This window comes from Schistocerca cancellata, chromosome 1 (assembly GCF_023864275.1).
Source record: "Schistocerca cancellata isolate TAMUIC-IGC-003103 chromosome 1, iqSchCanc2.1, whole genome shotgun sequence".
Taxonomy (NCBI): domain Eukaryota; kingdom Metazoa; phylum Arthropoda; class Insecta; order Orthoptera; family Acrididae; genus Schistocerca; species Schistocerca cancellata.
In genome coordinates, this window is record NC_064626.1 from 750,102,550 (window position 1) to 750,174,638 (window position 72,089).

The window sequence follows — 72,089 nt, forward strand, 5'->3', positions numbered from 1 at the left end:
AAAATTCATAAGGGAGAGCTTATAAAGAAAGTGTGTCATCATATCACTGTTAATTTTCAAACTAAGGGTGCAATATGACACCTGTCAATATTAAAGTATTGTTTATTACATTATGGTGGTCTAATTAGTATCCGAACAAGAATACTAGAAAACCTTGGTCTATTTTAAGAACAGCTTCAATCAACCTATACGAAAACTTTGGTTAACCTCTTTAGTAAAAACCATTGTATTCCACTTAAGAAACTACTTATAAACTCAATCTGGATTAACCATGTCCTGCACAACAATTTCCTTGTTTACACATTTGATTTCAAAGCAGGCAGTGGGGAAACATTCCAAAAAACACATACTGAGCATGATATATAACTGTTCTGTGTTTATTGATGTGATGATTTATTCCTGTGATAGAACAGTTCTTTACTCACACTAAGAGAAATCAGACTTTAAGTGAACATTTGAAGAATATTTACCCAAATATAACTAATCACAATGAAACTTGGGATATGGAGGGAAAAAGCTTGAAACATTTTCTTCCTAGTGCACAAAATGCATGAATATTAAAATTTTGTTTTATTTTGCAGTTATCACAATAGATACAATTTTCAATTATTCGGTGCTATAAAAGTACTCAAGACTGCTCCAAAACTGGGACATCAGGTAAGTTCCAATACTCTGGAACATATGGCAATCGGTCACTAAGTTTGGTGCTCCAATGATGGATCCGGCATTTGACATCAACCTTCTCCCGGCCATTTATCTGGAAAGAACGTACACAAAGTAAAATTTCTCAATGAATACAAAAGCAGTTATTTGTACCAGTACGAAGGGTGTTCAATTAATAAGTAATGCAACCCTTTTCAGACAGTATGTTGGTTTTATTCAAGATTCCAATACACCACTTTATTCCCCACTCTTCTGGCAACAAAACTATATTTTTCAACACAAAATCCATTCAACGCAATCGCCTTATGCCACCTTACTGGGAGGACCTCTATGTACACATGGTACCACTCTACTAGTTGACACTGGAGCCAAAATCGTGCTGCATAAATAACCTCCCCATCATCCTAGTACTACTTCTCATGGAGTGCATCCTCCACGGGGCCAAACAGTCAGAAGGTGCAAGATCCAGGCTATAGGGTGGATGAGGAAGAACAGTCCAATGAAGTTTTGTGGGCTCCTCTCAGGTCTGCAGATTTGTGTGAGGCCTTGCATTGTCACTTAGAAGGAAAAGTTAGTTTGCATTTTTGTAGCGACGTACACGCTGAAGTCATTTCTTCAATTCCATGAGGGTAGCACAATACATTTCAGAGTTGATCATTGCACCATGAGGGAGGACATCAAACAGAATAGCCCCATCAAGAGTTCCAGAAAATTGTTGCCATGACTTTATTGGCTGAGGGTATGGCTTTCAACTTTTTCTTCAGAGGAGAGGTGATGTGGTACCACTCCTTGGTTGCTGTTTTGTTTCCAGTTTGAAATGATGAACCCCTATTTCATTGCCCGTGATGATGTTTGAAAGCAAGCAAGTCCGCACAAGCAAGTCTGCACAGATAGTCTTTCATTGCTCTTTATGGTCTTCTGTTAGGTGGTAAGAAACCCAGTGGGCACGCACTTTTGGGTACCGCAACTGGTGGACAAGTGTGTCAGCAGAAACATCCAGTTGTGCTGCGATGTGTCTGATTGTGACCTGTCAATCACCTCGAATGAGTGTCTGCAAGTTCCAACACTGCAGGAGTCACAGGTGGGTGCAGCCAGTAGGGACTCAAGATATCAGACAGCTTTGTGCAATCTAGTTGTGATGATGAAAAATGCCTTGCCCAATAACTCAGCATGCTTTTGTTCAGTACCAGATCTCTGTAAACATTCTGCAATTGTCTATTTGTATTTGTGAGGCTCTGGTTTTCTGCCAAAAGAAACTCAATGACAGCTCTCTACTTTGAACACACCACCATTACAAACGCCATTTTGTAAGGGTGCATATAGTGCCACTACCTACTAGAACTTCGTGGAACTATAGGGATTGAAGCAGAAATATTCCACGAAGACCCACAACAAATTCCATGTTTTTGAACTGAAACTGGGGGAGAAAAAATATGTTATATTACTTATTGAATGTCCTTCATAGTTTGTAATAAATGTTTCTATCTTTTTTGGAATCTAATTACTGTTCATTCTAGACATAATTCCCAAATGTAAATTTAACAGTCTCTTCATAACAATTCCTAACACGATAACCTCTTAAAAACTACTATTGCTGTTTGTAGTTCGAGATAATAAGTAGATTTAATACCTAAGCTCTGTCCGCGTGAATTATCAGATTTTACTGTCTGATAACAGAAAATATTTGTGAAATGTTACAAATTATGATCAGTTGCCACGCAACTAAGCAGGGAAAAACTAAATAAAGTTTTCATTTCACTGAATATTCTAGAGTAGGCTGTTTCAGCTTGAGTGCCTGCCCATGGCACAGGTGGTCAGACGAGGGCAAAAAGCTGATATATGAGCCACTAACCTACGGGATCGTACTGTCCTCAGTGAGGGCCCACTGGCAATGGTGACCAATCTACACAATAACAGCATTACACTAAATTGCATATTAGCAGCGAAAGTTATAACAATTTCTAGGTCTCATCTGGAATCTTCACACAGTCACAAAGATAATGGATGCTTTTAAATAATGTGGATTTGAGAAATTATTAATATATTTACAGTTAAATATCTAACAGTGGGAATGAGAAGTGCCACACCCTCTGTATATACAGCTGTTGCTTACCTTTGAGAAAAAGCTGTGAATCTTATGAAATATCTGAAAAGTCACTAACTGATATATCTAATGCTCTTCTTACCCCAAATTTAAGCAATAGCAACTATGCAAATTTTAGCTCTCAACCAGATGTGCCAAAGGATGATTTCGCCATCATCATAAATTTATAGCTATACATTTGCAGTGTACGAAGAGACAGATTGCTGCTTACCGAAAAGAATACATGTCAAGTTGCAGACAGGCACAATTAAAAGACACTCACATAAATCTTTCAGCTGCAGCTGTCACCAGTAAAAGAGAGATACACACACCATTCACACATGCATAAGCAAGCACACCTCATGCACACACAACTGCCAACTCCAACATCTCAGGCTAGAATGTAACGTCACCTATACCTTTACCTACACCTTACTAACTTTAGCCTAATCCATAACTTCTTCTCATTTGAAGGGAAGGTTATGTAAACAAATCTGTGGCTCAGCCATGGGCACCTGCGTGTCACCCTCCTATGCCAATCTTTTTATGGGCCACACAGAGGAAACCATCCTAGCCTCTCAAAACACCAACCCCTAGACTGGTTCAGGTTCACTGGTGAAATCTTCATGCTCTGGACTCAGGGCCAAGACATCCTACCTTCATTCCTTGACAACCTCAACACCTTCTCTCCCATCCGCTTCCCTCCTCAATCCAGCATACCACCCTCCTAGATGCTGACCTCCTCCTCTCTGATGGACTCATGAACACCTCTGTGCACAATAAAACTAACAACAGTACCTGCATTTTGACAGCTGTCGTCCCATTCACACCAAAAGAAATCCCTGGCCACCCGGGGACAGCATATCTGCACTGACAAAAGATCCCTTGCTCACTATGCTGGGGGCCTCATCAAGACCTTCACAGACAAGCACTGTCCCCCTGACCTAGTCTGCAAACAGATCTCCCATACCACTTCCCCTCACACTCCCAATCCTCCCACCATCCCGAAGAGCCAGGGCTTCGATTACACCATTCCTGAATTGGTGTTCCATTGGCCACCCAACCTCCACAACATCCTAGTTCATCCCTATGCTGCCACTACCACTCCCAATCCCATGGCACATGGATCATATCCCTGTGGAAGATCCAGCAGACCTGCCCAATCCACCCACCCAGCACTTCGTATTCCAGTCCTATCACAGGTTTATCCTACCACATCAGGGCTGGGCTACCTGCAAAAGCAGCCATGTCATTTACCAGCTCTTCTGCAGTCATTACACAGCTTTTTATATTGTTACGACTATCAACCAGCTGTCCATCAGGATGAATGGCCATTGCCAAACTGTGGCCAAGAGCAAAGTAGACAACCCTTTGGCACAACATGCAGCTGAACATAACACACTCGATTTCAACATCTGCTTCACTACCCAAGCCCCAAGCCATCTGGATCCTTCCCTACGCCAACAGCTTTTCTGAACTGGGTGTTATCCTTACAGCACATTCTCTGCTCCCATAATTATCCCGGCCTCAACCTATGTTAAGATACTGTCCCCACACCCTTCATCCAACAGTTTCCATTCCCTCTGTCCTATCATCTCCTGCCCATTCTGCTCTCCAACCCTGTTTACTTGCAGTCCTCTGCTAAAGCATTCCTATGATTCCCTGCTCCTCTCCTTTTTTGCTCCTTTTTTCCCCCACCTCCCTGCCCCACAACCTCCTGACACTGCGCCTGTTGGTATTCTAGTCCCTGCACACTCCACCAGACAGCGTTCGTCTTTCTCCACACTTATACACTACTAACCATACCCCTTTCCTGCTCCCTCCATCCCACGTGATGTTGCATTCCGGTCTGAGATGCTGGAGCTAGCAGTTGTGTGTGCGTGAGGTTCTAACATTTTCCTGACGAGAAGACTGTGTGGTACTGGGGTGCAAGACTCACACGTCTCTCGTGGGTAATTTACATATTGTGTGCAGCCGACCTTCTCAGGACAGACGGCTGCGTCAATCTTCACAATGCTTCTTCTCCAAAGATTTCGTGCTGGTTAGGGAAATGATACTAAACTACTTCTCTACTTTTGAAATGATTTTTTACTCTCAGAATACTTTAATATCAACTTTGCTATATTTTCTTCTTCACAATAAAACAACTACACAAGTTTCACATGCACTTTCAAGTCTCTCACATCAACCCAGTCTGGAAAACCTTAGTACTTGACATACATCCTTACAGTCTCGTTTGGTTTTAATAACCCTTTTCAAAACAGTTCTTGCTCCTAGCAAGTCAAACAACAGAGTATATGAGTCCATATATAAAACATATTTCGTTTGTTCCCAACAGTCACTACTATTTTACTGCCAAAGAGTAGCCCTTGATTACTCTTTGTACTGGACATACGGCTTCCAAGGCATGCGCAGCCACCACTTGTCAATGCCGATAGACTGCCACAACTTTAGTCTTCTCGTAACACACGCCTGTCCAGCACACACATAAACCGTGATGCATTAGACACATTTCCATCCTCACACACTCATCCTTCAAATATCATGTGTTCGAGACGGTGAAATACGAGTGTCTCTAGAATTTACCCCAAAATTCTCGAGGCACTACAAGGTGTGCTTGCTTTTGTGTGTGGGTGTGTGTGTTTGTTTTACTGGCGAAGGTTGTTACCAAAAGCTATATGTGAGTGTCTTTTAATTGGGCCTATCTGCAATTTGATGTGTCTTCTTTATAGTAAGATGCAATCTGTCTTTTCCTACACTGTTGATATTCCTAGCTGTAGTTTCCATTGTTTGATTTAACTATACATTTGACAACAGAAAAAGATAGATAGCTACTCACCATATGGAAGAGGTGCTCAGTGACAGACAGACACAACAAAAAGAGTGCTACAAATTTGAATTTCTGGACAAAATACCTTCTTCTAAAGTAGAAAGAACACATTCATTCACACAAGCCACTGAGGCCAGAGACAGTGGTCATGTGTGAGTGAGTTGTGCTTGTGTCAATGTGTGTTGTTTTCTACTTTAGAAGATGGCCTATTGGCTAAAAGCTCAAATGTGTGTGTGTGTGTGTGTGTGTGTGTGTGTGTGTGTGTGTTTGCATGGTCACATTTTGTCTAATTTGATGAAGGCTTGTCTGGCTGAAAGCTTTGTTTGACAGTCTTTTTGTTGTGCCTATCTGCGACTCAGCATCTCCGTAATATGGTGAGTAGCAACTATCCTTCCCATAATATTGTCGTTATTCCATCCTGGATTTTTCATTGCTTAACTAGACATCTGTATAAGTTAAGTCAAATGGTTCTATGTTTTCATGTGTTTACTGGATAGTGATTGTGGAAAGCAAACAAGAAATTTTGAGAACAAATGTTCAAGTGAGAGAGTGTGTAATACAATGACTGAAAGTTGGTACAGACTGCTGCATTTCAATTATTTGGATTTAATGGAGATTCTGATCCGAATGTTCAAAGATAAGTAATGAATTACCCACACACCTGTCTGTGATACACAGAAACAATGCTAAAGCTAAAGATACCACATAACAAGCTTTAATGTACAGACTGAGAAAAGTACAGCTTAGCAAGCTCACCAATTAATCACTGTAGACACAGGATTTGGTTATCACTGAAATAACTCAAAAACTGCTTTGAGAATTAGATGTCAAATACTGAACAATTCATTCATTTGCACATCACATTCCATAAATTTTATCAAGGAAAAGAACCTTCAGGAATGGGAAGTGATTCAATGTATACATTAACTAAATAGAAAAATATCTCAGAAACTAAATTTGTATGTTTATCACCTACTGGAAACTTATTTGCATGAACACATTAATAATTTTCAAATGAAATAGTTACCTACACCTGTAACAACAGAGGTGTAAAGGTCGTGGGCTGGGTGTGGATAACTAGTTCTCTGATGGAGATAAGATGTAGAAAATGAAGGCAGGGTGTTGCGACAAATAATTTATTGACTTGTAAGTTGTACAGACTTAGGTATACGGCCCATAGGGATGGGCGACGGAGGCTATTGGTGAACCAAGGCTAAGGTGGGCAGGCAATGATGCGTCGATGTTGGCGCCAGTGTTTTCGTCAATCTGGCTCGGTGGCGACCTTACTAGATGTGCATTATTCAGGCCTGGTAACATGTCAGGAGGCACCACCTCTGTCCTCATAACAGTGGCCCAACTGAGCCAACACTCAGCACAGCAGTTGGCAGTTGCATTGCCTGGGATCAAGTCTCAGACCAATGGCTGGAGGGTGTTGACTGGCACTGGTGAGCCCCAGTGGCTCAGAGTTGAGAGGACACTAGCTTGACACTCAGTCCATCCAACCTGAGGCTGGACCACCAGCTGACTGTCCAGTTGAAATGTGGAAGAACACTGGCGGCCTCACTGCAGGTGCCAACTCACAGCTGATGCTGATTCAAAGCTCAGCTATGGTAGTGTGCCCAGCCTGGTCAAATGGTCAGCTTTTATACATAATAAGATAGGTCTTGCCGCAGCTGAGGTCAAGTACGTGGCCTGCCAAGTACCACCAAATAGTCTCGAAACACTGTGTATTGCCCCAGCACCTGCGTCACAGTTGCAGCGCCACTGGCATGATGTAACTGCTGAGCTAGCAAGTGCCAACAAGCGCCTGGATATCAACATCGGGCCTGGCTTCTCCCTGTACCGCTAGACTCCCCCCCCTCTTGAAATAATTCAACACAAAGAACTCATGATTGGCTAAAGCCTGGGTGAAACCAAGACACTGTTACCTTACGCTTCACTCTCTTTAAATTCCCAATCAAAACACAAGCCCAGAGTACAAATTCTAGTTTAGCTGCCATCTTTATTATACAGTTAGCTATTTCACTTTTATGGGCTCAGACACATTTCTCTGATTCTTGATTTCTGCACTACATCATTTCAATTCTCCAAGCCTTCGTCATTTCCTTACTTGAGCCGACACTATTAGCATCAAAAGACAGTAAGGGTGGGATATGGTCAATTTTATGCTTGAAGTAGCAATAAACATGATAAATGTGACTGCCAGAAGGGTCAGGTCTTAAGTAAGATTTAAATAAGATAGGTTTTCTTTACGTAAAATTTCAAAGGGAAGGTTCATAGGTGGTGTCAGAGTTATGATTCCGGAGATGGTGGTGAGTAACTGGCAGGTGGGTTCATAAATATTGCAGCTGGTGCTATTGATCAGCAAATCTTGCCCTTGTAGTTCTAAACATTGTGTACTACCAAGGCATCCTTGGCTGTAGTAGGTACAGCTGATGACTACAGTATCTGCTACTGAAAAGAGGCAATATGAGCTATCTTTTTGGCACAACTCATTTTTACCTACAATTACCTCACTTGGCCACTCAAATGTAGGTGCCTCAATGCAGAACAAGTTGAGCTCACGTGATCGTGGTATGTATTAGTTTTGTGTGGCAGACAGTAACACACTCAGCCTGGCATTGCAGCAGCTCCAAGATAGAGAACAGTGCAAGGGGCTTCCTGCCTGGCTCTGCAGCAGCTCCAAGATGGAGAACATTGCACAGGAGTTCCTGCCTCCCATTACCAGCAGTTCCTCGTGTACTCTGTCACAAGAATTTCCTCACTCCCCCCATCATCTTTAATGAACAAATCAACTCAGAAAACAATACAATTCAGAAAAGAATCTTTAAATTTGAAGCTAAATACCCAAGACTAACTCACATGCATGTACACATTTGCAATCAATGACAACTTACTTCCTATTGCGAGTCTGCATCGGACAGGTAGCTACTGCTACACCAAACACACAGTTCATAAAATAAGCAACATAATGCACTACATAACACTGATGTAACCCCAACAAACTAAATTAATTACACTATGTTTCCACTGTAAATATACCAATAACAAACACTGACAAAGGCACAGATAAAACACACATATTTTTGCATCCTAGAAGACAAGGCAGTCAATAATTTAGCTCACAAGACCACATCGTGGCCTTGGGTGTATAGGAACATTGCAGTAACCACAAGAGTATCTTGTTCCGTTTGCCTGCCTTACCTTTTTTCCTTGTCACTTCCCTGCCCTCTTTTGAAGGAGCTGCCGGCAACTGAGGCAGTGCCTCAGGGGTTTTCTTAATTGGACAGACTCACCCTACATGTACAACACTGGCAGGAGTTGAGAGTTGTTAACTCTACATTAACCAGGCACGTTATTTCAATTACTTGATAAAACCCTTCATACTGTACAACAAACTTATCCTTTTTCCTTTCTGAGATGTACAGATCAGTCAACATAATCCACTTGTTGAGGAGGGTACTTGAGTACTTGGCTTTTCCCTTATGCACACCTTCTGTTCTGGGACACTGTACACCCTTCAATCTCTTAGCAAAATTCTGTTTACAGGAACCAAGAATATCCCTAGTGATCATTTGGAATAGTCTGCTAGCCTCGTGTAACCTCTGCATGTAATCTGTTGACGACTTAGCTCAGCCCTTTGCAAGTATGGTACACAGTTTTTGACATGCTGTATCACATGCTTCTTCTGCGTTCGCCACCAATATTTCCCGCAATGCGTCATTCTGAAGGTCATCAGCCTCCATGCCCTGCCATGACAGAGCCATAGAGAGATAGGTGTAAACTTGCTGGCTCAACTATGCACTAACCATACCTTGTTTGTTCATATAATGAACTGAGTTCACTTTGCAAAATGCTGAAAATCCTGGTCAGCAGCTTTTCACCACTCCTCTGTAGATATAGCAATACATACCATAGTATGTATCTTGTCAACGTGTCTGCATTACTACGAGCCTTCCCAAGACTATGTTGGCTTCTAAATCGAACTCACTTAACCATAAAGCCTACAGAGTCAAGTGGACAGACAGATCCTTAACACCAACAGGCCACTTCAGTGCTGCATGATGTGTCACAGCTTTAAGACATTGACCAGACAAGTATCAACCAAAATATGTGATTCCATAGATCAAACTGAGCATCTCTTTTTCAGTAGATGAGTAGTTTTTCACTACCTAATTTAGCTGCCTAGGAGCATAAGGTACTTGATGATCTCTTTCAATTTCCTGACTCACAATGACCTCCACGGCATGACTGCTTGTGTCACATGATAATATAAATTGTTTTTGGGTGCATGTCTATACCTATCTTTCGATTTAAATACCTGCAATCATAACAAATACAGGGTGCGTCAAAAAAATGTATACACACTTTGAACTGTCATAGACAATTTATTTCCCGTTCTACAAGGTTAAGTATCTGTGAGAAAGTAATGTTATGTTTCTTCAACAGGTGGCAGCAGTGGCAAGGAAGTAACTGCAACATGGTGGACGTGCGTTTGAGCTTTGAAGCACGGAAGCAGATAATGAGGTGGTACTGGAAATTTGAGAATGTAGCTGCGGTTCAAAGACAGTGGAGAAGCGAGTATGGTACAGAACCACCTTCAAGGTTAACACACGTCTACGACAAATTCGAAGTTCATGGAACAGTGTGTTATGTGTATAAAGGTCGATCAGGGTGACCTCATACAGCTACAAGTAATGATTCCACAACTGTGGTCTTGAAACTGTTTCAGCGTTCACCTCAAAAATCTTCAAGGCAAGCGGCACGTGAGAGTAATGTAAGTGCTAGTAGTGTGCCACACATTCTGAAGAAAGGCAAGTTTCATGTGTACATTCCAAGGCTGGTGCCACAGCTAAGTGACGACGATCCAGATCGAAGGTTAGAATTTTGTGAATGGGTTCAGGAGATGGTGAGACGTGAACCGGGATTTATGGGTAGCATAATTTGGTCAGATGAAGCCCAATTCAAACTCAATGGAAATGTCAATACGCACAATTGTGTGTACTGGGCTGAGGATAATCCTCACATTACAGTCGAAAAGGCTGTGAATTTGCATGGTGTAAATGGGTAGTGTGGTTTCTCTGCAAGGGGACTCATTGGGCCTCTCCGCTTTGAAGGTACTGTTACTGGAGAAACATACCTAACAATGCTTGCTGACTCCATATTCCCTGCCATTCGTGCATTATACTGTAATGATGAGTTTTATTTCCAACAAGATGGCACCCCGCCGCACTATCATAGGGACGTACGAGCATACCTGGATCACAATGTGCCAGGCCAGTGGATAGGACACAGGGGACCAATCAAGTTTCCTGCACACTCTCCAGACCTCACGCCGCTAGATTTCTTCATATGGGGCACAGTAAAAGATGAGGTGTACAAACGTAAACCACACAACCTGGACACACTTTGGAATGAGATTCAGGCAGTGTGCGCAGAAATCTCATTGGACACTTTGGTACGATGTATGGAATCAGGGGTGACTGGTACTCAGAAATGTATTGATGCTGAAGGCCACCAGTTTGAACATTAATCACATTTATTTTTCCAGTTGGACTTTAAGCTTTCCATTTCCAGAAATTGAACATTGTAGAATAGGAAATAAATTTTCTATGACGCTTCAAAGTGTGTATACATTTTTTTGATACACCCTGTACATAAGCGTTACTACTGTCTGGGGCCTTTTTTGGTATAATTACGAGGGACATTCCTTACCTAATTCTTCATTTTCCATCAAGGGGGCTCAACCACAAGGAAACTTCATTGTAAAAAAGAAATACACCGTGGCATCATGAACAATACACCTTGCATTATTTTTCAACATAGTCACCACCAACAGTAAGGCACCTGCTGCAGCTTGGAATCAGTTTGAAGAAACCACTTTCGTATAACTCTGTGCCCTGGGATGCAATGAACACAAACACACACACACACACACACACACACACACACACACACACACACACACCCTGATCCACCTCAGCATTGATTTGGAAGTGACATCCTGAGAGTGCAGCTTTCAATGCAGGAAACAGGAGAAAGTCCTTCTCTGAACATGCAACAGATACCAATGACCAATCATTTGACACGACATGATCTCTTCACCATAATGCTCTGTAGGCATTCATTGATTATGGACACACTAGTATCAAATGCCCATTCATACCAGATAAAGCAGGCACTTCCATTCATGACCACATTTTCAGTACACATTCATCTGTCATTGTGATGCGCACTCAAATAACTCCAGGCACACTGCTCAGCTGCTACTCTCTCTTCTCTACTCCAGCTAATCATTCCTCCTCCACTGACACCCCTTCCATTGTTGAACTAGCAATGGGTGTCGATTCATGTGGCATTCATTTGTGTCACCAAGTATACCATTTTCTCTTTCAAAAACAATAAAGGAACTTACTTTCAGACACAGGGCAGATTAAACAACTTCGGGTATTTTTCGAATTATCTTTCAATTTCCTCCCTACTGTGCTGCTGTGCAGCTAAGTCAAAAGACTGTCCCCACATTGAATATTTTTATCTGGAATCTCTACCTAATTCTTACTCCTCCAACACTTCCAAGCTGGCCAGACAGGCAGCTTTTATACACGACAAGGTAATTTTTCTTCTGCAGATGATGTCATGTACACAGACTGTTAAGTACCACTGAATCATCTCAAAATGTCAATTATTGTCTCAACGACCAGGTTGTATCTGCAAGAGCCAGTGGCATGGTTTAAGTGCTGAGTCAGCAGGTGTTGGCAAGTGTCTGGGTTTCGGCACTGGGTCTTCACATGTGGCCTCGTCGTTACAGAGGACTGTTTACAACACAATACCACTTGTCATGCAGCTCTACAAAGAACAATGCTACCTGTCCATTAGCTAACATAAATATTTAATCCCTGAACATAAATAACAAGACTCTTTGTGAGAGGAGTCGTTAATGATGTAAGATTTAAATTTTCTTTTAAATGGGTAGGGAGCACCAATGATTGCTGTATGTTAGATGGCTGCCTGTTGAAACAATTTTCACAGGAGTACCTGTGCATCCTAAGACGAGAAAGCAAAATCTACATGAAAATACACTAGTACTGACAGTCACCATCAAATATTAGTCAATATTATAATCAGAGGTCAGTTAAAGAGCATAATCAACACCATATAAAGGTACTGTCAACAACTGCCTTGTGACTGCTGTTATATGGAGTTGCCCCTCCTCCTCCCTCTCCCCCTACCCAATAACTGCGCTGAAGACATTTTCACAATTTTCTGCCTCTTGTGTCCCTTATGCTACTTCGTCATTTTGTATTACTTTTCTTGCCCTTATTTAACTCATTTTAAGGTAGTTTTCTCTTTAGCATCTCAATCCTTCCCCTTTCCTGTAACTTCATCTACTAGCCTCTGGGAGTCATACATAAATTCTTAACCCCCTGCTTCACTCATTTCTCTCACAACAGAGAGAAGAGAGAGAGGGGGGGGAGGAAAACAGGGAGAGAGGGGGAGGGAAAGAGGGAGAAAGGGAGAGAGGGGGTAGGAAAGAGAGAGGAAGGGGGAGAGGGAGGGAGGGAAGGAGAGAGAAAGGGGGTGAGAGAGATATTGGACTATGCACCACAGGTGAACAAAAGTTCAGTAGCTTAACAGTAATAACAACCTTTTTATTTGTCTGTCTGGCAGCCATCAATCAATATTATGTAAAGGATAGATTGCTACTCACACTCACCATATAGAGGAGATGTTCAGCTGCAGACAACGAGAAGACTGCTGCATATGTGAGCTTTCGGCCAAAAGGCCTTCTTCTAACATAGAAAACTCACTAATATTCAAGCAAGCACAACTTACACACACATGACCACTGTCTCGGGCCACTGGGGCCAGACTGTGAGCAACTGTGCCTGATGGGAGGCACAATCTGGATTGGGGGAGAGAGGGGGCTATGGAGGAGGCTGGGGCATGGAGGGGGGAGGGGGTTAGTAGGGCTGTGGTTGGGGGAGGATGTAGTGCTGATTATGGAAACATGCAGGATAGTACTATTAGGTGTAGCCAGGAGGTTTGAGGGTGGGGAGGAGGGGGGGGGGGATGAAAAAGGAGAGAAGTAGAGGAAGGGAAGAAGACTAGTGAGTGCATTGGTGAAATAGAAGGTTGTGTAGTGCTTGAGTGGGAGCTGGGCAGAGGACAGCTGGGTGAAGGGCAGAGGACAGCTGGGTGAAGGGCAGGTGCTGGTGATGGTTGAGGCCAGGGAGGTTGCAGGAATATAGAACATATTGCAGGTAGTATTCCTATCTGCGCATTTCAGAAAAGCTGATGTTGGTAGGGAAGATCCAGATGGCAGAGGCTGTGAAGTAGTCACTGAAGTGAAGCACACTGTGTTGGGCAGCAGGTTCTGCAACTGGATGGTCCAACAGTCTTGCATCTAGGTCTATTACACAGATAAGAGCCGTGATGCAAGGGGTTGGGAGCACTGGTGGAACAGGGGTGAACAAGGATATTGCGTAGGTTCAGTGGGCAACAGAATACCACACTGTGGCAGGGGTGGGAAGGATAGGGGTAGGACATTCCTTGGTTCAGGACACGACAAGGGGTAATCGAAACCCTGGCAGAGAGTGTGATCCAGTTGCTGAAGTCCTGGGTTGCACTGAGTTACAAGAGGGGTGCTACTTTGTGGCCAGACAGTGGGATTGTGGGAGGTGGTAGATGACTGGAGAGACAAGGCATGGGAGATCTGTTTCTGTACAAGGTTGGGAGGGTTAGGTCTGTGAAGGCCTCAGTGTGACCCTTGGTATATTTGGAGAACTGCTCATCACTACAGATGTGCTGGCCACAGGTTGGTAGGCTGTATGGAAGAGAATTCTTGGTATGGAATGGGTGGCAGCTGTTGAAGTGGAGGTATTGCTGGAGGTTAGTAGGATTGATACGGACAGAGGTACTGACTTAGCAATCTTTGAGCGGAGGACAATACTGAGGAAGGTGGCCTCTTGTGTTGAGGAGGACCAGATGAAGCAAATGAGAGAGAAAGTGTTGAGATTCTGGAGGAATGTGGAGAGAGTGTCCTTCCAGATCACTAAGATATCATAATGCATCTGAACCATTTGGGGGTCTTAGATTCTGAGTGGTTAGGAAGGATTCCTCCAGATGGCCCATCAATAGGATGGTGCTATGTGGGTGCCCATTGCTGTTACCATGGATTTATCGGTAGGTGATGCCTTTTAATTATGGGTGAGGATTCAGTTGGTTGTGGTGACCAGGAATGAGGCTGTAGGTTTGGGATCAGTCAGGCATTGGGAAAGATTGCTCAGGGTTGCTGCGTCAGTAACTCTGTCCGTATCAAACCTACTAACCACCAGCAATACCTCCACTTTGACAGCTGCCACCCATTCCATACCAAGAAGTCTCTTCCATACAGCCTAGCAACCTGTGGCCATTACATCTGTAGTGATGAGCAGTTGTTCTACAAATATACCAAAGGTCACACTGAGGCATTCACAGACCTAAACTGGGGCATTATGAATGTTAGTGTTGAGGGAGGTGGCATCATTAGTGAAGAGCATGGTGTCATGTGGTAAAGGAACAGGAACTGTGGAGACTAAGTGGAGGATATAGTTGGTGTCTTTGACATAAGAGGATAGGTTACAGGTAATAGGCTGAAGGTGTTGGTCCAAGAGAGCAGAAATTCTCTCAGGAGGCGCAGTAACTGGCTCAGTGGGGTATCCTGGACGGTAGGGTTTATGGATTTTAGGAAGCATATACAGGGTACGAGATCGGGTAATGGTACTGGTGAGGAGACAGCAGACTCAGAGGACAGCTTCTGGGATGGCGTAAGGAGTTGAGAGGAGACTGAAAATCCTGTTATATTTGTGGAATGGGTTCACTGTGGCAGGGTTTATGGGTGGACGAATATAAAAGCTGGTGGAATCCTTCCGCCATGTAATCCATGTGATTCAAAATTACAGTGGTGAAACCTTTGCTGGCACATAGGACTATAAGGTCAGGACCAGTTTATAGGTGGTGGACTGCGGTTTTCTGTGCAGACATAAGGTTAGCTTCCTTGCTGAGGATTTAGGGAACATTTGTGAGGCAAAGTTTCAAATTGTGAAAAATTCTGGAATGTTAACATAGGTTGATTTGGAGACAGTGAGGGTGAATCACAGTTGCATGGAAGAGTGCACTGAGTCACACAGGATTCAACATTGGCTTTGGGTCGAGTTTGATTGGTACGATTTGTGGAGTGTTTCCACTGCATGAACCTGGAGACAGGGGGAAAGTCTTTAACAAGTACAGCATGATTTAATATGGGAGTGGGGAAAACCATAAGACCTTTGGAAGAGGAAGATATTAGAGTTTAATATCCTGTCAACAGTGAGGTCATTAGGGACAGAGCACAAGCTCAGACTAGGGAAGGATGGAGAAGGAAAGTGGCCATGCCCTTTCGAAGGAACCATCCCAGCATTTGCCTTAAGCAATTTAGAGAAACCACAGAAAGCCGAAATAATGATGGCTGCATGTGGATTTAAATTGTTGTCTCCCAAATGTGTGTCCAGTGTGCTAACGTAAGGCCTTTGGAAAGAAATGATACTAATGTGAGATTAGGGCTCCCTGTGAAAGCAGCCAAGTGATCTACAAAATAAGCTGCAAACACAGTGCTGTTTACTACCTGGGCATGACTACCAACAAGCTGTCTGTCCACATGAATGGCCATCGACAAACTATGGCCAAGAGACAGACGGACCACCCAGTTCCTGAACATGCTGACCAACACAGCGTGTTTCACATCAATGACTGCTTCAGAGCCTGTGCCATTTGGATCCTCTATACCAACACAAGATTTTCTGAACTGCGCAGGTGGGAACTCTCCGTGCATTATACATTATATCCTATGTTCCCAAAACCCCCTGGCCTCAATCTTCACTAGTCCCTACCCTTCACCCATCTATCCCTCTCCCTGCTCCCACTACAGCACTAACTATTTCACAACACACCCTCTAGTCGTTTTTTCCTCCTCCACTTCTCTCCTTTTCCTCTTCACCCCCCCCCCTCAAACCCAGCAGTCCTACCCTGTCCTGATCATGTCCCTGCATGCTCCCACAAGCAGTAATACACCTGCCCCACCCCTACCCTGCTATTCCTCCCCATCCTAGCCCCAGCCTCCTTTCTTCTCCCATCAAGCTCAGTTGCTCACAGTCTGAACTCAATGGTCAGAGACAGTGGTCTCATGTGCGACAGTTGTGCTAGCATGAATGTGTGTGTGTGTGTGTGTGTGTGTGTGTGTGTGTGTGTGTGTGTGTGTTTTTCTGCATTAGAAGAAGGCCTGTTGAAAAGCTCACATGTTCCTGTCTGCAACTCAACATATCCTCTAGATGGTAAGCAGCAATCTGTCCTCATAATAATATTGTTGTTGTTCCACCCTCGATTTACCATTGTTCGACTGGTCCATCATGTTTAAAATATCTAGTGGTAAGTTCTTTTAATTATTTTCATTCCATACAATATTTTTCATTATATTATGAATTATATGCTCTTGCAATAAAAACACGAAAAGTTATGTTACATGATGCACTGTTACAAAAATAGCCACACTTAGTATCTTTCATACTGTTGTTTTCAGACTACACTCTAAAGCAAGTACCTACCGTTACAGTAACATAAAATATTTTTCCCTCCTTGTCCAAGTCTGGGCCAGTTATTGGTTTATCAGGTATTTTGATAGCTGCTTCAGGTACATACACTCCACGTTTGCGTAACGATGCTCGTACATGCCATGGCTCCACTGTCCATGGAACTTCTTTATTCATAATTATTGGTAGATTCATGTTTGACAAGAATCCCAGTGTCTGAAAAAAATGCAAAAGAAAGTACACATATTTTCTTTTATTACTACGAAGAACAATGTCTCATCATTAGTCAAAAATGTTTTCAGTTGTACTGGTTTGAATGTCATCACATTCTATCAAAGTAATCCCATTCAAAATTTCCCATTTACAATGTGCTGTACAGGTGACTTTTGGCAGCACTATATATTTTAAGATTGATCAGTGAAATTAACCATATAAGGTAGATTAGGAAGACATTGCTCAATTATTACCACAATAATTCTCCACATTAACTGGTTTTGGAAAACATCATTTTCTCATCTGAAAATTAAGCAATGTATGAAGCTTTGCAATATTTTGGTAACAAACTTGAGACCTCAGTTCAACAAAAAAATAAATAAATAAATAAAAAATAAAAAAATTAAATTAAATTAAAAAATTATATCCTCATATTTCTCAGAGTACCAAGTAAGAGACTGGATAATTACACTGCCTTTGCAGTTTCAGATTATAAATTCATATGCCTTTGTAGTTTCAGATTATAAATTCATACAACAGGAAGTATGCTCAATGACAGTCAAAGATAATTAGCAGGTTCTATCATCTGTCAATTATCAAACATCTGGGAGAAAAGTAACATACTTCACAAAAGTCAATTGTATATATGCAGGATCTGTATTTAGTACAAATTTAGAGCAGTACCATGCATGACATAGCTATAGTAATAATCTCATTTTCTGGCAACCTGTAAACACTCTTCATCGATGTGGCAAAATAACGGACTGCTGAAAATGTAGGAGGGCTGAAGGATACAGAAAATCAACAAATGTTTAGGTGCAAGATAGCTTTCAAGAAAATGTACTAAACTTACTCGCTGAACAAATGGTGAGCTATATGTTCGTTGTCTATTATTTTCATCTGTACAATATCTTTCAATGTTGTTTGGTGTAACATAAACTGCAAGACCTGGGAGTAGAAGCTCGTTGTAGGCATAGTTTGGCTTCACAAACACCCTGTCACCTCGGTCTCCAAGACCTGCAAGGTAAATTTACTGTTTACTCTTGGAATTACGTTCCTACAACCAGTACATATTAACAAAATGTTTATCGATAAGATGTAATAAAACAAAACAAAAAATCCATTATTGCAACAAAAACCAGTAAATAATGTGACAGATACAAAATAGAAGAAATAAATTCAAAGGAATTGTACATGTATTTCTTTTCTATATGCACCCTGTGCTTTTCTTTTCAGAGCACAGGTCTCATCTTTGACATATTGAATACTGGCCCTTATTTGAAGAACTTGTTAGTAAATGAGTGACAAGCTATCTTAATATCTATGAATCCCAAACAGAGTAGTAATTCACACTCATCCTTCATTTCTATAACTTTGTTCATAACTTGCAAATGGTCCATCGTACTGTATCCAATTCCAAAGCAAACTTGTTGCCTATCCTGATTAAAGTCCCAAGTTTTTGCCATGAGAGTGGTGATAATTTTAGAGTTTATCTTGTGCACTATGCAGAGGAGTGTGCCAGGTATTTAGTTTTTTTGTCTCTTTTCTTGTGAAGTAATACATTCATAGTATTGTTACAGTTTTGGGGAATTGTCTTTCTCCAAAGATGTTTTAACATGATTTTGCTATTTCATTCTGTAACAGCTTACTTTACAACCAACACTGTAATACAGTAATCTTTCATAAGGCTAAGTCAATTCATTGTCTTGTATTTACATAAGATGTACATTTTTAATTGCTTTCCACATTCCAAAAAACCATTTCAAGAGACCTGACAGATTATTACTAAACTTATGTAATTTTCTTCAGCTTTAACTATTTCCACGGAAATACTACGAGGGTCGTCCACAAAGTAAGTTCCGTTTCTATTTCTATCTGCGGCAGCACTATGATTGCAGTTCTGAGCATGCGCAGCAATTACTCTGACTCAAGGAGAAGACACGTACGCCATTTTCAGATCACTGATGCCAACATGCGCTTTGTAGTGCTTCTTTATAATGTCAGCCATAATTGAAAATGCTGCCGTGTGCGAAATCAGATCTGTGATTAGTTTTCTAAATGCAAAGAAAGTTAAACCAAAGGAAATTCATCAGCAAATCTGTGAGGTTTAAGGATAATGATTCAATGATTAGAAGATGGGTCAGACTGTTCAATGACGGACATGATCAAGCGCACAATGAAGAATGAAGTGGACGCCTGTCTGTGGTTACTGATGAACTGGTTCACACAACTGAAGAGATGATTAAGCACAACTGTAAATTTACACTTAGTGCCCTTGCTATGGAAGTTTCGCAAATCTCACGATCACTAATTCAGGAAATTGTTACTGAAAAACTGAAATTACGAAAACTTTGCTCACGTTGGGTACTCAAAATTCTAACTGAACAACACAAAAAACATCGGATGGGCAGTGCACTTCAGTTCTTGACATGCTACAATGAAAAAGGCAATGGTTTCCTTTCTCGGATAGTCATGGTGGATGAAACTTGAGTATCTACGACACCCATGAAACAAAACGGCAATTGATGGAATAGAGGCACACTTCATCTCCAACAAAGGTTAAGCCTAAGGCCGGTATTACACTATCAAATTTCTTTGTTGACGATTTGATCAAAGATGTGATCCAATATTCCGTCAAATACATTTGACAAAGATCTTTGATGTAGCGCTACAAGGGGTATTACACTGTCATCAATTTTTTCGTCAAAGTTCAAGACGGCTGACAACTACAAATTGTTATTAACTGCAGCAGCTGCTTGTAGCACAATTGCACTGTGTGCACATGTGATACAGAAGTGGGGAAAAAAAAAGGAAACATACCTGGGTGAAGCCGTGGGTTTCTAGACGAGATGATAAAAACATTCAACAAAACTTGTTACGTGAGCTTATAGCGGAGGACGTCAAGTCGTACACCAATTACTTACGAATGAATGAGCATACATTTCAGTATGTGCTCAGTGAAGTGATTCTTCATATCTCAAAGCACAATACTCACTTAAGAACTGCTATATCTGCAGAAGACAGGCTCACTGTAACACTCTGATTCCTTGCTACAGGAGAAAGTTACTCTAGCTTACAGTACAGCACTCGAATTCCACAGTGCACATTAAGTAAAATAATACCTGAAACGTGTGAAGCAATTTATAAAGCACTAAAGGACCAATGTCTGAAGGTAAATAAATGTTCAATACACTTTATGTTCAGTAAGAACAATTTTTATTTTATTTTATTTTATTAACACAACATGTACCAATTGGTGTCTGAAACTACAAAATCAATAGAGATGTGTGAAGCTGATTAGGTGTTTTACAACGTGAGGCACCCTGAGTACAAAAATAGATTACGAAGACTGGAGAGATAATTATACATATATATAAAAAATGGAATCGTCCTCTTCTATACTAGCCTGCTGCAAGGCAGCCAAGGATATATCCAGAGGCAGACGGCTGTGCTTGTTAAGTTGTCGCATGCAGCAAATACCACCTGTCCATTAAATATCGCTGCAAACCGTGTATTTTGGCCATTGTAAATTCCTTGCTACCCACATTATCCATCTCACTCAGTTCAGCTGCGATGTGGGTGCCAAGGGCACTGTAGCAGTCTTCTTGGGCAGGCTGGGGCAGAGTCCCGGACATATCAGCCACAGCCTTCAATGTCCTGCTGGCCTCCCAAATGACGTCTGTTGCCTGTCTGTTGTGCCTTCCCTTCTTTTTGTGGGAGACCGCTCTTGATGCTGGGGCGGTGTCTGTGGCTTGCTGCATGCGACAGAAGTCATGCATCTCATGCTATAAAATAAGAGATGAAAGCCATTAGTTACATAATTCCTTGCACATACATAAATTTTATTTACAGGTACCCACAAGCAGAGAAGAGTGGGAGCAAATTGCAGAGGATTATGAGAAGAAGTAACACTACAGGAGCAATGAACGGAAAGCATATTGGTATTAAATGCCCACAAGCTAGTGGATCTCACTTTTTGAATTACAAATCCTTCAACAGTTATCATTTTATTTGCCATGGTAGATGCTTCCTACAAATTTTTGTATGTTGATGTAGGAACTAATGGGCGTGTTGGTGATGCTGGAGTGTTTTCAAAAAACCAAACTACGGGAGTGTCTCATTGACCGATCTATTCTCAACATTCCTGAAGGCAGGAAGCTTGGGAACACAAACATTACAACTCCAATGGTTGTACTGGCAGATGACGCTTTTCCTCTGAGTTATAACATTATGAAGCCATACCCCTTAAAAGGAATCACAAAAGAAGAGAAGGTTTTCAATTACAGACTGTCACGAGGAAGAAGATTAGTGGAGAGCAGCTTTGGCATTCTTGCAAGTAATTTCAGGATTTTTCTTACTACCCTTAATCTGCCTCCAGAAAAAGTTACCACAATTACACTGGCTGCCTGCACGCTGCACAACTTGTTAACTGAGAGAAGGAAACACTTGTACACTCGTCTGGAAACAGTGTCTGCCGTAGTAGGAGACTGCACTTATCTTGAGAAACATAGCACTGAGGACCTACAGCGAATGGAACCAATAGCTTGCCAAGCTGCATCTGGATGTCCAGTACACGGGAGAGCAGTTAGAGAATACTTTAAGACATTTTACAATGGCACTGGGGAAGTGCCCTGGCAAGGTAATCACATTTAGTTATGTAAAATGTAAACAAATGTACATATCTCAAACATTTCTTGAAATGTTGGTGTAGCATGTTCACTCCCACTTTCTATGATTTCGATGTTACAGACACTCTCGTCTGCCTCTGTGGCCTGGTCGAGGAACTTTAGCATGTGGAACCAGTACACTTGCGGAGTGCACTGGCTCCACTTTTGCTTTTATGCATCTGCAATAATAGAAATGAAAATAATGTAAACTACTTGTAGGTTACGTAAACACTATTGTATGCTTCAAATTGCTGCAGTGAACAAATTAATGCTTATCATTTGTATGACATGAAACTTTACTTGCATAAATAAAAAGAAAGAAATATGTCGATACGTACTTTTGCTTTCTCGTAGGAGTAGCTCGTGCGAAGGCCATTAATTTTCTTTTTAACGTCGTCAGCCCAGGCCATATGTTACAGCTAATAACCTCCGCAATATTTTTGTAGCTCTCCAATCCTCGTAATCTATTTATATAATCAGGGTGCCTCGCATTGTAAAGCGCCTCATCAGCATCATACACCTCTATTAATGTTGTGGTAGACGCCACACACCAATTGTATTTTCCAGCCATGTTTACAAACACACTAGAGATGACAGAACGCTGCAGCGATGCTAGCTCTCCACGTGGTAACATATCGCACTGCAGTGAACAGAAGACAAGCGACTTCTTTGATCAAATCTACAGCGAGGCCCTAGATTTGATCAAATATTTGACAACATTTGTCAAAGTTCCTCATTACACCATCAAATTTCTTTGACAAAGATATTGGACAAGGAAATTTGACAGTGTAATACCGGCCTACGCTAATCTTGACACCTCGAAAAGTCATGTGCACCGTTTTTTGGGACAGAAAAGGCATTTTGCTGACTGATTTCTTACCACAAGGCCAAACAATCAATGCACATTTTCTTCAAATTCTTATTATTAATAACTATATCTATTACAAAACTTTTATTGTATCTCTTTAAATCCTCCCAAAGGTATTTCTTAATTTAGCAAATTCCTTCACATTCCTATTTTCAAGTGCCGGAAAGTCTGATAGTCTCTTAAAGAGCTGTGATGTGCAATTTTAGTTTTTCTTTGCCTTCTTTTACCTGCTGCAACTTATGCTGTTTGTATAAGTAACTTTGGTAAATAATTGCTTATTTAAACTAAGTCTGTACAACCTGCACTTTCCAAGATACTGAGCTTGTTGTTTAATTTAACTTGGGCCTTGCAAAGTCTATTTCCCATTTGTTTTCTTTTGGCACAAATTATTCTTCAACAAATTCTACTACTGTATGATCTCTGTCATTTGTACAATTCCCAAGTTTTCTTGATAAAAAACCATTCTATGTTTTTTGTTCTACTTTTACCTTATATCTTTCAATGTCCTCTAGCACCGGAACTGCTGCCATTTGCATGTTTCTGTAACTCTATGTAGAGGTTTTTCCATCACCTCATCATAATTATTGCTTGTTGGTGTATAAACAAAAATAATAGAAAGAAACATTCCACATGGAAAAAATATATAAAAAACAAAGATTCCATGACTTACGAAACGGGAAAGCGCTGGTAGATAGGCGTAATAAAAAAACACACAAACACACACACAAAATTTCAAACTTTCGCAACCCACGGTTGCTTCGTCAGGAAAGAGGGAAGGAGAGGGAAAGATGAAAGGATGTGGGTTTTAAGGGAGAGGGTAAGGAGTCATTCCAATCCCGGGAGCGGAAAGACTTACCTTAGGGGAAAAAAAGGACAGGTATACACTCGCACACACACACATATCCATCCCCACATATACCATGCTTTTTTAAACAAGTATTTCTCTTTTCGGAATAAAATGTTTCAGCTTTGTGTTTGGGTATTTTCTAGTCGATGTTGATCTTATTAATTTCTTTCAAGACTTGTTCCTTCATGACATCATCTAAATTTTCAGATAACATTGCATTCAGCACTTTCATCTAAGCAATGTAACTACTGCAGGTTGAGTACATATCACTCCTAGGGTACCCAAAGCTATATTGAATTTGGTGTTGAATACTGTTCTATGCTTTTCATACGGAATGTCAAAATTCGGGTATTTTCCCGGATCAGTCACTGTAATTTTTCAACCAAAAGTTCCTCTTTTAAATTCTTGTCCTGTCTTTGTGGTAATGACTTGATCTACCCCTAAATGAATGAATGTAATTATAAAATGCCATTTCGACTTCTTCCTTAATTTCCCATGGCCTACTTCCATGCTTACTCTCTCCAGCACGAGGAGATTTGCCCAGCTTCAGAAACTTCTGGGCTGTCATTAATCATCACCTTGTTACTTCATGTACTGCCACAAAGGCTTTTCTTTGTATAAGAATTTCATGTAATACAATGTCATCACCATCTTACTCTGTTACTGAAATTACACTCTTGAAACTGTGCTTCATCTTCATTCTCCCTCAATCACCTTCTGAGATGTGGAAGTATTGTAATGAGGCCTTTCAGATACAATGGTTGTCCATTTCAGTCTACCATACCACTAATTTTTTGTATAATATTTTATCTTTCTTCAGCACTTAGCAAAAAAGGGCTCTGAGCACTATGGGACTTAACATCTGTGGTCATCAGTCCCCTAGAACTTGAACTACTTAAACCTAACTAACCTAAGGACATCACACACATCCAAGTCCGAGGCAGGATTCGAACCTGCGACTGTAGCGGTCACGCAGTTCCAGACTGAAGCACCTAGAACCGCATGGCCACACCGGCCCGCTAGCACTTAGCACCTCAAAACACTTTAACTTACAGTTGCAGTCTTCTCCTACTTCATGTGAGTGAACCTTTAATTTCTTCATGACTGTGCTCATTCGCCCTCATAACTGCCTTTTCCTAACATCCGAAGTCTCTGTCTTTCATCCTCAGATGCAATACTCATCATTCAAGATAAATAATAAACTCTTAAAACGGAAATGAATAACCTGCATTACTAAACAGAATGTCTCAAACTAAGGGACAATAAAGGAAAATTCTCTGTTTCTTGCTTCGACATTGTCAACCTACAAGGAATCTAAAACCTAAAGAAAACATTGGACAAAGCATATTTATTCCCTGTAGCGAGACACATTAGCATGTTCTTTCCCTGCATGGGTAATCTAAAATATGTTACAGAACATAGACTATGCATATTCTCACACTGTCCAATTAACAATATTAAACACAGAATCCTGTGTGTGTGTGTGTGTGCGGGTGTGTGTGTGTGTGTGTGTGTGGGGGGGGGGGGGGGGGGGGGGAGCGTGTCTTGCAGATGCACAACCAGGATGATTCTTTTTTTTTTTTTTTTTTTTTTTTTTTTTTTTTTTTTTTTTTTTTTTTTTTTTTTTAAATAATCATGACATTCCGCCTGAGACCCCTTCAATGTCTGTGATACTGTTTTTAATTTTCTTGTATATAATTTTTTTTAAATTTGAATTTCAAAACTTCCTTGTTGCTCTGTAGAAAAATGTATAGCCTTACTTTAATTCTATGTGGTCTTCTCCCCTTCCAGTTCCACTGGTTTCTCTATCTTTCTAAATATTCCACATTTTATACACGACTAGGCATTAAAATTGAAACATCATGAAAACAGCAAAAAACATCAATTTCTCATAAAGTGCAGACCTACAACATTCTTGAATATGCAAATTATTATCTAGAGAGAAAAATAAATCATGCTACTGCATCCGAATACATTCCATTGTACTTCACCAGCTATTCTTGTCAATATTTGCTGAAATAATGCATTGCAGTTGATTTTTAGCCAAACTGTGCAACTACAGAGAATCTTTATGAATTTAAACCAAGTCTGTTTTTCTACATAAACTTTAAAACAACCATGTGAGTGTAAAAATACAGTATTTATAATGCTTGCAAAATGCCCAGGTAATTACCTCTTCCTCTGTCTTTACAATGAATGTCAGCCCAGCATGCATAAATCAGCAACTGCAAAATAACAGAAGTAGCTAACATTATACATGAAGTTTTCATGTACACCTTACAATTCCATCCTGGAAATTTATTTGAAATTTCAAATTTTCCACTGCCTTTCTTTTTCATGCTCTTTAGGAAAATTATAATAAATATAATATACTGAGCATTATTTCAGTTTACTTGCAGTGTAAGTGATACAAAAGACTGAAGATAAAAAGAAAGAGATGGACTCTACCCCACAATCCTCAGATTATCATTCTGCACTCTTCCCACTGAGCCAATGCTGACAGGAAACTATGCTAACTGGCTCATGCCTAGCCTGACCCACGCAAAAAATGCTGATTTTCTCTAAACACTTGGCCATCTGGAGCTCCCTCATCCATGACTTTAATTTCTGGCCAAACCCTGCTTGTCATAAATTTGAATGAAATCTGTGATGAAATGGAAGTGCAGTCCCTTGTAAGAAAAATAGGTTGTGAGGTAGCAATGAAGGTGGATCTATGCAAGTAACATTTCAGCACAACTGCACGAAGCAACTTGAAGTAAAGTCATCCAAATTCTGTATAAAAGGAAAGATTACACACAAGGTTTCCCACACGGAAATTGCATCTGAACGTTGTTTGCGAGAAGATGTTATGCCTCATGTACAGATATCTAACAGCATGCCTTGAAATTTGACAGCAAAAGGATAATGGTCCATTGAGACTGCAGTTTATTGTTCTGCAATATTACTGCCCATGTTTTTCAGTATCCCATGAATGTTATACAAATACGGAACTGATGGAGTGGGGTAGGTCATACTCAACACTATGCAGGTTCTCAATGGCCCCACACAACTAGCAGCCAAGAGGATAGACATGTTCTTCACTTGGCCATGTAAAATCATATGGCCACCCAGAGTGAGGAAAAGGGCTTATTTGCAGAAGACAGTATGCCAACATAGCTCCATGTCTCCTGCATACAGCATCGTGATGACTGTATTGTGTTTTGAGTATCTGGGGAGAATCAACATAGCCAGGTTGTTTACCTTGAGGTTGAAGCTCGCTTTTCTGTCATTTTTGCTTAAAACAAATTTGTTTTCGGATACGATCGTCTTGAGTCAACACAATTTTTTCTTGGTTTTACTCATACATGTTTAGCTGAAGATACAGCATTGTTTTCTTTCTGTTAAATAACAGGAAAATTGATCATTACTCTCTGAATGCATAACAATTTCAGGTTTTTAAGAACAGTATTCACCAACTTGATAATTTTTTTACATTAAGTTCTTTATGGTTGCACATTAGAAACTGTGAAAGAAAACCAGGTATAATCAAAAACACAGAAAACCACAAAAAATACAGCATTTGGTATCAAAAAATTCCGTAACATTTGTAACTTCGCACCAACGGTGTGTCAGAGCAAAATGCGGTTGGTATCCCTGCACACACCTGTGTTTAATGTGTAGCTGCTGGAAGTTTCATTGTTGTCTGTCTGTTAGTTATCGTTCAGTGCTGTATTGAGTAGAACATCATGTTGCACAGTTTGCACATTTGAAAATGATGGAGTTAGAGAAGCAATTTGTCTGCATTAAATTTTGTGTTAATTTCAAAAAAATCTTTACAGAGACACATCAAACGATGCAGGAATCCTACATTGATGATTGCTTAAGCCATACTCGGTGTTACAAATGATTCACACAGTTTAAAAGTGGTCAGATGCAAGTTAAAGATGACACCCTATGATGTCTACCAACAATGCTCATGTCAGGAACATCAATGAAGCTGTGCGTGCCGATCAAAGAGTGACTTTCTGAAAGATTGCAGAAGAATGTAACATTTCAGTTGGATCATGTCATGAAATCCTAAAACAGTATCTGGGAATGCATCGTGTTGCCACCAAGTTCGTCCCACAGCTCATGAGTCAAGACCAGAGACACCTTCGCCATGCAATCTGTGAAGAGCTATTAGATCATGCAAATGACAATGAGATGTTCCTTAAGAGAATCGTAATTGGTGATGAGGTGTGGGTTTACGGTTAGGATGTATAGACCAGGGTTCAGTCTCACAATGGGTTGGTAAAGATTCTCCAATACCAAAAAGAATTTGTTAAGGCAGGCCAAATGTCAAAGCCATGTTGATAGTTTTCTTTGACTTTGAAGGATTAGTTCATCATCATGAATTCATGCCACAGGGACAAACTGTTAATTGATGGTACTATTGGGACATATTGCGATGATAGCGAGAAAATAAGAGAAGGAAACGGTCTGAAATGTGGTGTGAGAATTCATGGCTCTTGCATCACGATAACACACCATGCTGGTACGTGATGTTGCACAAAAAACAAAATCACTGTGCTGCCTCATTCTCCGTACTCTCCAGATGTGGACCCTGCGGGCTCTTTCTTAATTTCCAAAGTTGAAAACCACACTGAAAGGATGAAGATTTGCAACAATAGACAAGATAAAATAACATTTGCACGCAATCCAGCAAAAGGTGTACTAAGACTGCTTCCGGATGTGGAAACAGCATTAGGAGTGTTGTATCAATTGTGGAGGAGAGTATTTCGAAAGAGACCATGCACGAGAAGTAAAAGGTGAGCACAGAAAAATTTTTTGGCTAAGTTCCAGAACTTTTTGAACAGACCTCGTACATAAAAATATTTGTTATCAAATCTTTTCTTAAAAAAACTGAAATTTCTATATGTACAGGTAGTAAAGAGCAATTGTCATTTAATAGAAAGAGAATAGAAACCAGATGATGATGCTGGAGCTTCCACAAAACACGTCTAGGTAAAATTAAGAAAAAAAATGTGTTTTCTCATGGCAAAACATACCTGACAACAAATTTATAGCTAGTCTGTACTCATCATTCTCATAAGTGTTCAGCACCTGGCATGTTGGTATGTGGTGCCACTAAGAATGTAACATGATCATCTCTCGTTCCCACAACCAATAATTTGGACAGCAGCCATTACATTTCTGACAAGTTAAAGACAATGGCTGTGCCATATCTTCAAGGTCACTCTGATGTTTTCTTTCAACAAGATAACACAAGATAGCATATTGCTCACATTGTTCTGATATACCTCAATACAGAGGGTCTTCATCTGTTGCCCTGGGTAGCACATTCTCCTAATCCCTCACTCACTGAAAACATTTGGTCGTCAACTGCCAAGAGACTGGCATGCCATCACTTGCCAGGCACAACACAACCACTGATGAACTCTGGCACAGAAATCAAGCAGCACAGAATGATGAAACCATTGTTGCTGCCAGAGGTTGGTAGATCAGTTTACAAAATTTTGCACCCTGTACACCCTCAAATCACAATTTTAATCACGTGTTCTTCCTACCATATTTATACACAAAAGTAAAACAATGTTGCAATTTTAATGACCAGAAGTGTATAATATAGGTACATCATACACAAAAATACATACATCACAGTCACTCAACCACATCATTAAGCTTAATAAATTTAGTTATGCTGTTTTATCCCACTTCTCAATGTAAACTTGGGTTTGATGAACATCTTTAAATGCTATCCCTCCATAATGTTACCTACAAGTAATAATGACTAAATTAAAGCTACTTCAATTACTTACCATGGACAACAAGGTGCTACATGAATACAATGACCAGTTGCTGTTACAAAAATAACTGAGATTTGGCATATTATGTAACTTAGCAATTGCTCATCATACACTAACAAAGAGATTTGTTGCAAATGCCACCTAAGGGAAACAATAATGATACTTACCTTTGACATAGCCAGTCAAAATAACTTCTATTTCAGGCTGTTTCTTGAACTCTGTGTTTTCCACAAACTCATAAACGTGATGTCGTCCACGTAACTTTTTTGGTTGCTGTGACTTTTTATAAAGACCTGGAGGCCACTTCCTTCTAAGAATCACTGTTGTCTAGAATTAAATAATGCAAAAACATTTAGTTCAGTAAATGTGCCAGTTACAATTATTTTCCATGAACTCGATAAAAACTTGTGCAGCACAATGCAGTTTAACCCATACCCAGCATGTCACATACCTCATTACAAAAAGGTAACAAATATTCTATTACCTGGAGGGTACCAGAGACAGTTAAGTGTTATATATGAATATTTTTGACATTGGTGCTTGTACTGAATATATATCAAGCCATTTTCAAAATTTTAAAATGACTGGAATACAAGAGAAGTCATCAATCAGTGTATAAGTGTGAGCAAATGGTGCAGTATTTAAGCAAGCTGAATTTCTTCAGGCAGTCCTGATTTGTCTTGTGCTGGGAGCCATCTTATACCAAGTTAGTCCAATAAGTTTCAATTTGGCATTGTGGAGGCAGGAAGTGTGCAGCCAGGAGTTGTGAACCTTAGTATGTATGCCACCAATGTGGGGGCCGAGGTGCTTCTGATGCAGAGGAGGCACTTCTATGTAGTGTGATTTAAGCTCTTTAGTTGGTGTGGCATGCAAGGACCTACCCACAGAGTGCCATTGTGCTTTGAACATGCTCAAGGCCGGGTCCCAAGGCTTACTGTTGTCTTTACATATCAGCGCATCTTGTATCCAGATCTCTAGATTCTTTTAAAATGTGATCAGAGAACATGTAGACCTGTTTTAACAATTTGGTGCTGGCCTAATTCAAGCTATGTCCATGGAGAGGCAACACCCCACCACAGCTGACTTTGTTGGTTGTTCCTGTATGACACTTGTGCTCCATGCAGCTTTCCTTTATCATACGGATGAACTGGCCTACATAAACTTTCCTACACTGGCATGGGATGCTATAGACTTCTGGTTTTCAGGGTCTTAGGTCATCCTTAAATGATACCAACAAGTCTCTTGTATTGGCAACATGCGAAATACACACTTGATGAAACGTTCCCAGGGCAATCTCCTTTTTTTGCAGCTGTGTTACCAACAAAAGGGGTAAATGTTATCACAACAGGTTTCTCTTCTTCCTTTAGAAGCTGCGAACTAGACTCCTTCAGTTTTATGGCACCTTGATCATTCGGTCATTATAACAATTCTTCTAGAAGACTGTCTGCAGGAGCTGTAAATTCCATTGATGAACTCGGATGGTCAGAGGATTCAGGAGCCCTGTGCAACAGTGTTACGAGGATGCCTTCTTGTCGTGAAGGGGCATGACAGCTGGGAAGTTTGTGCATATATGTATGTCAGTGGAGCTGCCCCCAAAATACTGCAGACCTAAGCTCATTATCGAAAGGGAGGGGGTATATAAAAACATGCCCAGCCAAAGACAAATTAGTCATCAGAACTGCCTGAAGATGTCCAGACATCAGCTTGCCAAAATACTGGACAATTTGGATGATACAACTCAAGTGAACACCTAACAATGCACTAAAATCACTGTATAGCTTCACACTACATATGACTCCACACCATATGCACAAAACTCATTGGTAAGAACTGTTACAGAAAAAGGTGACAGAAATGATTAATTTTGAAACTAGGAAGTCTTTCTTCAAAATCAAAAAATCATTTGGAAGAAAGTTACTCTGGATCCTCAGTCAACAAGCCACATGTAGTGATGACACATACAGCCCCTGCTAAAATACAAACTAATGTTGAGTAGGAGACCAATAGTCTCTGGACACTCCACTGAACCCAGCCAGTATGACATAACATACATATCGGAGTTTAAGACCAGACACAGTGTGCCAATATTGTGAATGTATTCTCTGAATAAACTCTTCTTGGTTTATAAGCCACACCATTTTGAATAAAACACTTGAGCTTTCGACGGCCATCTCTGCTATTGTTGTCAGACGTTAAAAACCACTAATTGCCATGACTAGCATGGTGTTCCACTCATACGGCCACAATTGCAGAATCTGGACCCAATCAGAGGGGGCAGAAGTGATGCTTGAGCAGAAGGCAAGATGCCTCACAAAACCTCAAAGCTGGCGTGGGACCATTGACACCAGGTGGCATGAAGAAGTGGCACCACATTTGCAACTGCCGTGCCTGCTTCCTCCAAGTGTCAAGCATCCATCTTTGTGCTTTCACTTCATATCCAAAGCCCTGCCCCCACACCCTACTAAGTGTGTACCACTGGTCTCTGTTACAAATGTTGTTGTTTATTCTCATTTCAGCCACCTCCTTTATAATGCAACCCCAGTACGATACACCTGAGCCAAGACTCTTGTCTTTCCAAATTGAATTTTATGCCCATTTCCCAGGCAATGCTCAGCTATGGGTGACTTCTCAAGTTCCCTTCACTTAAAATGTCACTTCTGCTCAGTACAACAATCTGCAAATGTGAAAACTGTTTTACCTACATAGTTGCTGCCAGTTTCGCAAGGGACACCATACACACTGGGCACTTAAAGAGCTACATTATCTTTGACAGGGTGTAACGTGTCTGGGATCCTGGGAGGAGGGCCAGAACACTGGTTTCAATCCATGTCTTTGCAGCATATGTCCTAACTTCCTGCTCGTTGTCCCGCAATATGGCGGGAATGCAGCTGGCTTGGCCTCATAAGCAGTTTCATAAGGATCCTTGCTTTGTGATACCTGAAAGTATTTGCAATGTCTCCCTTGTTGCAACCATACTCCCTGGATACACCTCTCAAACACTGTATTTCAGACTGTATGTGGTCGCCATCAGCAATAATTTTTGCTCTATGTACTAATGTGTTCAGGGCCACTTTCTTTGTACAGTGTGGTGAAAACTACTGATGTTTAAGTACTAATCAAGTCAGTCTCTTGTCTGCTGTTTAACAAAAACATTCAAGGCTAGTAGCTTACCATTTCCAGTTTGACAGTAAATTTAATATTTAGATGGACACTGTTCATGTGACAGAAGAATGGCTCTGTATATTTTCATTGTGAAGCCATATCAGGAAGGTGTCATCAACGTATATCAGGAATGTGTCATCAACGTACCATAGTAAATAAGACTGACACAAAAGTCCCAGAATTCAGACCCTGGTCCTCGAAGCGCTCCATGATATCATCGCGGTGCCACCCACCATCCCACAATATTCAACATGGTACAAGGATTACATTGTTGTTAGGACATGACAGAACAACTTGATAATCCCAGATGAAAACTGTTGGGCCAGATTGGAAGCTACTTCAAAAATTAAAGATAAATAAAACATAAAAATGTAATTGCCTGATTATACAGGGTGGTCCATTGGTAGTGACCGGGCCAACTATCTCATGAAATAAGCATCAAATGAAAAAACTACAAAGAACGAAACTCGTCTAGCTTGGAGGGGGAAACCAGATGGCGCTATGGTTGCCCCGCTAGATGGTGCTGCCATAGGTCAAACAGATAACTGCTTTTTTTTTAAAACTAGGAACCCCCATTTTTTATTACATATTCGTGTAATACGTAAAGAAATATGAATCTTTTAGTTGGACCACTTTTTCGCTTTGTGATAGATGGCGCTGTAATAGTCACAAATGTATAAATATGTAGTATCATGTAACATTCTGCTGGTGCGGACAGTATTTGCTTCGTGATGCATAACCTGTGATAAAATGGACCGTTTACCAATTGCGGAAAAGGTTGATATCGTGTTGATGTAAATAGTATTGTGATCAAAATGCCCAACGGGTGTGTGCTATGTATGCTGTTCGGTCTCCTGGACGACATCATCCAAGTGTCCAGACCATACGCCGGATAGTTAACGTTATTTAAGGAAACAGGAAGTTTTCAGCCACATGTGAAACATCAACCACGACTTGCAACAAATGATGATGCCCAAGTAAGTGTTTTAGCTGCTGTCGCGGCTAATCCGCACATCAGTAGCAGACAAACTGCACGAGAATCAGGAATCTCAAAAACGTCGGTGTTGAGAATGCTACATCAACATCGATTGCACCAGGAATTGCATGGCGACGACTTTGAATGTCGTGTACAGTTCTGCCACTGGGCACAAGAGAAATTACGGGATGATGACAGATTTTTTGCACGCATTTTATTTAGTGACAAAGCGTCATTCACCAACAGCGGTAACGTAAACCAGCATAATATGCACTATTAAGCAATGGAAAATCCATGATGGCTGCAACAAATGGAACATCAGCAACCTTGTCGGGTTAATGTATGGTGCAGCATTATGGGAGGAAGGATAATTGGCCCCCATTTTATCGATGGCAATCTAAATGGTGCAATGTAAGCTGATTTCCTACATAATGTTCTACCGATGTTACTACAAGATGTTTCACTGCATGACATAATGGTGATGTACTTCCAACATGTCCGGCACATAGCTCGCATGCAGTTGAAGCGGTACTAAATAGCATACTTCATGACAGGTGGATTGGTCGTCGAAGCAACATACCATGGCCCGCACATTCACCGGATCTGATGTCCCCGGATTTCTTTATGTGGGGAAACTTGAAGGATATTTGCTATCGTGATCCACCGACAATGCCTGGCAATATGCGTCAGCGCATTGTCAATGCATGTGCGAACATTACGGAAGAAGAACTACTCGTTGTTGAGAGGAATGTCATTACACATATTGCCAAATGCATTGAGGTTGGCGGATATCATTTTGCATTCATTGCATTAACATGGTATTTACAGGTAATCTGTAACAGCATGCATTCTCAGAAATGATAAGTTCACAAAGGTACATGTACCACATTGGAACAACCGAAATAAAATGTTCAAACGTACCTACGTTCTGTATTTTAACTTAAAAAACCTACCTGTTACCAACTGTTCGTCTAAAATTGTGAGCCATGTGTTTGTGACTATTACAGCGCCATCTATCACAAAGCGAAAAAAGTGGTCCAACTAAAACATTCATATTTCTTCACGTACTACACGAATATGTAATAAAAAATGGGGGTTCCTATTAAAAAAAAAACGCAGTTGATATCCGTTTGACCTATGGCAGCACCATCTAGCGGGCCAACCATAGCGCCATCTGGTTTCCCCCTTCAAGCTAGACAAGTTTCGACCTTTGTAGTTTTTTCGTATGACACTTATCTCATGAGATATTTGGCCCTGTCATGATCAATGGACCGCCCTGTATATTACTTGAAGGATCAAGTAACCCTTTCTCCACAAGTGTGTCTTGTATTTGCACTCTCATAAAAATGTGTTTACTGCCAGAATAAGTGCCTGGAGAGAATTATGTGAATTCAAATTTAGGCCTGCAAGTCCAAGTATTCCAAACAGCATACACAGGAGTTACTTGTAGCCATTTTTACTGTTAGAAATATTATTGAGAATTTGAAATACTATGGAAGCACTCAAATAAACTGTCACAGACTGAAAAATAAACTGATACTGGCAGTCAAATTCCATAAGTGTACTTTAAGAACAAATCTTCTTCTACAAAAGTCTTCTCCTTCAGTTCAGGTTTGGAGGTCACAGACAGCAAGAAAAACTTAATTTTTATTTATTCATTTATTTTTTGAGCCATAAAAGGAAGACCGTTTGGTAGAAGCTAGTGCTCATTGTTGATTTATTCAATGAAAGAGCAGTCTGGATCACACTTTATTTTTTCACACGAACTATTACAAGATACGAGGGCAGTTCGATAAGTAATGCAACACATTTTTTTTCTCGACCAATTTTGGTTGAAAAAACCGGAAATTTCTTGTGGAATATTTTCAAACATTCCCGCTTCGTCTCGTATAGTTTCATTGACTTCCGACAGGTGGCAGTGCTGTACGGGGCTGTTAAAATGGCGTCTGTAACGGATGTGCGTTGCAAACAACGGGCAGTGATCGAGTTTCTTTTGGCGGAAAACCAGGGCATCTCAGATATTCATAGGCACTTGCTGAATGTCTACGGTGATCTGGCAGTGGACAAAAGCACAGTGAGTCGTTGGGCAAAGCGTGTGTCATCATCGCCGCAAGGTCAAGCAAGACTGTCTGATCTCCCGCGTGCGGGCCGGCCGTGCACAGCTGTGACTCCTGCAATGGCGGAGCGTGCGAACACACTCGTTCGAGATGATCGACGGATCACCATCAAACAACTCAGTGCTCAACTTGACATCTCTGTTGGTAGTGCTGTCACAATTGTTCACCAGTTGGGATATTCAAGGGTTTGTTCCCGCTGGGTCCCTCGTTGTCTAACCCAACACCATAAAGAGCAAAGGAGAACCATCTGTGCGGAATTGCTTGCTCGTCATGTGGCTGAGGGTGACAATTTCTTGTCAAAGATTGTTACAGGCGATGAAACATGGGTTCATCACTTCGAACCTGAAACAAAACGGCAATCAATGGAGTGGCGCCACACCCACTCCCCTACCAAGAAAAAGTTTAAAGCCATACCCTCAGCCGGTAAAGTCATGGTTACAGTCTTCTGGGACGCTGAAGGGGTTATTCTGTTCGATGTCCTTCCCCATGGTCAAACGATCAACTCTGAAGTGTATTGTGCTACTCTTCAGAAATTGAAGAAACGACTTCAGCGTGTTCGTAGGCACAAAAATCTGAACGAACTTCTCCTTCTTCATGACAACGCAAGACCTCACACAAGTCTTCGCACCCAAGAGGAGCTCACAAAACTTCAGTGGACTGTTCTTCCTCATGCACCCTACAGCCCCGATCTCGCACCGTCAGATTTCCACATGTTTGGCCCAATGAAGGACGCAATCCGTGGGAGGCACTACGCGGATGATGAAGAAGTTATTGATGCAGTACGACGTTGGCTCCGACATCGACCAGTGGAATGGTACCGTGCAGGCATACAGGCCCTCATTTCGAGGTGGCGTAAGGCCGTAGCATTGAATGGAGATTACGTTGAAAAATAGTGTTGTGTAGCTAAAAGATTGGGGAATAACCTGGTGTATTTCAATGCTGAATAAAACAACCCCTGTTTCAGAAAAAAATGTGTTGCATTACTTATTGAACTGCCCTCGTATCTTACATTAATTATTTCTCTCTTACAGACATGCACTGTGTCTTGGTTTCTCATAAATTATGATTCCTCTCTTCAGAATATCTAAAATTCACTATCGATTTTATTTTCATTTTCTCTCACATTTTTGTGACAAAGTATGATGGTAGTCGGCCAAAACATGTTACAGGTCATTCCACATGAACTGTCCTAGGGCTCCCAGCTCAACCATCTTCAATTTTGATGAATTTTGTACAGTGTGTATCTGAGGGGCCCTACATGACCTTATGCAAGGTTTCAGGCTCACCTGTAACTTGGTTGAGGTGCCAGAGCCACTTTAGTGAAAACCACTTTTACTGAGACCGAAAAGTCGCGAGGAAATCCTCAAGTTTGGCATTCCACTGTTCCTAATGTGAAAGAGCTAGGTTTCTGGATATAGTGGTACAACTTTTTATGCTCTACAAGAAAATGATGGATGTAGAGTTCAGAAAGCAATGCATTAGGCATAATCTCAGTTCAAAGTGGGCAACAATTCATGTCATGAGAAATTTGTCCCATAGTTTAACGAGGCATAAGTAGTGGAGAAAGTGCACTATGGACCTGGTTTTTTGCCTAACTACAGTCTGTCTGGGTGTTTAGTATATCACAAATTTGGGCCTGGCTTGTGTGTTTAATTACTGTGCTACCATCCTGTAAATTTGCTAAAAAACATGAATGTATCAAAATATACCTGTGTTCAAAGTCATGTGTCTCAAAATGGACACCTACGACATTATATTCATTAACACCATTCAACAGGGCACACTTCATTCTATTAGAAAAACTTATTTTCATTTCGGTGTCTCTTTGGATGAGGTGCAAAAACTGCAGATAAACTATTGAATTTTTTTGTATTTTTTTGTAACTCGAGAAAAATCCTTACATGGGTCCACGGTGGCTATGCCACTACCAATCTCAGTGACTAGTAGCCTAATACCCATGCAAGGTGAGCCACGGGTGGGTTTCTTTACTCCAGGTTCCCAAGCCTGAAAGTGGAAGTCTAGCAGGTTCCCACGCCGGAATGTATCTAACAGGTTCCCAACCTGAATGTGGTTATCTAACAGGTTCCCAAGCCTGAATGTTGGTATCCAACAGGTTCCCAAGCCTTGTTTGGGTCTCTTTGTGATTTCCAAGTCATAATGCACAATTCCTCAGTTGTTAAATGCTTTAAATTTGTTGTTGATGTCCAAAACTATTGATTCCAGCAAACTGTATTGCTGCCCCATCATTGAAGCAGCTGGAGGACAATGTATCATTTGATATGAATCTGAAGTCGCTTTTCATCAATTGGCACAAAATGATGATGGTCCTTGTACCAGACACTGTACATCCATCCCAAAAGGTTATCAATTTTTTCATCTTAAATTTTTTTTTTAACATAGATAAATTCAATGCCATGCACATTTTTTGGCAATATTCAAACAGATCAGTTGGTATTAAGATTTGGTTGACAACTGGGTGCTGAAGGCTAGCTCTTGCTGCTAAATGCTTAATTGTGCCCCCAATTCCGCCTCATGGTGATTTGCCTTGGCTTGTTCCGAAAAAATTGCATTCTGCAGTAATGACAAAATCTTTTTCATGATGGCAAACATTTAGGAAGCTCTTAAAATTTTTGTACTGTGCAACAGAACTGCCACTAAAATAACAAATATGCTTAATTTATTTAAAAATGCACTTCAGGAATTTGATCAAGTACGTTAAAAATGCATGCACTGCAACTGTGTCATGTCGGAGGCAATCACTGATTATGCAGTAGCTGACGCTTTTTAGGTCTTCATTATCTTTGTAGTAAATGACAAATGGATGTATTTTTCAAATGGCTCTGAGCACTATGGGACTCAACTGCAGTGGTCATCAGTCCCCTAGAACTTAGAACTACTTAAACCTAACTAACCTAAGGACATCACACACATCCATGCCCGAGGCAGGATTCAAACCTGCGACCATAGCGGTTGCGCGGTTCCAGACTGTAGCGCCTAGAACCACTTGGCCACCCTGGCCGGCGGATGTATTGTAGCTTGACTATTTTTACAATGGAATCCTTGAACTGCATCTTGGACAATTCAGGAGTAATTTTCAGCAAAATCCATTAATATTATCAAGTCTCCTGGTTTGAGGCCTTCTTTAGTGAACTGCACTTGCTCTGATGCTTTTCAATGTAGTGGTGAGTAGAATGGGCTAAAAGTTTTGTAATTCTTCAACTGTCATTTCTCTGGTTTCAAGTGTATCTCTGTCCGTGTGAATCCATTGTTTGAACTGAATTGTACCTTCAGGATCAATATCTGCAAAAGCACTTTCCAAATATTCCTTCTGTTCCTAGACTTACTTCACAGCAATGAAACATGCAATCCTTTGTTTCCAAATTACAGACAATTTTGCTCAACAAAATTTTACAGCCTTTTTTTATTGGTCTGCGTGCCAATGTTAGTTTCACATTCCGATGTGCTGTGCAAACGCAAACTAAATGTGAACCAGCTGTGCCTTGAGTCAGACAACACTTTGGCCTTAATTCACAAAATTTGGAAAATCCAATTTCCGGTCCATTTTTATTGTGGTACACAACAAACATTTCTTTTAAGTTGTACGCAACAAACATTTCTTTTGAGTTGCTCAGTAATAAGTATCTTTGTTTTTGAACAATTTCTCCATCAATCCGAACAGTAATACAGTCCTTTTTTCCTGGACAAATCCGACTAAACTCATCATCATAAAAATGTTCTATGACTCTTGCCTTCACAGCCTCAGGAAGTTTTTTTCCCACATTTACCTTTGGGCTGTGCCAATATTCCCTGTTCAGCTTTTAACTTTCTAGCCTTCCTTACCATTCTTTCTGAAACACACAATTCTTCCATAATATTTTTGATAGGCCAGCTTTGGGGAACTAAGATCAAAATTTGAATTTTCGCATTATGATTTGATGTATGTAATTTGTCTTTCAATTCTTGGATCAGCTGACTGAACAAGTCAAGCATTGCTTGCTTGTGAATGGTTGTTCCAGTTCACTTCTGCAATTTTCTTAATAATTGGATCATCAAGTTGATGTATTTTGTGCTTTGCATATCCTTTTGTATCCTTTGCACCAATTACTTGAAATTGTAATGGTGATATTCGAACAGCTGCTAAGCTTCTACCCAAATTGTGAGCAACATTAGTCTCATCATCTTCATCTGACTGAGATGTAACTTCCATATGTGAATATTTCAGAGTATTAAATTTTTTTCTACAGGAAGGGCACAATTTTTGGCCTGGTCTAATATCAGACATGGTTATCGTTTTTAGTGGGTCAGCGTTTTCTATGTTGACTGTGCACATACTATTTCGTGTATATGGTTTTTCTTAATAAATGGGTTGGAGCATGATCTTTGCAAAAATTCAAGTCTTTGTAGGAGTAAAGCTTCGTGCGGAAGCATAGTAGAGCATTTTCAGTAGAGTGTAAATCACTCTGTCTAGTAAGTAATCCTTGTTCTATAGAAAGTTTCTTTACAGCATTAAGTCCTTTTAAGGAACTGTATGTCATTAAATGGCATGGTGAATCAGTATTTCCAAAACTGCATACATTAACTTGATCTTGTTTGTCAATTTTAACAACAACTTGATATGCTTCAGGCACTAAAATCAAATTGTCAAGTGCTAAGTAGAGAAAAGAAATAAACTGTGCTCTGTTGAATGGTGTTAATGAATGCAATGTGGTAGGCGTCCATTATGAGATACATTGCTTTGAACACAGGTATATTTTGATACATTCGTGTTTTTTAGCAAATTTACAGGATGGTAGCACAGTAATTAAACACACAAGCCAGGCCCAAATTTGTGATATACTAAAACCCAGACAGACAGTAGTTAGGCAAAAGACTAGGTCCGTAGCGCACTTTCACCAATACTAACGCCTCATTAAACTATGGGACAAATTTCTCATGACATGAGTTGTTGCCCACTTTGAACTGAGATTATGCCAAATGCATTGCTTTCTGAACTCTATTTTCATCATTTTTGTGTAGAGCACAAAAAGTTGTACCACTATACCTAGAAGCAAGAGTCCACCTCTTTTATATTAGGAACAGTGGAATGCCAACCTTGAAGATTTCTTCACGACTTTTCAGTCTCTGTAAAAGTGGTCTTCACAAAAGTGGCTCTAGCACTTCAATCACTTTACAGGTGAGCCTGAAACTTGTAACCCTTATAACAATTCAGGTGTCAAAATGCATCCAGGAAGTTCTTTCATTCTTTAACTGCTCAGCAGAGCGTACAAATGTCTGAATGGTGCCGCCAGCTCCATAGACAACTACTGCTTCTGCCTGAAACCATCTGCAGTTCATATGAAAGCTAACAATGGCAATGCCAGCTGTATGGGATCTTCTTTTGCCGACTCTACTCTAGCTACAGTGTGACAGCGCCTCACCCTCCTGAATCCCGGTTATGATGAAAGATATCTAGCATAACCTACACTCTAGATTAGACTGCAAGGTGACAAATTAGTTGTGAGAGGACAAAGCCAATAAATGTGAAATAACAGGCTGATCTGTTATGTAGCCAGATGTCTACATTTGTGTCTTATTTAACAGTTTTCTTTGTAGAAATAGAAACTGAAAAGTAATTTCATAAAAATAAATTCATAATGATGATGATGATGATGTTTGGTTTGTGGGGCGCTCAACTGCGTGGTTATCAGCGCCCGTACAATTAACTAATCTTTGCTCAGCCCAATTTCGCCACTTTCCTGGATGATGATGAAATGATGAGGACAACACAAACACCCAGTCATCTCGAGGCAGGTGAAAATCCCTGACCCCGCCGGGAATCGAACCCGGGACCCCAATAAATTCATAAAAGCTATAGTACATTATTACATTACATACATATCTGTGACAAGTATTTTTGTGCATATTACATATCACATATACTAAACGTTACTACAAAATATGCAAGGTGGGAGGATGGGGCACTATGCAACTCCTATACCAAGATTGCTCGAGAAAAAGTCTTAAGCAGTTTACATTAGAAAGCAGCTCGAGTGTATGGGATTTATCTCAGGCTGGACTAATATAGGCATGAAGTGTATACAAATAGGCCACTCAGCATGGACGTCCATTGAAATTATCTGGGAAAGGAGGGGGAGGGGGAGTCAAAACTCAAATTTTCCATAAATTGGCTGGTGATTGTCAAGATGTGTCAGGCCAAAAGAACTAATTTAATGTACTGCAACAACTGACTAAATAAGAGGTTTGACAGAATCAAGGGAAATTACTTCTAAAAGTTTATGACAGTTCTGTAATGTATAAAGACACTGTACTCCAGTCTGCTTGCTTAGTTGAGTGGTAACGCACTTGCCTACCATGCAGCAGGCCCGGGTTCGATTCCCAGCCAGGTAGGACTGGGTGTTGTGTTGTCCCCGTCATCATCTCATCACCACCAACACGCAAGACTTGTGCCTGGCGACCGAACTTCCCTCGGAAGGGCTTCCCAGCCTACAACGCCACACCATCATTTCATTTCATTTTACTGTAACCTAGATTCTGGAGAAGGGGGTGGAGGAGGAAGCAAGTGTCCACTCCTCTTGCCGCCCCCCCCCCCCCCTTTTGTGGACACTTTTAGCATTAACAAACACACACAAAAAATCTAAACACTCACAGAATAGTTTTAGGGTAGGATCTACAATCTTCAGTCTTCTACATACTACTCCAGCAAGTGCCATGAAGATAAAAGTAACTGACAGCAGCTACCTCAGAAACACATAACTAGCCATTCTTCCTTTGCTTCATCAACAAAGCAATTTGAAAGATATTTCACTACATGGTAAGCTACTATGGAAAGAATCTGGTGTCATAAGCTTCACAGGGATGTGCAGAATATAAACATAATTAACGGAGACTTCAACATATGCACTTAAAGATGGAGTTCTGATACTAACTGCCTTTGGATCAAATGCTGAGAGGGTTATACTGTCACCTTCAACATTGATTTCCAATTATGCTTACCCCCCTTTCAGACAGCACACAAAACAATGTGGTTGATAATTCGCAGTTCCTTGACCAATTTCATGCATCGGACACGGACAGATCAGTGTATGGAATGAACCTGCTGAATTGGATGATCAACTAAGCAGATTATGCTGAGGTGTTGTGTGTTTTGCACATCAATGGCGCCAGTGTGTACTGTGTGGTGTGGCGCGAATACAATGGGGTGTGCTGCTTTTATAACTAATGAATAGATAACTGTTAGGTGTCACACTTTGTACCAATTAACTAAAATTAATTAATATAAACCTGACCAAAACTACAGTCATATACATACTGTACCTACCTCAGAACTAAACAACCAAATGCTAGGTGGTCACAATGTAACCAAACCTTTCATATCCTAATCTAATCATAAATCTTCACAATACACAATGTTTTACAAAAACTTGTGGCCATCAATCTGCTGAAGTTACAGTACAAAAATGTCACTCAGGTTCCAGCAATTTAAGTAAACCTGTTGTGCCCAAAGCTAAACGCAACTATGTATTCCAAGAAATGGCGGAGAGCAATGGTACGCCGTCCAAAAATGTAAAAATTTTCAATTTCAGCACTGAAAACAGTTTGTCATTTGCTCATTTCTCACTGCATCACTTATACTACCCTTCCATTTGCTATGTGAAACTCACTGTCATTCTGTGTGCAGAAAGAAATTTTCTTGCTGAACTTGAGCCTGACTGAACGTTGAACAGCATATACTTACGCTTAATCATTAAGAAAGTAGGCATGGGCAGACGGATCCCATTATAAACGCAATTCAACATAACTGGTGACACACCCACACCAAAGAATTCAGCTCAATTCGACAATCTTCACACATATGTAAGAAATCTCAATATATTAGAGAAAAAGGCACATTGTTAATGCACAAAAGTACACAACAAAACTTCCATTTCATGTCAAATCAGTTATTAGGCATCTGAGTAAATTTTAAAAAAGGTAAAACTTTTTTGTTATCTGCCCTAATCTGTTTTTCGGGGTGGTTGTCACTTATTTCTTGACTTCATAGGAAAAAGAATCATTCGATCAAATAATTTTGAAAAAGGGCTATGAACATAGAAGCTTCTGCGCATTTGTATACACCCTACTCATATGCGGTGTTTTGTTAAAGCAAAATAATGTACCACTGTAGAGGAAACATACTCTGTTTGGTTGGGACGTAAGCACTCCTGTAACTGCCCCACATATTCTTGAGGCACTCAAAAAATGCTTCAACATTTCCAGTGTCTGTATGCTTTTCGTTACTTCAAATAAAACATTTACTATTCAAAACAGTCCGACGACACAAACAAACAATGTATGATGCTTCTGCATATCTTTGCCTACCCACGATGTAAACAACTTGTGTCTAGGGCAGAGTATAGAAAGATCTCTGGAGTGAGTATTCAAATGCGTAGAACACAATTTGTGCTGTCAACATATATTGTCAGCCTGGCCACGTTATCTCGGGACGCCGTAAACCTTAAGGTCAGGACACACGTCCGGGCCGTGTCAGGGCCGAGAGTCGGACTAGTGACGGCCGTGCTCCGGTCCGTTCTATTAAGGCAGGACAAAAACCTGTAGTAAAAATTGCTAGCTTTCTAAAACTATAGTTGTTAGCAAACCTGAAAACAGAGCTAATTTACGGTAAATGCAAATAATATATAGGGCTAGTCCTCTTTAAGGGAAAAGTTTATGTAACACAATATGCTAATTAGAAAATTTGCTGCAGTAACCAAATCATAAACGCTGATTTGTTAAAAATAGCCCATAGATTACGCAAATTCTCAAAAACGCGCGTTTATTTGCGTTCATATACAATGAAATTCAGGGGTGATGTAGTCTTTGGCTTAACTGTGAACCAAAAACGTTGATTTGGTACGAAATAAATTATGTATCCAAAATACTCATGCCGGTAACTCAAGGAAAATATAGTTTTCTAAGCATCCGAAAATTCTCAAGCTAACCTATTTCTAAAGGAACTATGCAATGAAATTAGATTTATAACAGCGTTGCTTCTAGCACCTATTTTAGCTCTTCAGTGTAAGATCATTTAACAGCACCAAGGAAAGTGGACGACACACTTAGATGGCAGCTTATGTAACAGTATTATTTGCTTGTTAACCAAATGGTAAAGACAATAAACTGAAGGTAAAATTCAACGAAGCAGCCGGTTTGGTATTTTGGTTACACTGTGTGTGTGTTTTCAGACTTTTGTTCCCTATGATTATGATCCACATTCAGTCAGTTGATTACTTATTGATTTACTTACAAAAAATAATATACGCCCTAGATGTGAAGATGCCAATGTTGTGATAAAAAATAAAGAAAACAATTCTTCTGAACAAGACTTATGCAGAAAATGTATTTAAGATAAATGATGAAATTTCACTCAATGAGACAGGTCAGTTTTCCAGCTTTCCTGTTCCCCTCATTTCATATTCCTATCAATATTTATTTAACGTCCGGTTTCTTATCAATTTTCTGTCTCCAAAAATGGGTTCTCTCTCTCTCTCTCTCTCTCTCACACACACACACACACACACACAAACAAAGTTCTTCTTCTCTATTTTGCAAAACATCCTATCTGACCAAAAATGGAGCATTTCATGAACATTTTGCTTTTGAATAAAACACGAAACTCTTTCTTTATGTTACGTAGTACCACATGGAAAGTATATTTCATTTTAAAACAAACAGAGTGGCCACAAATTACGCAGCTGTGTGTGTAAAGAAGAAAAAGGCCTAGCTTCTACGTCCATTCTGATGTTCACCGCTGTCAAAAGAAATAGCCATTTTTTCGAGATGTAGATTTAAGTAAACATTTATGCATACCACTAACAAGAAACGACACAAATTTTGCACAGACAACAACAGATTTAAAACATTTATTCAAAATGCAACTAGAACAGCACAGTATGTAACACAAACTTTTTCTCCTTCCAGGTATTTCTCTTGGCACCTGTAGCAACAGCAGTAATTCACATTGCTACCATGAATAAACAAATGGTAAAAAAGCAACAAATACATGAAATACTGTAAGTTTCGAACTGCGCAGGAAGTGTAAAACAGACAATGGTATCCCAAGGTCACATGACAGGCCTGGTTAATGTTGACAATAAGCACAGAACGCAATGCTCACTCCAGAAATTTTTTTCCTCTGTGGTCTATGGACAGACAGATGTTGGTACCAATCGAGTGCACTGGGCTGGCCTTGGGCTGCAGCTTATAGCACTTTGTAGTGGCAGGCAGCGAAAGCTTATGGTAGTCTTCTGTGTAAGGTTGCAACCGCAGTCTAAATCTGGATTCACACAAGGTAGCGGCAATTTGCAGTTACAATGCAGCTGTATGTGTGAACTCCCAGTTTTTAGTAGCGCAACTTAAGAGGTGCAACTTTAGTCAAAAAGTTCACTTTGTTGCGCCACTTTACTTCCACCACTGCTCCATGGTGGCAGTATTTCGAAACACAAGCATTCTGTCACAATTACTGAGGAGTAATCGCTTGTATACTCCTTTCGATTTCAGTGTTTTTTCATTTTCTTAATAAAGGAAGTGAAAACAGTAGTCAACAGGTACACTTTGCAGCTTCTGGCGTCTGGAACTACAGAACTAGCAACCTATATTTGATTTTCTGCATCAGTGCGTGTGTCTGGTAGAGGGGGGAGGGGGGTGCGGAGAGAGGGGCAATGTTTGCAAACTAATGACATACCACACAATCTTAAAAGATTTATGTGTCAATAAATAATTAAACTTAATATATGTACCGGTAACCAAAAACGTGAGTCATATAAACTTTGTGATCCGTGAGACCAAGATTTGTATAAATTGTAGATTATATGCAGGAAATAGCTCCAGAGTGTGATGTGGCAGCTGTCAAACTAAAAATTAGTTATTTGAAATGCCTATATCAAAGAATACAATGAGATTCTTAACTTCTGGAAGAGTGGTGTGTCTGCAGATAACACTTACATGCCAGCTGTTGGTTAGTTTGCCACTGCACACAGAATTTTCGTCTCCAAGTGTTACTTCTTTTATAAATTTATTTGTGGCCCCTGATTTACCCTGTGCGAAATCTATTTTCGGATCCAACATTTGGGTTTCGTCTTCCTTGTGTATAATTCTTGTCACAGCTCTAATGCCATAATCTTCACTATAACATTCATACCTGCCCATATGATTTCAACTGCTCTACAAGTATACAGAATTTGTGGCATCCTGTGTGAAAGGTAGCTCACAATGTCACTAGAGACACCTACAAGCTATGGCGCCACATTAATTGCCTGTGTGAACCCGGCTTAATAAATGCTGTCACAACACTCTCTACATCTACATCTACATCTACATCTACATTTATACTCCGCAAGCCACCCAACGGTGTGTGGCGGAGGGCACTTTACGTGCCACTGTCATTACCTCCCTTTCCTGTTCCAGTGGCGTATGGTTCGCGGGAAGAACGACTGTCTGAAAGCCTCCGTGCGCGCTCTAATCTCTCTAATTTTACATTCGTGATCTGCTCGGGAGGTATAAGTAGGGGGAAGCAATATACTCGATACCTCATCCAGAAACGCACCCTCTCGAAACCTGGCGAGCAAGCTACACCGCGATGCAGAGCGCCTCTCTTGCAGAGTCTGCCACTTGAGTTTGTTAAACATCTCCGTAACGCTATCACGGTTACCAAATAACCCTGTGACGAAACGCGCCGCTCTTCTTTGGATCTTCTCTATCTCCTCCGTCAACCCGATCTGGTACGGATCCCACACTGATGAGCAATACTCAAGTATAGGTCGAACGAGTGTTTTGTAAGCCACCTCCTTTGTTGATGGACTACATTTTCTAAGGACTCTCCCAATGAATCTCAACCTGGTACCCGCCTTACCAACAATTAATTTTATATGATCATTCCACTTCAAATCGTTCTGCACGCATACTCCCAGATATTTTACAGACGTAACTGCTACCAGTGTTTGTTCCGCTATCATATAATCATACAATAAAGGATCCTTCTTTCTATGTATTCGCAATACATTACATTTGTCTATGTTAAGGGTCAGTTGCCACTCCCTGCACCAATTGCCTATCTGCTGCAGATCTTCCTGCATTTCGCTACAATTTTCTAATGCTGCAACTTCTCTGTATACTACAGCATCATCCGCGAAAAGCCGCATGGAACTTCCGACACTATCGACTAGGTCATTTATATATATTGTGAAAAGCAATGGTCCCATAACACTCCCCTGTGGCACGCCAGAGGTTACTTTAACGTCTGTAGACGTCTCTCCATTGATAACAACATGCTGTGTTCTGTTTGCTAAAAACTCCTCAATCCAGTCACACAGCTGGTCTGATATTCCGTAGGCTCTTACTTTGTTTATCAGGCGACAGTGCGGAACTGTATCGAACGCCTTCCGGAAGTCAAGAAAAATAGCATCTACCTGGGAACCTGTATCTAATATTTTCTGGGTCTCATGAACAAATAAAGCGAGTTGGGTCTCACACGATCGCTGTTTCCGGAATCCATGTTGATTCCTACATAGTAGATTCTGGGTTTCAAAAAACGACATGATACTCGAGCAAAAAACATGTTCTAAAATCCTACAACAGATCGACGTCAGAGATATAGGTCTATAGTTTTGCGCATCTGCTCGACGACCCTTCTTGAAGACTGGGACTACCTGTGCTCTTTTCCAATCATTTGGAACCTTCCGTTCCCCTAGAGACTTGCGATACACGGCTGTTAGAAGGGGGGCAAGTTCTTTCGCGTACTCTGTGTAGAATCGAATTGGTATCCCGTCAGGTCCAGTGGACTTTCCTCTGTTGAGTGATTCCAGTTGCTTTTCTATTCCTTGGACACTTATTTCGATGTCAGCCATTTTTTCGTTTCTGCGAGGATCTAGAGAAGGAACTGCAGTGCGGTCTTCCTCTGTGAAACAGTTTTGGAAAAAGGTGTTTAGTATTTCAGCTTTACGCGTGTCATCCTCTGTTTCACTGCCTTCATCATCCCGGAGTGTCTGGATATGCTGTTTCGAACCACTTACTGATTTAACGTAAGACCAGAACTTCCTAGGATTTTCTGTCAAGTCGGTACACAGAATTTTACTTTCGAATTCACTGAACGCTTCTCGCATAGCCCTCCTTACGCTAATTTTGACATCGTTTAGCTTCTGTTTGTCTGAGAGGTTTTGGCTGCGTTTAAACTTGGAGTGAAGCTCTCTTTGCTTTCGCAGTAGTTTCCTAACTTTGTTGTTGTACCACGGTGGGTTTTTCCCGTCCCTCACAGTTTTACTCGGCACGTACCTGTCTAAAACGGATTTTACGATTGCCTTGAACTTTTTCCATAAACAGTCAACATTGTCAGTGTCGGAACAGAAATTTTCGTTTTGATCTGTTAGGTAGTCTGAAATCTGCCTTCTATTACTCTTGCTAAACAGATAAACCTTCCTCCCTTTTTTTATGTTCGTATTAACTTCCATATTCAGGGATGCTGCAACGGCCTTATGATCACTGATTCCCTGTTCTGCACATACAGAGTCGAAAAGTTCGGGTCTGTTTGTTATCAGTAGGTCCAAGATGTTATCTCCACGAGTCGGTTCTCTGTTTAATTGTTCGAGGTAATTTTCGGATAGTGCACTCAGTATAATGTCACTCGATGCTCTGTCCCTACCACCTGTCCTAAACATCTGAGTGTCCCAGTCTATATCTGGTAAATTGAAATCTCCACCTAAGACATGCTGAGAAAATTTATGTGAGATGTATTCCAAATTTTCTCTCAGTTGTTCTGCCACTAATGCTGCTGAGTCGGGAGGTCGGTAAAAGGAGCCAATTATTAACCTAGCTCGGTTGTTGAGTGCAATCTCCACCCATAATAATTCACAGGAACTATCCACTTCTACTTCAGTACAGGATAAACTACTACTAACAGCGACGAACACTCCACCACCGGTTGCATGCAATCTATCCTTTCTAAACACCGTCAGTACCTTTGTAAAAATTTCGGCAGAATTTATCTCTGGCTTCAGCCAGCTTTCTGTACCTATAACGATTTCAGCTTCGGTGCTTTCTATCAGCGCTTGAAGTTCCGGTACTTTACCAGCGCAGCTTCGACAGTTTACAATTACAATACCGATTGCTGCTTGGTGCCCGCATGTCCTGACACCCGTTGAGGCTGTTACCCTTTCTGTACTTGCCCAAGGCCATCTAACCTAAAAAACCGCCCAGCCCACGCCACACAACCCCTGCTACCCGTGTAGCCGCTTGTTGCATGTAGTGGACTCCTGACCTATCCAGCGGAACCCGAAACCCCACCACCCTATGGTGCAAGTCGAGGAATCTGCAGCCCACATGGTCGCAGAACCGTCTCAGCCTCTGATTCAGACCCTCCACTCGGCTCTGTACCAAAGGTCCGTAGTCAGTCCTGTCGACGATGCTGCAGATGGTGAGCTCTGCTTTCATCCCGCTAGCGAGACTGGCAGTCTTCACCAAATCAGATAGCCGCCGGAAGCCAGAGAGGATTTCCTCCGATCCATAACGACACACATCATTGGTGCCGACATGAGCGACCACCTGCAGATGGGTGCACCCTGTACCCTTCATGGCATCCGGAAGGACCCTTTCCACATCTGGAATGGCTCCCCCTGGTAGGCACACGGAGTGCACCTTGGTTTTCTTCCCCTCTCTTGCTGCCATATCCCTAAGGGGCCCCATTACGCGCCTGACGTTGGAGTTCCCAACTACCAGTAAGCCCATCCTCTGTGACCGCCCGGATCTTGCAGACTGAGGGGCAACCTCTGGAACTGCTGCGGAAGTTGTTGCCATTTGACATCTGAAGCGACAACAGCATTCAAAGCAGTGAGAAAGCATTCAGTCACATGCGTCGTAAGGATAATGTTCATTTTTAAATATTTTCTACTTAATTAACGAAATAGTTGATATATTTTTGCCTTCAATGAGTTAGTAAATTACCAATTGATATGAATTACCATGAAATACAAGTAAACAGGTGACTTACACGGATTCAATGACATAAACTACAACTTATTCATGAAGAAAAACTTTCCAATCTTTGTGTGTTTGCAGCTAATTCCGCTGAAAGCAGGAGAGTATAAACACATATTTCATGCCTGAAAAGCATATAATTCTATTGTTATTATTATGTGCACTTTCCTCAACACTTGAAAATCTTGTCTAATGACTCGCCCATTCTTACACTGCATTTCACTTTCTAATATACGAATAATTTTGTAAATTTAATTGCGTTTGCTTCAAAAGCGAATGTGTTGAAGCTTCTTGCCGTTTATGGCTCAGATTTAGCAAGAACTCCGGAATTGGTTTCTACTGTGTTGGGAAACAATTTTATTGCTTTTGACGATTTATTATTATGTCTGTGTGGTCTTCCCTTAAGCTGCAGTTGTAGTGGCCTATTTGGTACGTTAAATAATGTAGGCACTACATTCCATATAAGTTTCCTACTGATTTGGCTGAGAGTGCAGCGTATGAATCTCTGCTTTCTTGGGTAGATGTACGACGTCTTTCTGCAAAAGGTCAGGTCTTCTCATGTCTACTAGCAAGTTCTTGTTGTTAAGGGAACACAACATCATTCAGTAAATGTATGTACATTACAAGACAATCGTAAATAACCTGAAATGTAGTGTACCGTTTCAAACATCCCACAGTCCTTAGGAAACTAAATATGACAAATGTGATCTCAATTTTTAGTTATTATCGATTTTCAAGACACTGCATACACTCCCGATCCTAGAAATTATGTAACAAATAATTATAAACGTTAGTATTGCTGGAATTCTGCAAGAGGAATGGGCTGGCGATCGCAAATTCCTGGTACAAGAAGAGAAGTAGTCACAAAATAACTTAGTACAGTGGGGACTGGTCCCAAACTTCAGTAGTGGACTATATACTAGTGGATAGGCAGATGATGAGCAGCCTCACAGATGTTAAGGTCATTCCATCTGATGCCTTAGACAGTGACCATCGGCTGTTGGTAGCCACCCTGAGAGAGAAAAAAGATAGGAGGGCAACAGAAATACAGGAGAAAAGGTTGAGGACATGGATGCTGAAAGAGGATGAACGGAGGACCCAGTACCACACACTGATCAGGAAGCAGCTGCCAAAGGAAAATCAGAGAACAGTGGAAGAAGAATGGGGAGATTTTAAGAGGGCTCTAGTTGAGGCAGCTGAGACTGTGTGCGGAAGAACTAGCACAAAGAGGAGAAGTAGGGAAACCCCATGGTGGAACAACATATGTAAAGAGGCAGTACTTCGAAAGAACAAAGCCTTCAGAGAATGGTTCCAGACCCGAACAGAGGAAGCTAGGGTAAAATATAAGGAAAGCAAGAAAGCGGCACAGACCATAGTAAAGGCGGAGAAGAAGAAGTGGTTGGAAAAATGGACAAGAATGTTAGAAGAGGACAGTGAAGGGAACAAAAAAGTACTTTACACCATGGTAAGAAATAAGAGGAACGACAGAAGCGAGTGCCTGAGGATCATGGATAATAATGGAAGAGTTGTGGAGGAAATGCATGAGCTCAAAAAGATTTGGAAGGAGTACTTTGAAGATCTGTTGAATGCCGCCAAGAGGGTAACTAACAGCGATGGATAGCCTAAGGCAGCACACGATTATAATAGTGGGGAAATTGATGATCTAACTTGGAATGAAGTGGAAGAAGCCATAAAGAGGATGAAAGGGGGCAAGGCACCAGGTTGGGACGAAGTAACAGTGGATATGATACGAGCAGCAGGAGAAGTAGGAACCCAGTGGCTATACAGAGTGCTGAGGGTGGTGTGGAAGGAGAACAGAATTCCTGAGGATTGGAAGAAAGGAATTATAGTCCCGATCTTCAAGAAAGGGGATAAAAGGAGATGTGAGAACTACAGAGGAATCACCCTGCTATGCCACTGTGGAAAAATCTATGAAAAGATCCTGGAGAAGAGAATAAGAAGCAGTATTGAAAGTAGACTGCAAGAGGAGCAGTACGGTCTCAGACCGGGAAGATCAACAACGGACCTCATATTTGCGGTAAGGCAACTGCAGGAGAGGCACTATGAGTACGGGAAGGACTTAATCATGGCCTTTTTAGATATTGAGAAGGCGTATGACAGTATCTGTAGGGACAAGCTCTGGGATGTGCTAAACGCAAAAGGGATAGATGAAGAGATAACACGAAAAGTCAGAAAAATGTATGAGGGAAGTGAGAGTTGTGTGAAAGTGGGGAGGGAACGTACTGCATGGTTCAAGCTGGAAAATGGGCTGCGACAGGAAGTGCACTTTCGCCTTTATTGTTTATTATTGTTATGGATGAAATCCTACAGCAAGTATCAGATGCAATTGGAGATCATAAAATGAAAGCAGTGCTTTTTGCCGATGGCCTGATGTTATGGGGAAATTGCGAGAAGTAGGTGCAAGAGCAGTTAGATGCATGGGAGGCAACGGCAGCACAATATGGAATGCATTTCTCTGCAAAGAAAAGTGAAATAATCGTCACAACAAGGAAGAAGAATAGGCCAAACGTGGATATAACTTGTGGAGGGAAAAAACTACAAGTGGTAGAGAACTTCAAGTACCTGGGAAGCGTGATTGAAAGTAAGGGGGGAAACGCAATGGAAATAAATGAAAGGTGCAGAAAAGCAGGGCAGTTCTACAAATGCATTAGGGGGCTCATTTGGAGCAAGGAGGTGCCACAGAAATCCAAGGGAATTATATACCGAACCTACTTTGTCCCCATATTGGCATACGGAAGTGAGACATGGGCAATGCACAAAAGCGACAAAAGTAGAATACAGGCTAGTGAAATAAAGTTCCAGAGGAGCAGGTTGGGTGTAACAAGACGAGACAGATTGCGAAATGAGTATGTGAGGGAAAGACTAAAGGAGGAACCAGTACAGGACAGGATAGAAAAATCAAGACTGCAGTGGTATGGACACATGAAGAGAATGGATGAGGGAAGAATTCCAAAGAGGATGTTTGATCTGCAACTGGAGGGGAAGAGGCCCAGAGGAAGACCAGTGGATAGATGGGTGAAGGGAGTGAAGGAATGTGCGATGAGAAGAGGAGAGAACTGGACGAAGGTGGAAGAGGGGGAATGGTGGAAAGACAGAACAAGATGGAGAGGCTTGTGTTCCCGACAGACCCAGCCAGTGGCTGGAAACTGTCCAAGATGATGATGAGTATTCGTACTCATCCAATATCGAATTCACTTGGGGCATTGCTATCACTTGGGTAACAAAAACGATAGAGATTGTCACGACTGTTATGTTAGACCATGATCTTTATACTACTGTATAGATATCACTGTATTAGACTGTGGTTGCAACATCGCTCTTAAAATCACTGATGTCAAGACATCAATGCTCACACTGAAAAACGTCAATGTTAAAAGAACATCCCACATGAGATCTTCTCTAATTGGCTCATGAATGAGTGAGGTCATACTGAATTCGATTAATAGAAGATTTAGCTTTTGAAGCTGGCATCATTGGTTGAACTGATTTGATTTGATCTTGACAGGGAAGCTAAAACAGCTCAGGTCTAACCTGCCACTGCCCACACCGAAACCGAGTTTACTGTGTGGTATCGCTCCCTGTATGTCTATGAAAGCCAACCAATGCCCTTAAATAGCGCAAGGAGTCCCTTTGCCAGTTTTTTGTTAGACACACTTTCTTCAGGTCTACTTGCCCTGAAGATTCTATATCTTTTGCTCTCCAATGCCATGCATTCGAAGATTAGGTGTGACGCTGTTTCTTCACCCTCATCACAAATCCTACGTTTAGGGTCTTCTTCCGTTATATCCATTGTGTGTAGGTGTTTTTTGAAATTCCCATGGCCAGTCATCAGTCCAGTCATGAGTTTGATCTCTTTCCTGTTCAATCCCAGGATTACAGAGCTTCTTTTAAAACATGGCTTGGGCATCATACCTTACCACGATTTTATTTATGGACCTTGGTCCAATATTCTATGTGCTGTTTCCTAAGCCCATTCCATAGTTCTAGCTTGATCATAGCCTTGGTGATTGCCAGGACAGATTCCACTCCAATAAATGGAGTCATTGCCCCAATCCTGGCCAATCTCTCGGCTTGTTCATTGCCTCAGATCCCTGAGTGGCTAGGGACAAACACTAAGTTTACCCTATTGCTTCCCCCTAGCTCCGCCAGAGCCCATCGTTGGTTAATAAATGTATTTCTATGTCCCCTATTATATCAATATTTACACATCCATTTAACCCACAATAATACCATCTATGTGTACAAAACTCATTTTTGATTTGAAAGGCAGTGCAAAGATATAGCTTTGGGGAGCCCATATAAATATTTCTTGCTTTATTTATTTGATTTATTCGAGGTATTTGGTAGTGAATCTGAAGATAAATATTTCATTGTATTTGTATCATATAAGCAATATTTGTTACAATAGAGCTATCGAAAGTGAACAATCAAGTGGTATGACAGTGATGAGAGGAATACTGATTTTTGGCTTGATATGAGTGGTGCATCGTGTTTTCATGCATAAATACATGGATAAATCATTTAAATTAACATGTGTACCACATCGATGTGAACTGCAGAAAAACAATGATTAATATTATGTGAATTGTACACTCTGCATAAATGTATATTTATGTCCCCTGTTACAAAAGAGATATCGAAAGTGAACAATCACCTGATATGACAGTGACGAGAGGAATACTGATTTTTGGCTTAATGTGAGTGGTGCACTGGGTTTTCATGTGTAAAGACATGAATAAATCATTCAAATTAATGTGTGCACCATATCGATGTGAAATGCAGAAAGACAGTGATTAATATTATGTGAATTGTGAAATGTACACTCTGCTATTATTTGTGGATGATCTAAGAATGTTTCAAACTGAACAAAAAATGGACGCAAATCGACAGGTCATAGTAAAACAGTGAATGTTCGCAATATCAGATTTGAACATTTCGAGCACTGAGCTTTGATGAGATTTAGCCTTGAACTGTGTCAAATCAATCATTTAACTGAGACTGTTACGTGAGTGCCATCTAGAAGGACATTGTATAGACAGATTTATTCCATAAACACATCACTGCAACATAATTCAAATTGTGCTCACTCTGGATGTAAATACCATGACATCAAGCCCACAATGATGTCTGCAACAGTACAAGAGTTGTATCATTACCTTCAGCAAATGTACAACGAATCCAGAGACATTATTTTCAATGCAGAATCGTGAAATACCAGAACTTCATGTCATCGTCACCATTTTATCTCGGAATTTTGCAAGGAGCTGATGTACAGCCCAAGTGTAATTTTGGAAAAGATTGCCACATCAGATCAGTCTCTTGATTATAAAAGTAATGTAGTACCTCTTTCCTCTTTAAAATAATACATAGTTCCAATCGTAATATTATAATTTGTCGCTCCATGACAACGTCATCGCTGCAACAGTGTCAACATCTAAATGTAGTGTTTGCTTGACATCCCTCCACACAGTTTTTCTAATTAGTTGCAAAGGAGTACTTACACATACTCTCATTCGTTTTATACATCGGCACCTAAATTTATCTTATGCAAGCCGCCTTACAGTGTGTAGCAGATGATATATTATGTACCATTGTCATTACCTTTCCATATTGCAGTCACAAAAGATTCACAAGAAGAACAATTGCTGGTAACCCTCTGAGTGAGCTCGAATCTCTCTGATTTTACCTTGATGCTCATTTCGTCAACTGTATGTAGGTGGAAGTATTACATTGGTTGAATTTTCTAGTAACATAGCCTTTTGGAACTTTAGCATAATAGCACCTTGTGATGTAGACTGCCACTCTTGAGCACCTTCCACTGGAGATGGCGAAGCACCTCAGTGGTGCTTTCACAATTACTACATGAAGCATTAACAAAAACTGTTAGTCTTCTCTATTTTATCCATCAAACATGTCTGATATGGATCCCAGGCTGATGACCAATATTCAAGTACTGGTCGAATGAGGGTTTTGTAACATACGTTCTTTGTGGGTGGACTAAATTTCCTGAGCATCCTACTCTTCAGTTGTTAAATGAGTCGGTGACCTTCTTATTAAAACTTAACCTGTGCTGTCTGATTCCAATATAAATTCTTTGAATGGCAGATGTCTTTTTGATCTACATCCATTCTTTTGAGAATATGAGTAAGTTTATGATATTGTACAGTATCAAAGGTCTTTTCACAATCAATAAAACAACGGCCTACATTTTTATTCTTATCATAATATTTTTGCGCTACAACATGCTAGTACAACTATTGCTTCTCTTGTATCTAAACCTGTTCTAAACCCAAATTGTGTCTCACCAATGAATTTATCAAATTTTTCATACAGTCTTTGATAGATGACTTTTAGAAGTATTTTCAGGGAATGGCTCGTGAGACTATTTGAGTTTATGATCTTCACACATTCTTGCATTCTTCTGTTTTGCTAAAGGAATGAAAGTTGATAATAGCTAATGTGCGGGGTAATGACCTGTATAGGAAATTTTGTTGAAGACTTTGTGTAAGACTCTGGTACCTTCTTCATCAGGAAGCTTAATTATTTCCACTGGAATTTAGTCAGGCCACATTACTTTATTGGTTTTCATGTTTTCTGTGGCATTCTCGATTCTGAGATGAAAAGAATTAAATTAAATTTACTGTACAACTCAAAACAAATAAAGCTGTAGTCATATACTTGCCATGTACCTTCACTTCCGATCAAAAAACATATGGAGAAAAATAGCGAAACGTCTCTGATATTAACTATAGTTCCCACAATTACATAGTACCAATGTTGTTTCATAATATGTATCCATGGACCCAGAATTGTATTGATTTAGGTGAAATACGTTGACATACTCAAGACACACAACTCATATAATACTGTAAACAAACCAACCCTGAACACATGTGCATCAGCCATCAGTTCAAATATCACAAGGGCTGCAGTTCTTGAACAGTCAGAATGAAGCTCTTTTATGGTGGGTGTGTACACATGTCACATAGTGGCTCACTTCAGAGAAATATTTATCAACTACATGAGAAATCGGAATTTGCCAAACATGGTTAATGCAATGAATGATTCGAATCATAAATAAATTAAACTTACTGTGTATAAATAGGCAGAAAGATCCATTATTGATGGATTACGCGATTGCATAACAATCACTAGAAACAGCCACACCCATAACACATCTAGGAGCAGGCATATGGAGCAATTTTAAGTGGAATGACCACATGAAACTAATTGCGGGTAATAATGCAAGGATACACTCTGTCACTCCTGTTTTTCAATTTGTACTTGAAGAGCATTTTTCAGGAAGCACTTGGTGGTATGGAAAAAGGAATAGAGGTTAATGAAGTCTTCATCACAGCATTCACTATGCTGATGATACAGTGTTGATTGCTGATATTTTAGATTATCTTCAACAACTTGTCAGCATAGTAGGAGATAACAGTAGTAATCTATGTCTCAATATTATCAGCAAGAAGACAAATTTTGTGATTGTCATATGGCAGGCACTGTGACTCCTTTAAAAATGCAAATTTACAATTCACCGGCTCCTTAATACATAGAGAAGACATGTTTAAATACCTTTGAAGGTGGCTCTGTGAAACTGCAGCATGGACACGGAAATAAAATGTTGCACAGAGAACGCCCATAAATCTGTCATAAAATGTAAGAAATCTCTAAAGTAAGATATTGCACCTGGTTTGTCCTTCTGTATCATTCTGAAGGATGTGTACTAAATATGACAACAGTAATGATGATAGGGGTCTTTGAAATATGAATTTACTGGAGAATACTTAAAATCCCATGGACAGCAAGAGCAACTAACACTAAAGTCTTTCGAAGAATACAATGACAGTGAGAAATGTTAACAATGTTTAAAAGAAGAAAAACTGTATACCTGAGACACATATTACAGATCAACAAATATACGCTTCTACAGTTGATACTACAGAGGAAGACTGAGATACAATGAAGATAAGGTAGAAGAAGAATATCTTGGTTAAATAAAATAAAGCAGTGGACAAGATTACAAAGTGCAGCTCATCTATTTCATACTGCAGGTCATAGAATAGAGCTGCATTGTTCTGGCACTAACATATATCAATGGATAAGCAGCAGATGAAGATTGAGATTAGGTCACCACTTGATTACTCAGTCATTTACACTTTTTAAATTAAGGCCAACCATTCTTGTTATGCAATATCCATATTTGCCACAGGAGGCCTACAGGCACAAAAAATTGCTGTTTAATTCTCTGCATTTAGATTTATTGGAGACTCCAAAGCAGAAAGTAACGCCATCGTTAAAATATTGAAATTACATTCTTTTCCATGAAGACTGCTACACCTCCATCAGTCTTTTCTGCTAACAGCTGAGCAAACATTCATTGAGAGTGGTTCATCAATGCTAATCACCTCTTCAGTGTATCAGTGTTCAGTTAAACTAATATATCTGGTCTGTCAACCCACGGACATAAATTCTGTTGTATGATTTTAGGTCTGAATTTCGTCTGTTCGACCATACAGGACTATTTAGGGGTACTAAGATGTCACGCAAGTTCTCAAAGTTCCCTGGCTTATCAGCAGTGGCTGTTTCTGTTACTGATCTTCTTTGTGTACGTTGACCATTCCATGGCAATGCATTTATTTATACCATTTTGTGGAAAATTTCGTTAAATTTCTCAAAAATTTGCTTGCAATCTTTTGATTTTATTTATTCATGTGCATGCCTTGAGTTACGTGCAGGTCTCTTCCTAGATCGCTGACATTTATCAGAGACACAATGTGAAATTTATTACAGATTGTTTTAAACCTTTCATTTGTTTGACACACTCCAAATTGAACAATAGAGTCTTCAAGCATGTCATTTATCTGTAGTATGTTAATAATAATTATTTTAGTGCTTTTTAAGTTACAGAGCATCACATTCATGTACACTCCTAGAAATTGAAATAAGAACACCGTGAATTCATTGTCCCAGGAAGGGGAAACTTTATTGACACATTCCTGGGGTCAGATACATCACATGATCACACTGACAGAACCACAGGCACATAGACACAGGCAACAGAGCATGCACAATGTCGGCACTAGTACAGTGTATATCCACCTTTCGCAGCAATGCAGGCTGCTATTCTCCCATGGAGACGATCGTAGAGATGCTGGATGTAGTCCTGTGGAACGGCTTGCCATGCCATTTCCACCTGGCGCCTCAGTTGGACCAGCGTTCGTGCTGGACGTGCAGAGCGCGTGAGACGACGCTTCATCCAGTCCCAAACATGCTCAATGGGGGACAGATCCGGAGATCTTGCTGGCCAGGGTAGTTGACTTAACACCTGGGTGTTGGCCCTGTGTGCCTCGGTCGTATGCAGTCCTGATTGTGGCGCTCACCTGCACGGCGCCAAACACGCATACGACCATCATTGGCACCAAGGCAGAAGCGACTCTCATCGCTGAAGACGACACGTCTCCATTCGTCCCTCCATTCACGCCTGTCGCGACACCACTGGAGGCGGGCTGCACGATGTTGGGGCGTGAGCGGAAGACGGCCTAACGGTGTGCGGGACCGTAGCCCAGCTTCATGGAGACGGTTGCGAATGGTCCTCGCCGATACCCCAGGAGCAACAGTGTCCCTAATTTGCTGGGAAGTGGCGGTGCGGTCCCCTACGGCACTGCGTAGGATCCTACGGTCTTGGCGTGCATCCGTGCGTCGCTGCGGTCTGGTCCCAGGTCGACGGGCACGTGCACCTTCCGCCGACCACTGGCGACAACATCGATGTACTGTGGAGACCTCACGCCCCACGTGTTGAGCAATTCGGCGGTACGTCCACCCGGCCTCCCGCATGCCCACTATACGCCCTCGCTCAAAGTCCGTCAACTGCACATACGGTTCACGTCCACGCTGTCGCGGCATGCTACCAGTGTTAAAGACTGCGATGGAGCTCCGTATGCCACGGCCATCTGGCTGACACTGACGGCGGCGGTGCACAAATGCTGTGCAGCTAGCGCCATTCGACGGCCAACACCGCGGTTCCTGGTGTGTCCGCTGTGCCTTGCGTGTGATCATTGCTTGTACAGCCTTCTCGCAGTGTCCGGAGCAAGTATGGTGGGTCTGACACACCGGTGTCAATGTGTTCTTTTTTCCATTTCCAGGAGTGTATCTCACAGACTTATTTGCTTTATTTTGGCCACAACATTGTAACGACCATGAAAATCACATAGTCAGTTGATGAGAAATATTTACTATCTTGCAAACACAGATGTAAAGTTGAAAAATAATGCTCTTACCTGCACTTACAGTCACAATCTTTTGCATTCCTGATCTGAACAGTGTTTTTAGTGCACCACTGACTAAAGAGTCAGCTCGTCATAAATTTGTTGTTTTCTTTCTCTGATGAATCAATTTTAGTACAATGAAGACTAATCATATTGTTGCAGGGTGTCGGGATGGTCGAACTCGGGACTCAAGATGACGTGCTGAAGCCTGGACCCACCGCCGTCTTTCGTCAGGAGGCCGATCAAGAGAATCAAGGGGCAGTGCAGAGTGGTACAGCGGTATTTGGTGGCATTACTTTGTTCTCATAATTTACAGTGCTTCTATGAGTGCAGCGTAATGTTGGCTGCCGCCCACGCACTGTGTCGTGAGTCCAACCGGCTCAGCAACTCCTGGTATGCCAACACCGCTGCTGCCGTCTGCAAAGCTGCCCAGCTGGAACTCAGCTGCGCTCACCAGCTTGCCCTCGCCTGTCGCAGCGTAGAGGCTGGCGCTGCGCCGCTGTCCAGACTGCTACAGTCCCTGGTCCTCGCCGCACTCCGCCCCGTTTGGCCTGCTCTGTCCGACCATGGGACGAAGGTGTATGTACTGGTCACCCGTGGCCCTCGGCTGCTGCTACTCGCAGTACAGGACCGGACTCGAACCTGCACCCTCGTGTGCTGCAACTTGGCGCTAGTGGTGCTTGCCATATGGCAACCCCCACTGCTGTTTCTGGCACTGCTCCAGCCCTGCCACGCCTCACATAGCATATGCCTCACCTGGACCCTGGTATGCTATGTGGGAAGCGAACGTGGCCCGTCCTGTTGGATGCTGCAGACTGCTGCCACTGCCCTCTTTCAGGCTGACCGTGCGATCTCCAAGTAACCGGCTGCCATTCTGTTTCGCCCCGGTGTTGCGTCCCCAGAGGTGGAATATGGCCCAAACATGTGCATAGAAATAAAGTAAGATTTCCATAGAATATTTACAACATCGCTGCCAGATTGTCACCTATAAGTGTGGACCAGCACAGGTCCGTCCAGCCACTTGACTGGCCTAGCACACCTTGTTCCAAGGTAAAAGTACCTCACTATTTAAACTGCCTTTCCCCTCGCCTCTGACGTAGTGTCAGAGAGAGACAGAAAGTATGGCAGAGATAAATTCCCAAACGTCAGCCATCTACAAGTCTCGACTTGGCATTGGTCTAGTTCCTCGCCTCATATCGCAATAACTTCAAGCAGCGCTGCAGTTTGCTGCCTCATTGTTGCTTCACACAAAGCGATTTGTGTGCGCAACAGTGCCATCGCAGCACCGCGCTCGAGAGTGCCATGTTTGCATTCCCTGGCCTACTAGCTGTCGACTGTTTCAACACTCTGCCAGTGGCCCCAGATTCCATCGTCCAACAGCGCGTTCATTGACTTTTAATAAAATTTCCTCTTTCCTGCAATACTGTGTGGGCACTTGCATACAAATTCTATCACATTACAAGTTCGAATAAACTAAATAAGGCCTTCCTTCACGCACAAGTTACTTCTTCGATGGTTCAGAATAGAATGAGCATGTTTGCAGTTCAAGTCACCTATGATGCCTAAGGACATCAGCGCTGTGTCTGTCAGTAATGAGTATTAAAAAAATTCCGTTCTGTTTTTAGGCAGTATTTTTTACAGGATTCGTCGTCTTTTGGTTAAAAAGTATGGATGCAAATTTGCTTTCTCTACTAACAAAAACTTGCAGAAAAATCTTATTCACAATCTCAAGCCCACAGTTGCTCCGACATACTGTTCAGGAGCTTATAAAATTATTTGTGGTGCTAGTCCTTTTTATCGTATAGGACAACTGGAAGATCTTTCAGTGTTAGGCATAAGGAACGTTTATTGGGAAAAAGAATCACTAATATACGTAGTACCACTTTTGCTGATAATCTGTAATTTCCAGTCACAAACTAAAAAGTACTGAAGAAATTTCCATTTTATATAGTAAAAAGAAAAGTCACAGGTTCGATATACTCGATAAGCTGGAGATTTTCAGGCATATTTCTAAGAACAATGGCCTCATCCTCAATGCAATTAGAATTATGCAATTATGTAACAAATTTTTTCAATTGCTTTAATCTACTACTCAAGGAATTTCGATTCCTTTAACTTTTACTATGTTTTTCCTGCCTATAGTTCCGAAACATCTTTTTCTTCAGGTCTCATATAGATGTTTCCTACTAAAGTTTCCTTCCAGAAGTTTTTTTGACTGTTCAACTGTTGGTGTAAATATTTTAAAATATTCTAAACTTTATGTAATGCACATTTCTGTAAAGTCAAATATATGGCGCTCGGTTGTACTTCATTTGACTATTTCGTATTTTCAAAAATACATTAAACACTCATCTTTTGAATTTTGTTTTTTTATAGATAACCGTTGTTCAGTTCGATTATTTCTGTTATAATGTCTCAAATGGGCATATGTCACTGCCTGCTCCTGATAAGTGGGGCAATTTCTGTCATGTTTTTGTAGCAGCAATGTAAGTCACCAGGCTGGTCAGTCTGATTTTCCTTGCAAGATATATGTACTGAAGGCTGGATCGTTTTTGATTTTGACTTGAGCATGTCTGCTCCTAACTTTGTCTATTGCCTTCTCGCACTGTCACTTTACATAAGTAACCTTCCCATGTTATGACTTTTTCATCTTGGTTAATGTTTCTGTCAAACTTATTTTTCTGTGTATTATTTTATAGGATTTTTAGAAATTCTTTCTGTTGAAGACATCCTTAGAGGTGTCAAAACCAATGTCAGTGAACTAAACAGTTATTTACAGTTGTTTGGCTGTGTTATTTCTCCATTGAGACTTACATACAGTTGCTGAAAGACAGCCATGTTCAAAATATAAGATTTCAACTGGCCCCGATGTCTTCCGCAGTATCAAAATATAAAAACATGGCAAGAAAGCTGTTAAATATAGACATGGATATTAATTTTAATAATCATTGCGAAGAATAAAAACTTTTGCCAAATTAGATTAAATCCAATCTCAACACTAGACAGTGTATGAAGGATCCAAAAACGTTTCTGTGCATAGTTCAAACAAATATTTCCGACAAAATTAGTACTTTATACAAGATAAAGGAGCGATTACATGAAGAAATCTATGTTTAGTATCTTGAGATTACTAATTTTTTTCACATGCATTTTAATTTTGTAATTGGTGAATTTTGAGATTTTATTAATGAGGGGATGGGCAACTATAAGAATTGTATTGCTAAAAGACACGAGAAGAAACTGGCTAAACGTAAGAGCATTTTACCTGTATAAAATCCTGTTGTTAGTAATTTTCATAGATCTGAGCATCAATTATTTAACAGAATTTTGAAATATCCTGAAATAGATTTTACACCAGAAGAAATAGCCATGCTGGAAACAGGGCTTAAATACAATGTAATGCACAACCCATCAGACAAAAACGTTGTAGAAAGTAAGATTGTAGACCTAAAAATAGGCCTTGATAGTGTCAAAATTGACACTTCTCTACAAATGAGTGTACCCCTTGATGTATGTAATATTTTTGAGAGATATGCAGTTAAAAATCCTATCAATAAGATTGTGTTAAAAATTGATTAAAAATATTAATGTCAAGGGAAAAGAAAGCAATGCCCTTATAAGGAAATCAGATGAAGTGAGTGCTGTAATCGTTGCTACTCAAAACAAGTATGTGTCTAAAACATTACAATTTTTTGAAGTGAATTGTCTGGGCACAAGATGAGGATCCAAACCTCGCAATACAAAGAAATTAGACTCGCTATTAATAGTGCTACACATTTGCTGAAACCTTCATCATAAGAAACAGCTTATTAATATAAATCCACAGGCCCCAAAATCGCATTCTCAATTTACAGTAAATAAAATTCCCCACCCAATATGTCGGATTGTGAACAGTATGATCAGGATATATCGTGAGTTAGCATAGTTTCTTCATGGTAAAAAACTCCTATCTTTTTCAAAATAACTATTCTGTTGTCAATAGTCAAAACCTAGTGAGTAAAACAAAGATTTGCTGTGTGATTGGCATACTAAATCGTTTTCACTAGATATTATAAATCTATATACTAATGTACTTGTTCAAACAACTATTGACAGCAATGAAAAAACCAAAACACTTTTAAAAAAAGATATTTCTGATGAGCAAATCAATGACCTCATATATTTGCCAAGAATAGTATTAAAAAACAAATATTTTGTTTTCAGTTGAAAACTATACGATCAACCTGACAGTCTGACAATGGGTAATCCACTGGCAGGCATCTTGGCTGATATTTTCATTAATTCGCTGGAAGAAAAATTCTTCAATAATTTTTCAACTACTGATCTGGGTATTTTGTTACATTCTCGGTACATAGACGACACTTTGACCGTATACAGTGATTCACAGGAAGACACTGAGAATTTGTTTGTAATTTTTAATAGTCTTCCACAAAAAACAATTTCAGTTATGAATTAGAAAGTAATGATCGTCAGCTACATTACTTGGACCTTAGCATTGCCGTAGACAATAACAGGCCTTCCTTTGATATTTTTCAAAAGCTGCTAACACAGATCAGGTTGTGTCCGCTAGTTCAATGCATCTTCAAACCTATAGAGAAGCATTTTTGCATTCAGCTATTCATCTTACAGTTTCTGTACTTTTGTGACCAGAAAAATTAATGATGACATGAATTTAATAAAGACTATTGCAGTTAATAGCGACTATGATCCCTCATTAGCTGAAAACATCTTTAAAAAAATGGTTCAAATGGCTCTGAGCACTATGGGACTTAACATCTTAGGTCATCAGTCTCCTAGAACTTAGAACTAATTAAACCTAACTAACCTAAGGACATCAAACACATCCATGCCTGAGGTAGAATTCGAACCTGCGACTGTAGCAGTCACGCGGTTCTGGACTGCAGCGCCTAGAACCGCACGACCACCACGGCCGACATCTTCAAAGTTAAAACTGACGCTAAAGTGACTCTTTTGGACATCAGTGCTGTTTGTAACAGTAATAAGTATAAAAAAAGTTTTTTCCATTCCATTTTTAGGCCATATTTCTTATAGAATTCGTTGTCTTCTAGTTAAAAAACGTGAATGCAATGTTGCCTTCTCTACTAACAAGAACTTACAGAAAAATCTTATTGACAATCTCAAGTCCACTGTTGTTTCTATATACACTTCTGGATCTTATAAAATCATTTGTGATACATGCCTTGTTTATTATATAGGCCAAGCTGGAAGATCTTTCAGTGCCAGGTATAATGAACATTTATTGGGAAAAGAGACATTACTGTTCATTGTTCTATTTTTGGTGATCATCTATTAGTTCCTGGCCACAAACCAAATAGTGCTGAAGAAATTTTCATTTTGTGTAGGGAAAAGAAACATCACAGGCTCGACGTACTCGAAGAACTGGAGATTTTCAGGCATACTTCTAAGAACGATGGCCTTATCTTCAATGAACAGTTAGCAATTACACAACAAAAATTTTTTCGATTGCTTTAATGCACTGCTCACAGTATTTTGACTTCTTTATTTCTTACTACGTTTTTCCTGCCACTAGTTCTGAAACATCTTTTTCTTCAGAACTCATAGGGATGTGTACTACTAAAGTTTCCTTCATGTGGATGTTTTTGACTCTTCAACTATTTGTGTAAATATTCTACAATATTCTAAACTTTATGTAATGCCAATTTTTGTAAAGTCTAATATATGGCTCTTAGGTGTACTTCATTTGACTACTTCGTATTTTAAAGATTACATTAAGCACACACCTTTTGAATCTTGTTTTTTATATTTAACAGTTGTTCAGTTCGATTATTTCTGTTATAATGTCTCAAATGGGCATATATCACTGCCTTCCTGATAGGCGGCGAAAATTGTGTCATGTTCTCGTAGCAGCAATGTAAGCCACCAGGCTGATCAGTCTGATTTTCCTTGCAAGATATATGTACTAAAAGCAGGATCTTTTTTAATTTTGACTTAGTACGTCTGCTCCAAACTTTGACCATCGCCTTCTTGCGATGTTATTTTACGTACATAATCTTTGTGTGTTAAGACTTTTTCATCTAGGATAATGTTTGTGTCGAACTTATTCTTCTATGTATTATTTTATAGGATTTTTATAATTTCATTCTGATGAAGGTATGCTTAGACGTGTCAAAACCGATGTAAATGTGCTAAATTATTATTTGCAGCTGGTTGACTGTGTTATTTCTCCATTTATAATAAATAAACAAAATAAATACGGTCTGCTCAATAGAGCCATTTATTTGATCTCCACTGAATGGTCGTGTCAGATTTACATAAGTAGAACCAATTTCATTTTACTTACATTTTTATTATGGACCAAATGGTTATTTAATTGAAATTGAAAAATCAGTATAACATGCTGAAAAGTAAGGAATGGTTCAGGCTACAACTGCTGCATTTATTAGAAGTGCATTTATCGAGTAATCGTTGTTCTGACACGTTGACAAAAGTTACAATAATGAAAATAAAATATATTTCAATATGTATGATAGTTAGCAATTCGCGATCATCACTGAATGATAGCTGGTGTCATTAGCTATCGTCTAGCCCCTTGACTGTGAAGGTCACTGCAAGTGTTTACGAGATATTAATTTTTCAAAGTTTAAGTAATATTGTTCCTATATTGCACTGACATAACTTTCGTAATTTTTACAATATAAATATTACTAAAAAGGCAGTGCACTCTCCTGAATATCATAATCTTTATGATGTAGGTGGATTTCAGATGCGAGGTTTCTGTAATTTATTATGTAATTTCGTCGTGTTATGCGGTAGTCATTGCTCGCTGTACTGTAAAGTGTCTCACCCATTAATAATCCAGGATTCAAAGACAATTTGTTCCTACTTGCTGGACCACCAAGACACCCGTTAGGCCTGCCCCTAGTCATCATACCACATGTTCACAGACTCTTCCTGTTGATAGCTCGCCAAAAAGGTGTGTTACTTTACAACAGGTCGTCGAAGGAACGAGATGTCAGTGATAAGGTTTCTAGGGGAGAAAGGATCGATTTTGTCGTAGGTGAGGGTGGAAGATCATCTTTTGCTAACATCGAAAGATAACCTATCTTCACAGAGTGCACTCACATCACAGTAGGGCACTGTGTACTTTTGCTTCTTCTTTATATTTATTTTTATTGTTTTTCTTTGTTTTCGTGGCATATTGCATTTGGATGTTTTCTGCCACAAGAGAGGTCAAATATATGAAGCAGAGAAATTATTTAATTTTACAAAAGTAGAACAGAGCTGCCATACCCTGCATACAAATAAGAAAAAAAATGATGAAACTATTTCTATTACATAACATTTTTCGATGTGAAAAAGTCAGCTGTATTGAAGGAAAAAAAAACAGTTATCCGACATTATTTGCTTTGTGGGAATGGCACAATGAATAAAGTAAAGAGGTTCTACATATATCCTTACGAAAACTGTTTTGTGTATTTGTGAGTATGTACACTCTTGGAAATTGAAATAAGAACACCGTGAATTCATTGTCCCAGGAAGGGGAAACTTTATTGACACATTCCTGGGGTCAGATACATCACATGATCACACTGACAGAACCACAGGCACATAGACACAGGCAACAGAGCATGCACAATGTCGGCACTAGTACAGTGTATATCCACCTTTCGCAGCAATGCAGGCTGCTATTCTCCCATGGAGACGATCGTAGAGATGCTGGATGTAGTCCTGTGGAACGGCTTGCCATGCCATTTCCACCTGGCGCCTCAGTTGGACCAGCGTTCGTGCTGGACGTGCAGACCGCGTGAGACGACGCTTCATCCAGTCCCAAACATGCTCAATGGGGGACAGATCCGGAGATCTTGCTGGCCAGGGTAGTTGACTTACACCTTCTAGAGCACGATGGGTGGCACGGGATACATGCGGACGTGCATTGTCCTGTTGGAACAGCAAGTTCCCTTGCCGGTCTAGGAATGGTAGAACGATGGGTTCGATGACGGTTTGGATGTACTGTACACTATTCAGTGTCCCCTCGACGATCACCAGTGGTGTACGGCCAGTGTAGGAGATAGCTCCCCACACCATGATGCCGGGTGTTGGCCCTGTGTGCCTCGGTCGTATGCAGTCCTGATTGTGGCGCTCACCTGCACGGCGCCAAACACGCATACGACCATCATTGGCACCAAGGCAGAAGCGACTCTCATCGCTGAAGACGACACGTCTCCATTCGTCCCTCCATTCACGCCTGTCGCGACACCACTGGAGGCGGGCTGCACGATGTTGGAGCGTGAGCGGAAGACGGCCTAACGGTGTGCGGGACTGTGGCCCAGCTCCATGGAGACGGTTGCGAATGGTCCTCGCCGATACCCCAGGAGCAACAGTGTCCCTAATTTGCTGGGAAGTGGCGGTGCGGTCCCCTACGGCACTACGTAGGATCCTACGGTCTTGGCGTGCATCCGTGCGTCGCTGCGGTCTGGTCCCAGGTCGACGGGCACGTGCACCTTCCGCCGACCACTGGCGACAACATCGATGTACTGTGGAGACCTCACGCCCCACGTGTTGAGCAATTCGGCGGTACGTCCACCCGGCCTCCCGCATGCCCACTATACGCCCTCGCTCAAAGTCCGTCAACTGCACATACGGTTCACGTCCACGCTGTCGCGGCATGCTACCAGTGTTAAAGACTGCGATGGAGCTCCGTATGCCACGGCAAACTGGCTGACACTGACGGCGGCGGTGCACAAATGCTGTGCAGCTAGCGCCATTCGACGGCCAACACCGCGGTTCCTGGTGTGTCAGCTGTGCCGTGCGTGTGATCATTGCTTGTACAGCCCTCTCGCAGTGTCCGGAGCAAGTATGGTGGGTCTGACACACCGGTGTCAATGTGTTCTTTTTTCGATTTCCAGGAGTGTATTTTGGCTTTAAATAAATGCCAATGTTTTGAAATGTATTTTCATTTTTCAAAGTTTTATCTTACAACATTGATAAAGAATATCTGTTATGAAGTTTCCTTTGGTCATTAATGAAATTCATTGCTAATTCTGGTTATACACTGTAGCAAGAAACTGGTATGGGCATACGTATTCAAGTGCAGAGATACGTAAACAGGCAGAATACAGCGCTGTGGTCGGCAACGCCTATGTAAGACAACAAGTATTTGGTGCAGTTGTTAGATCAGCTTCAGCTACTGCAGTAACAGGGTATCAAGATTTAAGTGAGTTTGAACGTGGTGTTATAGTTGGTGCACAAGTGATGGGATATAGCATCTCCGAAGCAGTGATGAAGTGGGGATTTTCCCATACGACCATTTCATGAGTGTTCTGTGAATATCAGGAATCCGGTAAAACATCAAATCTCTGACATCACTTCGGCCAGAAAAATATCCTGCAAGAACAGGACCAATAACAACTGAAGAGAATCGTTCAACGTCACAGAAGTGCAAACCTTCCGCACATTGCTGCAGATTTCAATGCTGGCCCATTAAGAAGTGTCAGCATGCGAACCATTCAACAAAACATCATCGATATGGGCTTTTGGAGTCGAAGGCCTACTTGTGTACTTGATGACTGCACAACACAAAGCACTACACCTCGCCTGGGCCCCTCAACACTGACATTGCACTTTTGATGACAGGAAACATGTTGCGTGGTCGGACCAGTCTCATTTCAAATCGTATCGAATGGATGGACATGCGCAGGTTTGGAGACAACCTCATGAATCCATGGACCTGGCATGTCAGCAGGGAACTGTTCAAGCTGGTGGAGCCTCTGTAATGGTGTGGAATGTGTGCAATTGGAGTGATATGGGAACTCTGATATTTCTATATCTGACTCTGATAGGTGACACGTACATAAGCATCCTGTCTGATCACCTGCATCCATTCATGTCCATTGTGCATTCTGACGAACTTGGGCAATTCCAGCAGGACAATGCGACACCTCACACGTCCATACGTGCTACAGATTGGCTCAAAGAACACTCTTCTGAGTTTAAACACTTTCCAGTGGCCACCAGACTGACCAGATATGAACATTATTGAGCATATCTGGGATGCCTTGCAATGTGTTGCTGGGAAGAGATCTCCTCCCCCTCGTACTCTTACGAATTTATGGGCAGCCCTGCATGATTCATGGTGTCAGTTCCCTCCAGAACTATTTCAAACATAAGTCGAGTACGTTGGTGACAAGTTAATTTATGTTCAAATAACTTAACGGGTTTGCTGCCAGGTGATGTCGTCGAACACCGCCGATATTTCGACAGGAGCACACCCTGCCATTCTCAAGGCATTTGTGCTCCTGTCGAAATATCGGCGGTGTTCGACGACGTCACCCGGCAACAAACCTGTAAGTTATTTGAACATTCGATTCGCCGGGAAAAGTTAAGGTGTCAAGTTAATTTATTCTCAGGAGAAACTATTGTCACATGAAGCTTCCCAGTAAGATTCTAGTGAAAAGAACATCACTCTGTAAAGGAGTTAATATGGTTGTGCAGATTTTAGGCAGAGTGCTTATTCTGACATTGATGAACACAAAATGCACTCACAAATGTTGGTTACAGAAATTAAGACCTCTAACATGCTAATAACGGAGCTATCTGCGACGACGAAAATCACTTTCGAATGTAAAATCGTTGTTGAATTTCTTTTGAGCCACATTTATGGTTCTAAACAAAAATCTAATACATGTATGTGAGATGATATGTCCTCACATTACATTACAAATAACTATGGGATATCTGTCAATTGGAAACGCTATCATCACTGCCACATACTTACCAGTATAAAGTTCCAAAGACCACTAATTCTAAAATTTTATGTTAAATATTCGAATGTTATCTACAGTACACCAAAGGTGCATCAGAAAGAAAGGTTGCTTATCTTAATAGTTCCACTTTGTTTTTATTTTGAATTAAGGCAAAAATCTAATAGGTGACAGGTACTTAAATATAATGCTTATTTTGTCAGTATGACACTTAATTTTGTAAACAAACTTCATGCT

At 40.8% G+C, this 72,089-nt stretch overlaps 1 protein-coding gene across 2 annotated transcripts; it reads right to left on the reverse strand.

Moving 5' to 3' along the window:
* Nucleotides 1-553: 553 nt before the first annotated feature.
* Nucleotides 554-44,227, reverse strand: LOC126185894 (39S ribosomal protein L9, mitochondrial). Of its 2 annotated transcripts, none has more exons than XM_049928166.1 (5): nucleotides 43,991-44,227; nucleotides 29,728-29,887; nucleotides 18,246-18,409; nucleotides 17,195-17,395; nucleotides 554-757 (listed from the first exon to the last, which is right to left on the reverse strand). In XM_049928166.1, exons 1-5 carry the CDS (start codon nucleotides 44,063-44,065, stop codon nucleotides 629-631), a joined length of 729 nt encoding a protein of 242 aa, XP_049784123.1. In that variant the 5' UTR covers nucleotides 44,066-44,227; the 3' UTR covers nucleotides 554-628. The 2 variants fall into 2 exon arrangements, with proteins under 2 accessions (XP_049784123.1, XP_049784124.1); XM_049928167.1 differs by lacking the exon at nucleotides 43,991-44,227 and adding an exon at nucleotides 25,948-25,999 and having other exon boundaries at nucleotides 29,728-29,869.
* Nucleotides 44,228-72,089: the final 27,862 nt, after the last annotated feature.

Coding starts and splice junctions, on each gene's coding strand:
- LOC126185894 (XM_049928166.1), bottom strand. CDS start 44,065: ATGTTGAAGCATTTTTTGAGTGCCTCAAGAATATGTGGGGCAGTTACA. Junction 29,888..43,990: donor TTACGTCCCAACCAAACAGA/GTATGTTTCCTC, acceptor ATTTAATTCTAG/ACAACAGTGATTCTTAGAAG. Junction 18,410..29,727: donor TTTGACTGGCTATGTCAAAG/GTAAGTATCATT, acceptor TTTACCTTGCAG/GTCTTGGAGACCGAGGTGAC.